General features: G+C 34.0%; 6 protein-coding genes across 6 annotated transcripts in view; 3 read left to right on the top strand and 3 right to left on the bottom strand.

Annotated features, from left to right (window-relative positions):
* The window catches only part of LOC148193294 (putative sphingolipid transporter spinster homolog 2), a 9,360-nt gene extending 7,415 nt beyond the window's left edge, over positions 1 to 1,945 (top strand). The window contains exons 13-16 of the mRNA XM_088098985.1: positions 155 to 274; positions 565 to 693; positions 934 to 1,012; positions 1,518 to 1,945. Of these exons, the coding sequence (XP_087955111.1) occupies positions 155 to 274; positions 565 to 693; positions 934 to 1,012; positions 1,518 to 1,657 (468 nt within the window). The 3' untranslated portion in view covers positions 1,658 to 1,945. The remainder of the gene's footprint in view (positions 1 to 154; positions 275 to 564; positions 694 to 933; positions 1,013 to 1,517) is intronic.
* An 18,372-nt stretch (positions 1,946 to 20,317) lies between these two features.
* LOC148193293 (uncharacterized) lies at positions 20,318 to 22,973 on the bottom strand. The gene is made up of 4 exons (XM_088099396.1): positions 21,835 to 22,973; positions 20,780 to 21,752; positions 20,513 to 20,704; positions 20,318 to 20,437 (listed from the first exon to the last, which is right to left on the bottom strand). The coding sequence occupies exons 1-4, from the start codon at positions 22,971 to 22,973 to the stop codon at positions 20,318 to 20,320; spliced, it is 2,424 nt and encodes an 807-aa protein (XP_087955522.1).
* A 1,719-nt stretch (positions 22,974 to 24,692) lies between these two features.
* On the top strand, positions 24,693 to 42,007 carry LOC148193291 (putative protein S-acyltransferase 23). The gene is made up of 13 exons (XM_088098420.1): positions 24,693 to 25,066; positions 25,298 to 25,438; positions 26,131 to 26,243; positions 26,646 to 26,725; positions 27,373 to 27,536; positions 30,679 to 30,817; positions 30,928 to 31,027; positions 39,242 to 39,299; positions 39,755 to 39,832; positions 39,979 to 40,077; positions 40,337 to 40,415; positions 40,515 to 40,663; positions 41,348 to 42,007. The coding sequence occupies exons 1-13, from the start codon at positions 24,833 to 24,835 to the stop codon at positions 41,534 to 41,536; spliced, it is 1,623 nt and encodes a 540-aa protein (XP_087954546.1). The 5' UTR covers positions 24,693 to 24,832; the 3' UTR covers positions 41,537 to 42,007.
* Positions 37,167 to 39,213, bottom strand: LOC148193292 (uncharacterized). The gene has a single exon (XM_088098421.1). It carries the CDS (start codon positions 37,729 to 37,731, stop codon positions 37,183 to 37,185), a length of 549 nt encoding a protein of 182 aa, XP_087954547.1. The 5' UTR covers positions 37,732 to 39,213; the 3' UTR covers positions 37,167 to 37,182.
* An 11,077-nt stretch (positions 42,008 to 53,084) lies between the features above and the next one.
* LOC148193290 (L-galactose dehydrogenase-like) lies at positions 53,085 to 55,697 on the bottom strand. The gene is made up of 5 exons (XM_088098111.1): positions 55,494 to 55,697; positions 55,188 to 55,416; positions 54,788 to 55,087; positions 54,025 to 54,153; positions 53,085 to 53,492 (listed from the first exon to the last, which is right to left on the bottom strand). Exons 1-5 carry the CDS (start codon positions 55,652 to 55,654, stop codon positions 53,361 to 53,363), a joined length of 951 nt encoding a protein of 316 aa, XP_087954237.1. The 5' UTR covers positions 55,655 to 55,697; the 3' UTR covers positions 53,085 to 53,360.
* A 10,869-nt stretch (positions 55,698 to 66,566) lies between these two features.
* Positions 66,567 to 68,437, top strand: LOC148193289 (transcription factor bHLH19-like). Its single transcript, XM_088099700.1, has 3 exons — positions 66,567 to 67,124; positions 67,455 to 67,823; positions 68,003 to 68,437. Exons 1-3 carry the CDS (start codon positions 66,582 to 66,584, stop codon positions 68,075 to 68,077), a joined length of 987 nt encoding a protein of 328 aa, XP_087955826.1. The 5' UTR covers positions 66,567 to 66,581; the 3' UTR covers positions 68,078 to 68,437.
* Positions 68,438 to 72,089: the final 3,652 nt, after the last annotated feature.

Here is a 72,089-nt window from a genome sequence, read left to right as displayed (position 1 = left end):
GTGTACATGTGTAATGATTCAAGCTGTAATGGATAATTAAGTGAACTTTTAGGCCATGCATACTGACTTAATTTGTGATCTCCATGAAACAGTCCTAAAATTCGCATAGAAACTCCATTGCTCTTTCATGAATATTTTCAACTCTTTTTGGCAGCTTCTATCATTAGCAACTCTTACTGGTGGCGCATGTTGTCTTGGTGCCTTCTTATTTAGAAGCGAGTATGGCTTCTTGGCTCTTTTTGCTGTTGGTGAACTACTTGTTTTTGCCACTCAGGTACTTCCCTTCTCTTTGAGAATTTCTTCGTGTTTTTGCCACTCAGCAGGCACTTCTTTCCATTGTAACCATTTTTCTCTTTTCTGTATTGGATACATTTCCTGTTTCTAATCCAACCTAAAAGATCATTTTTTTAATGGAAATGGAATAGAGTTAGTACACTACGTCTACCATGATAGTTTTCTGTTACATTATTTTATGTATAAGCTATAGTTTGTGATCATTAGAACTCATGGTCCAATAGCTTAACACTTTTTTTTTTATAATTTTGCCTCATGTTTTTGATTTAGGCTCCTGTGAATTATGTGTGTCTCCATTGTGTTAAACCAAGTTTGAGGCCGCTGTCTATGGCTTTGTCTACTGTTGCTATTCATCTCTTTGGAGATGTACCTTCCTCACCTCTTGTTGGAAAAGTCCAGGTTAGTCTTTTTTAAGTTGTATTCATTACAAATTTTTAAGGGAAAATAGTTACCTTTACTTTTCCACAAAATGACAAATCAGTTGACGCCTTTGTGGCTTTACTTTTGGTAAAATTTTAACTGTACATTATTTACCAGAGGGGTGGATATTGGCTAACCAAATAGACAGAAAAACCAATGTATTATATCATGATCATTGTACAATGCTAAATTGTTGATTCATACACATTGATAATGCAGGACAAAATCAATAACTGGAGGACGACTGCTTTGATTCTTACAAGTATATTTTTTCCAGCAGCTGCAATATGGTTTATAGGTTAGTCATTATGCAACATCTATTGGTTTTCTACAATCATATCACATTACTAATTTCTTAATCATATATCATTATCGTAATCTATAAGAGCAACGTTGCATCATAAGAAAAAGGAAAGTTGCTGGACTAGAGCAACATTGATGGTTGTAGAAATCATGTCCAATCCAACCTAAAAGTAAATGAGAACAAGTCACATCTATCATATCATGGATGTGCAAGATTGATCTAGTTGGTAAGAATAAGATTCATATCTTACAAGAATGTGAGCATACAAAGTCTTTGTTGCCGTAAGACTTCTTTGAATCTTGAAATATATTATCAACCCTAGTGAACTCCCGATGCCTACCTCACCTATACTTCTTCACACCAAAGCCAAAACACCGTGATGGATGGCCATTAGAACTGCTTAAAATACCATACTCATGATAAAAAATGTGTGGAAAATATGGAAATGGAAAAGCTTTCTGAAGCGTATGTGTTCTGATATCACTGTGCATTACTGCAGGAATATTTTTGCACAGTGTGGATAGATATAATGAAGCTAGTGAGCATGAAGGATCTAGCGTGGAAAGGACAAACACAGCACCATTGGTCGAAGAGAACACTGCTAAAACACCAATATCTGGTCAAACCCAACAATGCTGATTTTTTTATATTTTGATTCAGTTTGCCTAGAATTTGTTTCATAGCACATTGAAATGTTAATAGATTCTTTTCTCTATTATTTTCTCGAAATTTTGCTTTATTTCTTTTTTTAGTGTAAATAACTTTTTGCTTTGGGTGAAATTAGAGGCTATTTTGGTAGCGTTTACCCTCTTTTCTGGCAAAGATTATTAGAACTGTGTTGGTTAAGTTATGTTTCACTATCTTGGGCATAACCTTGTAAATATATATGATCAATTTCTCCAAAATTTACTTTGTTTTCTAGTGCAACTGCTTACCCTTCCTTCTGGTTCTGTTATCGTTTTACTAGCATAGTGATAAGACCAATTCATTGGGTTGAATAAAAGAATTAGGGTTGAAAGGTTCTTTACTAAAATGGGTCAAAACCATTTTAGATTACATAATCTGAATTTATTTTGAATCGCACAATCTAAAATTTAAAATTGTATTTTAGATTATACTATATAATTTGAAAATATATTTTGAATTGTATACTTCAAAAATATATTATAAATTATAGAGTCTCAAATACATCTCTCTGAATCCCAAAACATTTCTACATTACATAATCTAAAATCTGAAAATGTACTGTTAATAGCTTAATACAAAAATTTGAAATATAATTTCAAATGGAAAATACATGTTTAGATTATATAATCCAAAATGTTTTCACATTCTAAAATGTGTTAGATTATACAATTTCAAACATGTTTTTATATTTTACATTCCGAAAATATAAGACATGAGTAATTTGGATTTTTTCCAGCACCTCATGGATGTGTATGAGGAAATCATGAGGTGGAAGAAGAAATAATCTCTACCAAGTTTCTTATATTTTGTACCTTTGATTAGGTCATTTTATTAAGAGCACATTAAGATTGAAAATAAATGAGAAATCATTCTAGAATGATGAGCTTGCATATGAAAAAATATCAAATTTGTTGTTAACTCTTTCTTCAGCCTTTAAAATATCCTAAATTTAATATTTTAAAATATATTAAAAACCTTTTTATCATATCAAAATTAATTTGGAAGACAAAAAAAAAGACAATATCATAAAAAATCTAGACATAAAAATTTATAGGCTTAATATCAATTTTGGTCCCAATTTTTGTCAACAGTCAGATTTCCAGCTATGCAATCAGTGAATAACATGTCCTTTAACTACTAGAGTGGACAATTTAAGGCGTAGCGAGGTAGGTGTGACCAATGAGGCCTTCCCACGTGTCATCCCCTTACCCACCCAAAATTAGGGTTTTAGATTGGGGAAAGGGATCTCATGCGCCTCTTCTCTCTTCTTCTTGTGGTGCAAATTAGGGATGGATTTGCAGGTATGTGAAGAAACTTGGTGTTGCTGTGGCTAGCTAAATGGTGGAGAGGTTGATTATGGTAATCCTTGCGGCTGCACATGGTGTCGCGACATGGTTGCGATCGAACGGAGAAGACGAAGATGTTTTGATGCACGATGATTGGAGGTGCAATGTTGATGCTTCTCGCTTGGTCGCAATTCTGTGTGCAGGTTTTGAACTGGTTTCGCGAAGGAGATTGCAACTCTGCAATTTTAGGGTTTGCATGGTGGCGGCGACACTAAGGTCTTCCGATGTTGATGGCGGCGTTGACTTGAGGCATTGGTGGCAAGTTAGGCACTGCTTGTGTTGCGAAGAAGAAGTGGCTTATCACTATTGTTGTTGGGTCGCGTTTCTGGGTTCCTCTCTACAGGTACGTGTTGATGGTGGTTAGGTAGTGTCGTGGTGGCGGTCTGCAATGAAGGGAGAGTGGTGGCGTATTTGGGCTTCACAGCGGCGGGTCGGGTGGGGTTTGATGGTGGTGAGGTGTTGTCCACGTCAGCAGATAAATGACATGTCATTAACTGATTGCAGAACTGGACATTTGGTCGTTAACTATTTAAACGATGTTTGCAAAAAAGACTAAATTGAACACAAATTACGATATTTAGGACTACATTTAACGTAAAACAAAATTAGGACCATTTCGAATAAAGCTGACAAAAATTGGGACTAACCGTGATATTAAGCCAAATTTATAAATATATCCTTTCAAGAATTTAATCTCATAAATGGATAATTGACACAAAAATTATCAATATTATAAACTTATTTATTGGTATTTTGAGTTTGCTTTTAGATTACATTTGAGTTATATGTTACTTTTTTTTTATTTTGAATTGTCTTACGAGTTTAACATCATTTTAGAGTAAAATTTATTTAAATTTGAAATACAAAAATATTGTAATTTTTTTTAATTTAAAAAAAATTAAAATTAAATGAATCAGTAAACCGAGTTAGGTTGGCTCACTAAGTGGCCAACCCGTAATGGGTCGGATCGAATAACCTGTTTTGACAACACTAACTTTGGTTATTTGATTTTGTGTTGTGAGTAAAAATTTAGTAGATTTACACTAAAAATTGGATAATTCAATTTAGATATTAATTTATAAATAAAAGGTAAAAATATAATATGTATTTATAATCCTCTTTTAAACTCAAGAAAATTTTCAAAATATATAACTTTTTTCCTGAGGAGTTAGATACACAAAATATATATACCTACACAAACGATTATACTTTAATGGGCCATTAGTAATTTCACTACTTCTCAATCATTCTACCTGCAGATTCATTTACTCATGTATAATATTTACTCATGTATAATATACAAGCATTGCAAGCTGACAAACCACAAACAAATAAATAGAGGTAATTTAAAACTTATAAGCTTTAAATAAGAAAATGATATATTATAAATTCATAAAATAACTACATAGGTTTCAAAAATCATACAATCAATAATCAACAAGGCTCACATAATACAACATATACTAATAACAATAAATACAACCTCCAAAGGATTGGTATATTGACTAGGGCTATGAGATTTTGCACTTATATATGCTCAATCACTATTATCATTTAGGAGTTATAACTATGACATGTCTGGACCTCTTCCGATCCATAAAGCATGACAAGGTAATTCAATATCTCTCCTGAGTTTAACTACTATCGATACTCTCTATATAAACCTCCATCGACTCTAGTTATTGTCATCTACATGACTCCAATTACTAGCAGAGTTAGGATGATCTCATATTTGCCTTCATCGTCAATACACCTCACACTAAATCAATTCATGGTAGAACTCCCTCCCTAAGAATAACTACTTTATCATTACATTCAAATACATCTTAATTTATAATAACATTATAAGGATAGAAAACACAATCACGAGAAAAATAGCAAAACACAATATATGACACATGACTTATTCATCACATTCTCATAAAATCTTAAATCATCACACTATGTCATACATATGTATTTTATCTCAATCCAAACTCATCTCACTGCATCACGTTTTCATGTTCCAATTGAACACTTTCCTTTTTATTATTCTCAAAGAAGAATATTTTTTCTTTCTTTTTACCAAACATATGTGGATCCAATCACGATCTTCTAATTCTAATAAGAACAAGAAATCTTTCGCGATCAATCCTTTTGCCCCATTCTTCAATAATCAGAAAGATCCTTTTCAATCAAATTTGAATTTTTTTCGTTTGGAATCAGGACTCTTCTACTGCATTTTTCTTTACTTTCTTTTTTTCTTTTCTTTCATCATTCCTTAACTCCCACAAGGTTTGGTCCTATAGAATCTGACCCATTTCATCATTGAGCGAAAAGTACGAAAAAAAATCATATCTCACTTATTGTTTATTTCAAATTACATGTTAATAATTCATCATTTATTTTCTATTACATTAGCATAACATTCAATTACCGTGTTTTCATTAAATACATCAAAACTACAAGATGCATCACTTTATACACAAACCTCAAATCAAAGATCACAATTTTCAAAGTGAAGAATCATGTGTCTAGAATCAACTGTCAAAACTTTAGCTTAATCCAATAATTAACAAAACGAGAATCTCAATTTTCCCATTATGACTCAAAACATAAAATAGAGGGACATCAAATGCTACAAACCCCTAGGACTCACTAATTTGAGAGCGTCTAGCAAAATGAAAGTTAGAAAATTTGTTGATATTAGCAAACCATAATCAATTGCACGTTTCTATTGTAGTTATTTAGGTCATGCATCAAATTCTTGTTATTATAGAAATGTTAGTGCTCCTAAAGGTAAATACAAATGGATTCCTAAGGAACCATTGAAACCTCCTAACATAAAAGGACCTAAATTTAATTGGGTACCTGCCACCAACCTCTAATTTATGATGCAGGACAATAAAAAGGGATAGGATCAATGTGGTATCTTGATAGCGGTTGTTCAAGACACATAACTGGAGATGCAAGGAAGTTCGATTGTATATCCTACAAAACCAGTAGGCATGTCACCTATGGAGACAACAACAAGGGTAAAATTCTAGGCACTGGTAAAGTAAAGACTTCCTCCTCTTTTAAATTGAAAATGTGTTTTTAGTTGAAGGTCTTAAGCATAACCTGTTAAGCATTAGCCAACTATGTGACAAGGGTTTAAAAGTCACCTTTGAGGCAAATCACTTTTTAATTTGTTGTGCATCGTCTAATAAACTAGTATTAGTAGGTAAAAGATATCACAACATTTACATGGTTGATTTTGAGAATACCTCTTAAGTTTGTTGTGTGCTTGCTAGCAAAAGAAGATGAATCATGGCTATGGCATAAAAGGCTTGCACATATACATATGTCTCACCTAAACAAACTTGTAACAAAGGGTCTTATGATAGGTTTGCCTAAAATTAAATTTGAACCTGACAGGTTGTGTGATGCATGTCAAAAAGGAAAATAGATAAAAACATCTTGGTTTAATGTCTCGGTAGGTCCCTATTTTCGGCGTGAATTTCAAATAGGTCCCTTTTCTTTTCGGCGTCTCAATTGGGTTCTTTTTTGTGTAAAATTGGAGCAATTAGGGGTCTGCCGTCAAATTACACAAACGGCCGTTTAAGTTTGCCTACGTGTTATTAAAAATGATTTTGAATTAATTTTTGTATTAAAAAATGGATTTGTTCTTCAAGGGCAAAAAAGGCAAAATGGGGCAAACCCTTTTCATATAATCCTCTTCATATCATCTTCTCTTTGCCATTCCTCTGATAACCTCCAATCGCACCTCACCGGCGTTAGCCACGACAAACAGTGGAAGGAGCAGCCTTACGCACCTGCAGCAGCGCGACGAATCGAACATCTACCACACAGATTTGCGTCTCACAACACCTCCATTACAGATCTTGCGTTTGTGATAGATAGTGATATCACTTTCAAGAGTAAAGAATGGGTGACAAGAAGAAAAAGGCTCAGATGTTTGTGAAACTAGTGTCTGCTGCCGGCACTGGATTTTGTTGATTTACCTTGATTTATGTAGTTCTGGGTTAGATTTGTTCGGTTTAGATTAGGAAATTACCTAAATAAGAGAGGATTGTGGCAGCTTTGTGTTAGAGTTTTGTAATGATTGTTTCAGAGAGGAAATTACCTTGATTTATGTAATGATTTTTGGGTAGAAATTACTTGTACCCATTTTCAGGTCAATCTGGAATCAACACTCTAACTGCTCAACTTCAATACAACCTTTAATATTGTCGTTTTTGGTCAAGCATTGGTTACCACTAAGTGGCATTGTTGTTGGAATAGAATGTCTAACTTCTGTTCATATTCTCACTGGCCCTCTGTTTGTTTGCTTCGTTTATTCTTGGATTATGCCAGCTCAAGTAAGGCACTTAAAAGTTAGTTTGCAATTACGGTTGAGCTCAATTATGTAGAGATTTTTTTCCCAGTCTCTGCCTACTGCAACCATACAAACTCCAACCATACAAACTCCAACCTTTGACTCCTCTCATCCGTAACCACCTCAACGCCTTCATCATCTATCATACACTTCTCACACTACTCTCCACCCGTCACACTACTCACCTGTATTCACTAGGAACCATCAAGAACCACTCGGGCACAAACAAAACAAATTTTGAGTTTCTGTTCATGTCTCCAACAGTCAAAAAACAGGAACAGTGAGAAGCACGGTGAAGTTAGGTTGTTGGAGAAGAGCGAAGAAGGAGAAGGTCGCGTTGACGCTGGTAAATCTTCCTCCTATGGTGACCGTCATCGCCGGTGGCTGTCCTAGCTTGACGGAGCGTGGTCGCGCAACGGTCGCCTGACTGGAGATCTCGAGGGGTCGCGACGGTTGTGGACGCTGGTGCAGGAGTGCTTTGCCCGAAGTGAAGCGGGGCGCTGGGAGAAGCCCTGGTGGTGACCGGCGTCGTCGCCGGCGGTCCTGATAGCGAATAGCATCGTGACCTCTTGTAAGTTCTTCATTCGGAAGGGATTTCCCCTCCGCGCTTCCAATCGAAGAAGAAAAGAAGAACCGCGCTTCCAATCGAAGAAGAAAAGAAGAAAAGGGTTTGCCCCAGTTTGCCTTTTTTGCCCTTGAAGAACAAATCCATTTTTTAATACAAAAATTAATTCAAAATCATTTTTAATAACACGTAGGCAAACTTAAACGGCCGTTTGTCTAATTTGACGACAGACCCCTAATTGTTCCAATTTTACACAAAAAAGAACCCAATTGAGACGCCGAAAAGAAAAGGGACCTATTTGAAATTCACGCCGAAAATAGGGACCTACCGAGACATTAAACCAAACATCTTTTAAACCTAAACAAGTCATATCAACTTCTATACCACTAGAGTTATCCACATGAATCTATTTGGTCCATCAAGAATAAAAAGTCTAGGAGGAAACTACTATGGATTTGTTGTTTTTTATGACTACTCTAAATTCACATGCACATTTTTCATTGCATCTAAGAGTGACACTTTAAAGGTCTTTAAGAAGTTTGCTTCCATAATTCAAAATGAGAAAGAGCTAGAATAAAGTATTTTATAAGTAACCATGGGAGGGAATTCCAAAGTGAAAACTTTGAGATCTTTTGTGAAGACCATGACATTTCACATAATTTCTCTACACCTAGAACACCACAATAGAATTGTGTAGTTGAAAGAAAGAATATGTCTAGAAGAATTAGTTATAACCATGCTCAATGAAAAATCACTACTTAAATATATTTGGGCTGATGTTGCTAATACATGATGTTATATGCTAAATAGAACCCTTATGAGACCAATATTAAAACTCACTCCATATGAACTGTTTAAAGGAAGAAAATCAAACATAACACACTTAAGACTATTTGGTTGTAAATGTTTTGTGTTAAATAATGGTAAAAGAAATATGGGTAAGTTTGATTCTAAAGCAGATGAAGGAACTTTTCTGGGTTATTCTTTAACAAGAAAACCCAGTCGAATATACAATAAACGTACTTTAACTGTAGAAGAATCTGTTCATGTTGCTTTTGATGAATGTCTTGATAGTTTAACTAACTCTCTTCAACCAAGAGAAAGTTTAAATGTAAATGAAACAAGTATAGATGTAACAAGAGATGTGGAGGAGGTCCAAGAAGAACATACATCAGACAAGCCTGAAAAAGAATAAGCAAATGATCTTCCTAAGGACTGGACAATACTAAGGGATATGTTATTAGAGAATGTGATAGGAGATGTTTCCAAAGGGATATCCAAAAGAAGACAACTTGGACAATTCTGCATGAATGTAGCATTTATGTAACAAGTGGAACCAAAAAGTGTAACTAAAGATTATAGGATGAAATTTGGTACCTAGAAATGCAAGAGGAACTCAATCAGTTCAAAAGAAACAATGTTTGGGAGCTTGTTCCAAGAAGTAGTGTCCATCAGGTAATTGAAACTAAATGAGTGTTTATAAACAAGATGGATTATTCTGGAGCTACTGTAAAGAATAAGGCAATACTTGTGGCTAAGGGATATAATCAAGAAAAAGGAATTGGCTATGATGAAACATATGCACCAGTTGCTAGGCATGAAGTTATTTGAATCCTACTAGCTATTGCATCAATGCTTAACTTTAAATTGTTCCAAATTGATGTGAAAAGCGCATTCTTAAATGGATATATGAAATAAGAGGTCTTTGTATAACAACCCCCTGATTTCCACGACTTTGAGCTTCCTGACCATATCTTCAAGCTAAAGAAAGCACATTATGGGCTAAAACAAGCCCCTCACTCATGCTATGAAAGGTTAAGTGAATTTCTACTTAAGAATAGCTTTCAAAGGGGTAAAGTTGATTTTACACTTTTCATCAAAAATCTGGAAATAACCTGTTATTCCTACAAATCTATGTATATGATATTATCTTTAGTTCTACTAGCCCTCACTTGTGCCAAGAATTTTCTGAGTGTATGTAGGAGGAGTTTGAAATGTCCATGATGGGGGAGTTAAATGTTTTCCTTAGATTACAAGTGAAACAATGCTCTACGGGAATATTCATCCATCAATCCCAGTACTGCACTAAAATTCTAAAAAAGTACAAAATGGATGGCTCCAAAGAATCATTAACCCCAATGGTTATAAATTGCTATCTGGACAAGGATGAAGTAGGTAAGAGTGTGGAACATAAACTATATAGAGATATGATTGGATCCTTGCTCTACTTAACCGTCAATCGCCTTGACATTATGCATAGTGTATAAGTTTGTGCTAGGTTTCAATCTTGTTCTAAAGAGTCTCATTTAACAACTGTAAAAAGAATAATGAAGTACTTAAAAGGGAATAAGGCAATAAGCTTATGGTACCCAAGAGGTGCAAACATCTCACTAACAGGTATAGTGATTCTAACTTTGGGGGGTTTAAGCTTGATAGAAAAAGTACTAGTGGTATTTGTCATTTGCTAGGATGTTAACTAATCACTTGACACTCAAACAAGCAAGCTTGTGTGGCTTTATCCATCATAGAAGCTTAGAATATTGCAACTGGGGGTTGTTGTGCTCAATCACTATAGATTAAGAGTCAATTAGAGGATTATGGAATTCATTTAGATAGAATCCCTCTTAGGTGTGATAACACTAGCGCCATAAATCTCACCAAAAATCCAATCATACATTCCAAAACCAAGCATATAAAGATAAGATACCATTTCATAAGATATCATGTTGCTAAAGAAGAATGTAAAATTGAATTTGTTGACACATTACATCAGTGGCCTGATATTCTCACAAAATCACTATCAAAGGATAAGTTCTATACAATTTGAAATGAACTAGACATTCTAGAATTTGGTTGTAAATCTTAGGAGCTAGAAACGTCTCAATATTACATAAAATTAACTCTTCATTACATACATTAAAAGTAAAGTATATTAAATCTCTTAAAAAATGAAGTTTCTCAGTATTAATTGATTAGAGTAAAATCTTAATCGATTAAGGTATTCTTTCTATTTTAATCAATTAGATTAAAACTTTAATTGGTTAAAACAATATCAGTTTCTCTGAAACACTATGCCACTAGGGTTCACTTTGCACCTTAATCCATTACGTAGACAATTTAATCGATCCTTGCTACTCCCATTCTCATCAGTTTACCAAACCCTAAGAATCAAGGGAAATTTTTCTCCTAAATCTTCAAAATTGGTAACTCCCTTCAACCTCTAAAATCAGTTTCCTCCTTCTCATAACTTCCATTCTCAAACGCTAACCCTAGAAATCAGTTTCTTTGGTATTAGTTTCTACCCCTCTTTTCCAATTTCTTAAACCCTAATCCATGTTTACCTGTTCAAACTCAAAGGACTTCATCCTTACGTCCAAAGAGAATGAAAAGAGTTGCAAAGAAAATGAGGTCTGTTGATCCAAAAGGATGGATAAATGATGAGGAGACCCAAACAAACTTCATTTGTTTTTGGAGGATCCACAACATCATTCCTCACAAGTATCTCAATCTCAACTATTTTCGCAATGAAGGATTTGTATTCCAAGACTACATTTATACAAATGATAGGTGATTGGTATCCTGACCTTATTAAGGTGATTAGTCCCACCTTGGTATTCTTGGGTTAAACAAACTTGTTATCTACAAGGCTTGCCTCATATATCCTGATGAGCCTTGTGACTACACATTATATCGTGTTGAGGGTATGAAGAGAGATGATAGATTGTGTGCATTCGTATTGGCATGGATTATTCTCCCCAAGGGGGGAGCAATCTCCCCATAGGGGAGCAATCATGCTCAACTTGTCAATGAAGACATTTGTTTGATTCATACCTTGAAAGGGAAAATTCACAATTAGGCATATGTTGTTAGTGATAATATGATCAAGGTAGCTCAACTTCTAATGGCTAGCCTGCCCTATTCCGTGTTTCTATCAAAAGTTTTTGAATGTCATTGTTGATACGGTGGACAAGGTGGACAAGGTGACCAAGGGATACAATAGGTCAAACATGATTGCTAAACCAACGTTACACCACATGGGCCTGAGGAAGAGTGAAATTGGTTGGGCTTTTAAGGATGAACACCAGGTCGATGAAGGAGAATATGTAAATCCTCTCAATGTGGACATGTCTACTACTGCCCATGTTGTCTACCCAAAGAACAATTTTGAGAAACACGTGTTGAAGCAGTTGCAGATTTTGGTTGCCAATCATTCAACTTATCTGACCAGATTTGACACGTTGAACAAGGAGATTACTGCTTTCTAAATGCAAATGAGAAATCAGGACTTTGGTAAAGAAGAAGAGGAAGAGGAAGATGCAAAAGAAGAAGAGGACTAAGAAGAGAAACTGGAAACATATGATTTTGATTAGTTTATATGTTTTCATTTCTATGTTTTTAGCATCTTGTGGTGTTAGTTTCCATGTCTTGAGATTTTTATGTTTTCAGTTATTTTCTTGCTTTATTTTTAATTGTCTAAGTATCTAAACAATTTATGGTAAATTTAGATTTTGGACAACCGTAAGCATAATTCTGTAATATCTTTTATGTTTACATAATTATGACTTGCATATATGATGTGATCACTCTTTCTTCATTGTTTTTTATCTATTTCTAACAACACGCATACACACTACACACGCACACATACAATACACACGCTTCAGATGCATACAAACATATATTCTATTAATATTTTAAACTTTATATTTTAAATTATCTCTTTCTAAATTTGTTTCTATTTTACGTTTTCTATTCTTTCTTTTTTTCCTTTTATTTAAAAGAAATAAGAAAAAATAATATATAAACCGTGGCTGGTTGGGCAGCCTGCATCCAGATTTAAATTTAGCTTTTTGTGGAATCCAGTTCTGAAAGTGAACCTTGAATTACTACATATATAAACAGTGGGAATTATTGTTATTGGTGGATACTGATAAGGGTTTTTAAAAAGCTTCCTCTGTTCCTGTTTCTTTTGCATTCTTTCAATGGGAAAGTTTCCAAAACCAGTCAATGGTTTTGATCTTCCATGGTTTTAAACCCCCAGCATTTGCACCCTTTCCTAAACGATAAGATTCGCCCACAGATCCTCTCACCAATCACTCTATAAATAAATACCAAGTTCACAACTTTAGCCCAATTAGGCTTCATTTCAAATTTAACTGTTTCACTTTTATCTAAATCTATGGCACCTACTGCTGCAATGCTCATGCTCTCCCACAATGGCAACCCACATGCCCCATCATCATCATCGTCATCTCTCACAACCACAACTCTTTCTACGTTGAAAGACTCTGCACTCAAATGGGTTGTCAAACACAACCCTTTAGCCCAACCAGGATCAGAGAAAAACATCATTCAAACTCAAAAGTATTGCATGTTTCATCCTTCTGCTGTAGAAAAGAGGTTCGAAGAAGCCCTTCAACTCTGTAGCTGCTAGTCCTATTCCTTAAACTTTTATTGTTTCCGTTGCTCTTTTCTCTTTCCTTGTTTCATTTCATGTAAATTCGTATCAGCTTGTAAGTACCCTTTATTCACAGAAACAGCAACATGTACATACATCTATCTGTCATAATCACTTCTTCTTGGTTCAATTGCTTGCACAAAACTAAACTACCTTATTCTTCGTTAAAAACAATACCTGGGATACCTTTTCAGACCCATTTTAATTTTTTTTAACTAAAGTTTGTTTGTGTTCTTCTAGTATGCTGAATCTGATTCCTTCTGTTGTTCGACTTGAAATTTATTAAGCAGGAACTAGAATTCTGCTGCCTCTGTTATTTGTACAGTGCGGGCAAAATGATTTTCTTCAGAGTTTCATATTTGAACGCGGAAAAGATTGGTAATAGTTGATGAATTCCAAGTTTGCGTGATTCTTTTTTTATTTTTTGCATTAAACTGCATCTGTGAAGATGGTATTATAGACTAAACCAGAATTTTGTTTTGTCATCCACAATCGAGAATGTCGTTCGTTGTGTTCATATTTGAGTTGTAGTTGTAATCTAAGTTCCAGGATCCTTGTGACTTGAAATTATAAAGTTATCCTTAATTTTATGATCTATAGTTGTTGAATTCAAGGGGATTTTCTGCTGCTTCTTTTTTTTTTGGTAGAGTTCTTTTTCTGAGAATTGTATATTATTTAATATTCTTTCAATGAATATTATTTAATATTTTTTAATGAATATTATTTAATATTTTTTCCATTAACAATAACTTTGTTTTTTGTTTAATGTTAGACATGTTTTTTATTTCAATTTATGTCAAGTAATGTTACTTCCACCGATGTTAATAAGAATATTATTCAATTAATATCAAATAAAGTTATTATTATTTGGACAATGTAAGTTAAAAAAATTCTTGATCAATATTAATTAGGATTCTATTGATTAATTTTGGAAGCACTATTTTTTGGTTGATAAAAATTCAGGTTTTTTTTATTGATATTAATCGAATTTATTTTTTTCTATTTATATTGGAAGAATTTATTTTGTGGGGCACTATTATCATTAGTTGAAGTTTTCTTAGCTTGTGAATTCTTTTTTATATAAATCTGAACGATATTTTTTTTAATTGAAATTTGTCGTAGTTATCATTATGTAGAATTATTAGATTTTTTTATCAATACCATGATGTTATTCTTTATTAATAATTATGATTTTTTTAATATTGAAACAAACATTTTGTAATATTAATGAAATTTATTTCACCAATGTTATTTGAAGGATTTTTCAATTGACATCAATCATAAAGTCATCAAAAGAAAATTCAAATTAGCAATGTCATAAAATAGCTTGAATTCATGTCAACTTAAATATGTGATTGACATCAATCGAAAATAATCGGAGTTAAAATCAATTGAAAAAACATTTTACAATCATCAATTAAAAAACTTGATAAGTTTTGATTAAAAAAAGTAATAATAAAAATTAAACAAAAATGAGTGCTCGAAATCCCATTTGAATAATGTCATGAGATTGTCTAGTGTGCTGTGCATGATAATAATTCTTGTCAATAACACTCCTTTTGTAATAAATATTATTTTCGCATACTGGCAAATACAAATTTAAAATTACAATTAATTAATTAGAACTTTTTATAATAATATTATTTCCCTAATGGCATATTTTTTTTAAATATTATTTACTCGTAAAAAATAGACTTGTAATACATTTCTTAATTCACAAACCTATTACTAAATGGATTCTAAACGTGATATACAATCAAACTTAAACCTAATATATGACATATTTACTAAATAAAAAACATACATTTAAAATAAAAAAACAAAATTTCACTTAAAAGAAAATTCATATTTATTGATCACATATTCATTCAACACAAAAATATATATACAATTACAAAAATATATATACAATTGCTTTAACATTTTTTTGGTAACAGGCAACTTCTATACATATTCAAAATCCTTAAACAAATGCTGAAAGTAGATTAAAATGCAACTGTTGGGCTAGGCGGACTGACTTGCTAGACTAGATGATGATAAGTTCTTTATATTTAGTTTTTTTATAATAATGTCGAGCTTTCATACTAACCTTCCAAGCGAGGTGATGATGAGTTACTTATATTTAGTTTTTTAATGATATCAAATTGAATATAGAATTTGTGCCAAATTGTCAGAGTTAAAGAAAGAGTGTTGCTCCCTTTACTATCATCAAATACTTCTTGCACCATTCCATATCTAATTTGTCCTTGCTATAAAACGGATGTCAACATCCGGTTCACCTTCAATGGATGTTAACATCCGTTTACATATTTTATATTTTAGTTTATTGTTTTTATTTTAAAAAAAAGAAAACCTTAATGGATGTGGCCACATTCGTTAACAGATGTGACACATCCGTTTAAGTAATTTTATAAAAAGTATTTAAATAATTTATTAAATAATAATACATAAATTAAGTTAATAATAATTATTTTATTAAATAATATATATAATTATGTAATAAATTTTAAAAAAATTAAATAGTATTTATATATTAATTTAAAATACAATAAATTAATAAACTAAAAACTAAAAAAGAAAAAAATCTCAACGGACGTCGTCACATCCATTTAAGTAGATTTATAAAAAATATTTAAATAGTTATTTAAATAATAATACATAAATTAAATTAATAATAATTATTTTATTAAATAAAATAAAATTAATTTATATATAATTACGTAATAAATTTTTAAAGAAATTAAATAATATTTATATATTAATTTAAAATACAATAAATTAATAAACTAAAAACTAAAAAAAAAAGAAAACCTCAACAGATGTCGTCACAATGTCACATCCGTTTAAATAGATTTATAAAAAATATTTAAATAGTTATTTAAATAATAATATATAAAATAAATTAATAATAATTATTTTATTAAATAAAATAAAATTAATTAATATATAATTACGTAATAAATTTTAAAAAAATTAAATAATAATTTTATATTAATTTAAAATACAATAAATTAATAAACTAAAAACTAAAGAAAAGAAAAAGAAATCCTCAACGGATGTGACAACATCCGTTAAAGAATTTTTTCTGCAACGGATGTCGACATCCGTTGAAGAAAAGAAGTTGGAGTGTAGGATATTTTAAAATATAAAAAGATAATTTTGGAATTTTAGAAAAATGTGGTAGTGTAGGGAACAATGTAGAGTGGTGTAGGGAGTAATAAAAAATTAGCCCATAAAATTTAATCATTTTTGTCACCTCTACCTACGAAAACCTCAATAAAATAACACTAATAGAAAGATGGATCCCAGTAAGGGCGTTGCTCCCTCCACCACCACACCTCTCTTCCTCCACCTCCCCAATTTTCTTTAATTCCAATTATATCCTTAGGTTAAAATTTTTTACTTTTACTATTTTAATATTTTAATTTATTTAAAACCTAATTTTATTAGATTACTCCCTGCACCTATCTTTCTCACTTCCATTTTCGTTTACCAATCTCTCTTCCGTCAAGCCTCTTCTCCTATCTTTCTCTCTTCCATTTCCGTTTACCAATCTCTCTTCTGTCAAGCCTCTTCTCCGTTTCATTTCTCTTCCTCCATTTCTTTCTTATTCATTTTCCTATGGAGGACCGTTTGTGGAGCAGCCGAGGAGGCCGTTCATCTGGGTGGAGGAGCGTGGATCTGCGGCGTCCAAGTTTGTTCTCCGTTTACGTGCTACTGTGCTTTCTGTCTTCTGGTTGTCGCGTCTGAACAGTGTCCACGAAAGGCCAAAACGGATGTGGGATATCCGTTGAAGGCTAATCGGATATCCCACATCCATTTTGGCTCTCGGGATGCTGTATTTTTTTTTCTTCAATATTTTAATTGTTTTTAGAATTATTATAATTGAAATATATATTTGATATATTTTTTGTTAATTTTTTTTAAATATAGTTATTTGATATATATATATATATATATATATATATATATATATATATATTTATTTATTTTTAGATTTTCTTTAAAGATTGTTATTTGAATATTTTATAAATTTTTCTATTTGTAGTTTCTAAATGAATTGATTAAGTTTGAATTAGATTGGTAAACTTTTATATATTTAAATTATTTTTATTTCTTGAAATAAATATTATTAATTTAATTGTATTTAATATTAGTAAATTTGTATTTGTATTTGTATTTAATTTATTTATAGTAAATTTGTATTTGTAATAATAATTAATTTAATAATAATTAAATGGAAATATATTTAAATATATTTTTTTAATTAATTAGCTAATTGTTTCTTTTATTTAATTTTTGTTGTAGTTAATAAAATAATTATTATTAGTTTAATTTATTTTGAATTGCATTTTGTTATAGTTTATTAATGATATTTAAAACAATAATTTTCTTAATTTTTGAAATTAAACAAACAAATTATTGTTAGAAAAGGCAAGAACACGTGGTGCATCTTTTAGTTCTCGATGTGAGAGTTCTCGAGGAGAGAGTTCGTCGCAGGGCGAAGCTCGGAGAAGACCTACCGTTTCTGCTCGTAGAAGTCGTGCAGCTCCTATCTAGGATGACCCCATAGTTGAGGAGCTAGCCATTGAGGAACAAACATATGAGGCGTATGAGACTCATGGTGAGGAGAATGCATTTAAGGGCCCTAACGACGATGACGATGAGGAGGAGCATGCGGATGTTCATGACATACAAGAGGATGTTTGTGGATTTCCTGGAGGTCCACGTGATGGTTCATTGCTGACGCACTATGTTCAGCATGTAGCTTATGCTATTTCACAAGGTCGGGTGAGTGCAAAAATAAAATTTATTTTATTATTTTTTTAATAGAAATTTTATTAAATATTGATGTGTAGGATCGAGGGGACACACTGAAGTTGATCTCCAACGAAAAAAAAGTAAATAAGTTAGGACCATGCCACGAGGGAATTCAACACATTGTGTTGAATTCTAGTTTGATGCCTCTTACAGGGATTTGTTATGATTACGTTGATAAGGGGTTACTCCTCGGATTCATAGAGAGGTGGCATTTTGAGACCAATAGTTTCCATCTCCCTATAGGGTAGATGTCGATTACTCTTGATGACGTCTCGACATTACTTCACCTGCCTGTGATGGGACAAATGTGTGATTTGGAGGAGTTGGAGTTTGAGGAGGCTCGTATAGCCCTTGTGCAACTGCTCGGCATTGATGGTGGCACGACAGGTGCTGAGATGGAGGACGCACGTGGTCCGAAAGTCAGACTCAGCTGGCTTAGAGAGATATATGTTCAGAGGTGTGAGTCGCAGCATTGGGACTATGCTGCTAGAGCATATTTGTTGCATCTAGTAGGATGCACGATTTTTGCAAATAAGAGTGCCAATTCTATACGTGTGTCTTACTTATTGTTATTTAGAGACGTACACGCGTGTGGCAGATATGCCTGGGGTGTTGTTGCACTCGCCTATTTGTACGACCAGCTCGGGGATGCGAGTCTCGCCTCCACGAAGCAGATGGCTGGATATTTGACTCTATTTCAGGTACAATTATAACTTTGACATTTATTCATGTATTTATTTCCATGTTCGAAGATGGATGAAATTTAATTGAATAATTATTTTTTTAGAGTTGGATATACGAACATTTCCCTAGCATGGGGAGGAGGCAGTTGGTGACTTCTTACGATGATACCACACCACGTGCCATGAGGTGGCAGAGCCCTAGGCAGAGTTCCACTATCGCCGAGATTCGGTCACAGTTGGATGCGCTGACATACAGTGGAGTTGTATGGCATCCGTATGAGGGGCATCGGGCCATTCAGCCATTCTTCGGCATTTGTATGTATTCTAGATGGATTCGGATTGGTGACACCCTTTGTCGTCATTTGCCTGAGCGTGTGCTGAGACAATTTGGGTTTGAGCAAGACATTCCATGATCACCGACTACGGTTCCAGATGCAGATGTAGTGGCCATTGATCATGTTTGGTTGCACTTCAGAGCTCACATTGTGAGTAATGTCAGACATGCAACATCCCCTTCTGACTGTGTCGATGGGTACATTCAGTGATTCAGGAGGGTTTCACATCCTTATATTATTGTTGCTGCAGATGACGCGCGACCGGCTGTTGCGCCTAGACAGCGCCCCGATGTTCCATAAGAGGTACGACCCCATCGTAGATCGTCTCCACCTTCACCATCTGGCGCCCTGGTATGTTATTTTTCATTGCTTATACTATTAAATTTTGATCACCTTGTTTATTTAATTGTTTGATATAATTATAATGCAGGCTAGATTTAGGCGAATGACGAGAATGTTACAGTCCTTGATATCGTGTCGTCATGTGACCGAGGGTACTGTTGCACATCAGGTGTCAGTGGACCTGCTTCAAATTGCTAATGAGGTCCCGACTAGGAGAGGGCAGAGGCATGTGCGTGGTAGACGGTCGACATCTAATTGATAGGACTTTGTATTTCATTTTTTCATTATGTATTACAGGACTTTATATTTCCTTTTTCTCATTATGTATTATTTGACATCATATTTTCTTTGTATTTATAATAGACATTTATAATTTCTTATAATTTCAATGTTTTCATTTTGAGTTACATGTTCTTTTATATTGGTTATATAGATGATCAAATATTTATATGTTTAAGTGGAAAAAAATAAGAACTTAATTAACAACAACTAATATAAATATCACGAATACTGATAATATAAATATCTTCATACATAAATAAATACTACATAAAATATCACGAATAATAATAATATAAATATCACGAATACTGACAATAAGTACTTAAATAACAAAATATAATAGTGTATTTTTACAAATCTTCATACATAATATAAATATCACGAATCACCTAAGTCAACATAAGATGTTGTTATGTCCATCAACTATTCAAATGCGTGCATCCTACTAGTATAAATAGATGACCACGCTCGTGCCTCAGGATAACAGTGGGTTGAGGACATGATATTCACCATGGGCAACGGACAACCTTCTTGTAGCTTAACCTGCATTATACAAATTACAATAATTAATTGAGTGATAAGTAATTTTAAAAGGAAATCATAAAAAAATGCACTTACCTGCACAAAATGACATCCATGAACATGTCCTATACAAATTAAGCGATGTTGAGTTATATAAGAAGGTGGTGTGGAACGTAGTGGGAAGATAGTATAATTTTGAGAGTATGACAAACACACTAGGATGACGTTATATCGGTTAGCAATTGCATAACCAATGTCTGGTAATGTCATCCACTTGTTCATGTTAGCCTGTTATGAATAAAAGAAGTTGTTAGAAAAAAAACAAATGTAATAAATAAACTACATAAAACGGGAAACACTTACCGCCGACAGTGATTGCACCAACAAAGAGTTCCTCAGTTCTTCTAGTCTATCATAGCCTCCTACTAGGCTTGCATATTCATCACGCCATGCACTGAGTTCTTTGTACAACTTATTCCTGATAACGGGCCATGAATCTTCTCTGAGTCCCAACAACGCAGCAATGCATCTATACCCACAGTGACCATCAGCCACAACATCAACAACGTCCACAATGAAGGGGTGAGTAGTAGAATGAAACTGGTCTATCATTGGAATTCTCCTTTTCTTCATTGCTTTTGGCTTTGATTGTAATTTACTTCTCACAGATGAAGATTCTATGGTTGAATGAAAGGCGTCAACATACTCAAAATATGATGGATCCCGCATAGTAGACCTTTCACTTCGTTTAACTTTACTTTTTTGTGCACCCTTTGTCTTGACTTTATGTAATGGAGGGACCATTGATGTCAATGTAGGACAAACAATCTCAAGTAACTTCTGCTTGATGGTGACTTTACCGCCAATGTCAACCTCATTGAATCGTTCTTCTACTTGTTTCAACTTATCTTTAATGGATAACTGAGGCTCAATTTCATTTAATTCAACATTTGAGAAATGCAATCTTCGCCACATGATATGAAATTCACCTATAGGGATCATCCTACGATCATATCGTGCTAATTCACATGCACATGGGACACCAAATGTACGTCTCAATACGCATCCACACTTTGAGGAGTCCAATCCTATCTGCTGCACTATTTTCAATTCCTTAGCAATGAGATCTAATGCATATCGAGACACACGCCTAATAAGTTCTCTATATCTGTAGCCTTTAAAATGGTCACTCGTGAGCAACAAACTACTTTCAAATGACGCCTTAATCTTGTTGTGTTGTAGGATAATGACGTTATGAATATTATCCCAACAAGAACACAAATCACCCATATTATTGCCCAGAACTTTCTTCAGGCTCCAATGAGCAGATTCAGCCCTGAAACAAAAAAAAAACCTTCAACAAGTGCAAGTAAATATTTATCTACAAAACAAATAAATAAAATAACATTACAACATACCTATTTGTGGTTGTGTTCCCTAAATGCATTACTTTGTTCGTCCAGAACTTTACAAAGTATGTGTTGTATGGAATAATCCAAGTCTGATTCACATATTCAAAGAACAAAGGCCATGAACTGCTTGTGTATTGAAAACCATTCACATACTCAGCAAACAAGCTTTCATAAGCACAATCCATCACATTTTCCCATGCATCCATCAACACTTCCCAAACCTCAGTAGAATGAACTAACATTTTGCATTTAGCTTTAACATTTTTAAGGATGTGGAACCGACATAACATCTGATATGACTCAGGGAATACATTTGCAATGGCATTCATCAAATCCAAGTCTCGGTCAGTGACAATGAATTTAGGACCACCCTCAGATGTTAAAAATAAACCTTTCAGCTTTTCCAAAGCCCATGCGAAATTACTCTGCCTTTCAGTAGACAAGAAAGCAAATGCTGCTGAGAAGGTTAACCCTGTAGACGTCATACCCACAATCTCAAGCAACGGAAGTCTATATCTATTTGTTTTATATGTGGAATCCGTCATAAATACAACATTAAATGAGTTTAACAATTTGACCGCATCAGGATGTGTCCAAAACAAGTCAGTAACAACCTCTAAATCATCAGCACACCTACTCCAGTGAATGTACTTATCCCGATCCAACAACATCATAAGTTGGTGTAGTTCAGTTCTGGACCCTCTTAATGATCGTTTATACGCATGCCTTGCGTTGTAGATTTGTTTAATCGTTGTGACATTTCGATCATTATTTTGTTTGAGTGTTAATAAAATATTTGTAGGTGTAACTTTACTCTTTGTAATATCAACCAGTAATGACTTCTCACTCGTATTTAACCTGCCAGCATAAGGGTGACCAACTAAAGTTTCAGCCAACTCATGGTTGTGATGTCCACACATCACCTTCAACACCCATCCGACCCCATCTGAACATGGTTTACCCTTTAATCTAAACGGACATTCACATTTACGAGTGTCATATACACTAGCCACTACACCAACTTTGTATTTCCTATATTTTCCCCCTCTTTCACATCCAAGTATGACGAACGTTTTTCTTCCCTGTACACCAGTAGCTATGTCAGATCTTACTATTACCACAACAAATCCTAAATCATAAGCCATCCCTCTTACCCATTGAATTAAGTGCTCCCGTGAACGAAATATTTCATTTGTTGTAAATTTATTTGTTAAATCTCTCTCTACAACTTTGCCAATTGATGAAGACAAATCAGATTTCAAACTACAACCAATTTGAGAATCCATATGAAAATATTCATCCATTTTAAATAATAATCACCTACAAAATTATAATGAGCCTTATTAACATAATTAATAATTAATCAAACAAATATAAAAATATTAATATAATTAAATTATATATTTGATATAAACAAAGTAATAAATAATTTTTTATATAATTATAAAATTGTTAAAGAATTAAAGATACAATTCATATATAAAAAATATATATTTTACAAAATTATTACGTTTAAAAACTAATTATATATAACATCCAAAGTTAAAAATTTAAATATAAAGTAATATAAATATACATTATTAAAATACATTAAAAATATATTCAAAAATAATAAATCAAAATATTTAAATTAAATTATTAAAATATCTAATAAAATAATAAAACAAAACTTAAAATAAAAACGAAACCTTTAACGGATGACATCCTTCAACGGATGTCAACATCCGTTTAAGGTGAAACAGATGTCGACATCCGTTTTACCTTAAACGGATGTTGACATCCGTTGAAGGATGTCATCCGTTAAAGGTTTTGTTTTTATTTTAGGGTTTTAATTTAAGGTTTATCGGAGTACCTGGAGGAAGCACCACACACGCAATGCACCACTTCACGCAATGCACCACTCCACGTACTGCACTACGAGATCAACACTATACCAAGAGGAAGATTGCTTGATAATTCTTCTCACCACCACGAATCTTGAACCTTTGCAACTTATAATATCTCACACCAGAGAGAAGAATAAGTATAATGTTAAAATGCTACATAGGTTATTAGTGAAATAGGCTATGAATGAATAAAATTAAAAAATAATAACCCTAAAAATAAAATTTTACTGAGAGGCAAAATAGTAAAGGGGAAGTGGAAGGAGAAAGGTGTGGTGGTGGAGGGAGCAACACCCTCCTAGTAATAACCAAGTCTTTGTACCAAAAATCAAAACTTAAAAGATAAAAAAACAAAAACAATTCCCACATAAATTTGTTCGTAAATAAAGCTTCCAACTTTACTAAAGTAAATTAAGTCCATCCAAACCCTATGGCCATGGAGTGTACAAAGAATTATATACAGGTTATAATTGTATAACCGTAATGACATGAAAACTTAATTAATTGATTGAAGTTATAAAGAAGTATAATTGTAATCACATGAAACCTATATGACAATCCATTAATCACATAAGAAAAAAAAACTAACAAAAATATTATATAGGAGATAGTGAAATATAAATATTTGATATTTGAGAAACCAAAAAGACTTAAATACTTTTTAGGGAGTTAGTGCAATATAAAAAATTTGATATTTGAGAAACCCAAAACACAAATACTTTTTAGGAAAAAAACTAATAAATGAGTATATTATTAGAGCGACCGAGGATAGCATAGACGGTATAATGTTGTGAAGTAAAGTCCAAATTAAGAATTTTAAAATAAAAAAGATCAAAATGAAATAGTAGAAAGAAAGCACAAATTTTTAGCCTTTAAAAAGTTAATACTTATGTATTATAATTTAAAAAATAAAAATAAACGAGAAAGAGACATCTTCTTTTGTTGTCGTGTATAGTAAGGGACTATTGTTAATGTTGAAGAATCAGGAAATAGAAGGAAAAGACGAAGAGAGGGAGGGAGGAACACGAATTCATTCGTTCTCTCTTTCTCAATTACAACCTATTAACCCATTTATTCTTCACCTTTTCCAACCCTAACAGTCAATTTCCTTCACCCTATCCATGGCTTCCTCGGAGATCGAGGTGGTATCATCATCATCGTCGGTCTCCAAACCCAACGACCAGCCTCTTATCCTCGACGTCTTCACCGCCTCTGCTCACGGCGATTTCAACAAACTGAGAACCTTCGTCGAACAACACGGTGCCTCCGTCTCGGTTCCCGATGTTAGTGGCTATTACGCTCTTCAATGGGCCTCGCTTAACAACTTTCATGACATTGCGCACTATCTCATTCAGGTTCATTCGATATTATTCCCCTTATTTTATTTGAATGGAAAATTGGGCGTTTCATTTTTACTTTTTGAATTTAAGTTGGTTTCAGCTTCATTGCAGCAAGTTTCGATTTTTCTTCTTAGAGTGGTTATGTGTCGTTCAAGAAATTAATAGTTTTCAGAACGCTCAGTGAAGTTAGTTTATGAAGTGATTTCAGTTGAGCGTGTTTTAAATTGAACTGTACTTGTTATGAAGCATGGAGCGGATGTGAATGCTAAAGACAGCATGCAACAAACAGCATTGCATTGGGCAGCAGTTCGTGGTTCAACTGCGGCTGCTGATGTGCTTGTGGAGAATGGTGCTCAGATTGGAGCTGCTGACATAAATGGATACCGGGTATTGTCTTCCCTTGGTTGTGTGTACTCTTGCATAGTTGTCAATATTTGTATCAATGAATAGTTTCAGCAGAATTTACATGTTTTCAGTAATCTGGGAGGCGTGGATTGGGTATTTTAACATTTTAAATTATTGCATCCAAATTCATCTTCTAATTTGAATTATTGACCTTTTTTCAACTCTCGGTCTCTGTATTCTAATGTTAACTTTCCATATCCAAATCTAAAGGGCTGAATAGCAACTCTATAAAGAATTTTATACTTTATTATTTCATATTCAATTTCTAAGTATCAGTATTTCACCCAATTAACTGATTGAAGTTATAATTTTTTTTTTTAAAACATAAGCTTTGGTGTTTTAGTTATTAAACAATATATATTTAGGTAAAAAAAAGAAAGCCGAGTTTAGCCTATGAAATTGTGACTTATATTTTGCCAATAAGAATAAAATCAATTATTAAAAAGTTACTTTTAATGATTACTAAAAGCTATCTATATTTTAATTATCGTCTAATAATTGGTGTCCATAAACTCTATTGGTAGACCGGTACATAATAGGTAAGCCCATGGGTTACTGTGTGAGATTGATTGGCACCTCTTCCTGTATAAGGAAAACCCTGGACTTATTCTGCCTACTACCTGTTTAAATGTTTCTACTGTTGCACTATTTTCATAATTAAATGGTTTCTGCAGGCAGTTCATGTTGCTGCACAATATGGTCAGACATCTTTCTTAAATCACATTGTAGTAAAGTACCATGCCGATTTTGATGTGCCTGATAATGATGGAAGGAGTCCTCTTCACTGGTACGCCTCGAAGCTTTTGATTGCTATGTACAATGAAGAAACCGTATTTTGACAATGACTTGGTTGTCAATGTCATGGTCCAAAATTTGCATCTTTCTTTTTCTTTTAATGCACTCATAAAATTGGTTAAAATCTACATAATGCAGATTATGCTTTGGGATAAACTGTATATTTTCCTGTAAACTAATTATTTTTATGGAGTATTTTGACCTATGAAATGTTTCCTTGCACTTTGAAGAGTTTTGAAGTACCTTAGGTATGTAATATGTTGTGTCCAATTTGTTGAAGCTCACCCTAAATGATTTGATTTTTTCTAATAATTATGGTTGCATATTCAGCAAATCCATAGAAGAAGTTGAGTTTTTTCCTTCGTTTTTTTTACTTCTTAATTCTCTTGTCCAGGGCCGCATATAAGGGATTTGCTGACACAATAAGATTGCTTCTATTTAGAGATGCATGCCAAGGAAGACAAGATAAAGATGGTATGGCTAGTCAGCACTTAATTTCGTAACAATTTTTATAAGTTCTCCAATTATGTATTCCTTATACCATGGGGTATCTCGTCCCTCTAGTTTTAAGTATGGTAAAAAACAGTTCAACATAGACTCTCATACTAAGCATAAACATACTTGAAGTCATTCTATAATATGCTGTGATGAGCCATCACTTAGGTGGGCCTGCATGTTATATGTGATTATGTTTTTGGTAATGAGTACTAAACAAGTTTGCTTGATTCATGAATAATACTATATTTGATTGAAAGAGCTTTAATTATTATTATTATTATGTATTACTATGCATACAATGTACACAATGATTTCATGGTCTTGATTTTACTGTTTCATTGGGTTTGGATGCTGGACTAGTCTATTTGAAATCTAAGAGGCTTGAGACCTGCCTATAGTTTCAAGACTTTGTTTGGGGTATATATTTTAGTTTTTTTGTTGATATCTTAGACTTTGTTTGACATTTGACAAATAAGTCATAGAAGTTGACTACTATTTTTCATTATTACAATAGATTAAATCTGTTTGGTAATACTTTCTAAACAGGTTGATTTTTTCATTTTGTTATAGTTGTGTTGATATTTTTTCTTTTTCGTGATGATACTCAATAAAACTGGTTTTAGGCTGTACACCGTTGCACTGGGCTGCAATAAGAGGACATGCAGAGGCATGCGCTGTGCTTGTACATGCAGGTACAAAGGAAGAATTGATGGTGAAGGACAATGCTGGACACACCCCTGTACAACTTGCATATGATAAAGGTCATCGACATGTCGCTCCTTTCCTTGTACGTAACATTATATTAATGAGGCTGTTGGTTGTGCAACATGTTACTAACATTCTTGACGGGACTTGTAGTAATTAATAAGCATTTTCAAATTTAGTTTTGCGAGGTGCTTGAAAGTGCTGCAATTAACAGTTTTATTTTAAAATTAATTAGGGGAAAACTAGATAGCATGTTCAATACCATTTCATTAGCCAACTGTTCCAAATTCTTAAGCTGTTGTGTCAAAATACTGGAATAGCTTTTTGTAGTTAATTAACAAACCTGTTTTATGTTTTTGTAAACTCAAGTGACACCATTAATTCTTCAGAATATTTTCTCTGTGTTTTCTAAAACATGGATAAGCAATCAAAGGAAAAAAGAAGAGGTTATTTTACATGAAGGTAACATCCAAAATTTTACAAAGAATGTGATAATTGTTTAAACTTGAATAACAATCTCTAATATTTATGGTAATATTGAATTGCTTTCCAATTAAGTATTGTTGAGACATTTGTTTTTGTTAAAAGCTCACCTACTAATTATTAGATATTAGGTGGTTTTAATATTTAGGGTGTCTTTGTTAGAGTTTATTTATAATTTATTTGGATTTATCTTTTAATAAGTGCTTGCATAAGTATTTGAGAGGACTTATTCTTAGAATTTGGGCTTTGGATTAATTCTACAAAGCTGGTAAGCCGAGGACATCCTAGCCTATGAAGGACTAATAGAGGCTATATTTTAGTCGATGTAGATTTTGGGATGACACCCCCACATGCCTGAGACTAGACATCCAGAGCATGGACAAATATGGGTTACCCAATGACAATACCCCTGCATGTGTAGGAACAGACATCTAGAGGATGTACAAATTTTACTATTTGGACTTTGGGGCCTGTCTCAAGTATACAGAATTGGATTGTAAGTGAAGACGGCTTAAACCTTCTAAGTAAGGATTATATTGTCATATATCTATTCAAAATCTAAATAGCTGTGAAAATAGATTATGATACGCTGATACAACTTATTTTAATATGCATTCTAGGACACCTTATGAAAACAATATATCCAAATTTCCTCTTAATATACACATGAGTGCTTATACAACTAATTCAATGAGCATTAAGTCAAATCACTATACCGATCAGGGTACTAGTTATTTTTTAATATTCAGGTTCTTTTGAATCTTAAAAAGGGAATGTTTTGTAAGTTATATTGAAAGTATGCATTTAGTAGTCTTATAGACTTGTAAGTCATGTAGAAGTAATGGTAATGTTAATGCACAATCCTGTGTATGATTTCTGCTGCTTCTCCTATTCCATGCTTGAGTCCAAGCAGGATAAAGTCACAATTCACTTATGAAATCATGTAATCCTATGTGCCACACATCCTTCTGTTTGCCTAATTGTTGCTTATATTGTTCACAAGTACGATTGCAATTTTCAATGTGCAATCATGGATCGTTGATCTCCAGCAAGTTAGAAGCTGGGCCAAAACACCCATTTTGAAAACCCTAAAATCAGTTCATTTCAGTTTTGTTTCACATCCATTTCCTTTCCGACCTGCCCTTGTTGTTGGCAGGCTTCTTCTCCTTCAGTTGGTGTTTTGGAGCTTCACCCTGCACTGCTATTGCTCCTATGCCCTAGGCCACTGCTGATTGGGCCTCTGTTTGCAAACTTTGTTTTGCAAACTAAGTTGTATAAAGTGAGACTTTGCCACTGCTTCTCATGCTTCTCTGATTTGTTTCTCCCTATGCTGGTTTTTGAATCAAATTGCTTTTTCTGTTCATCTGTCCTCTTATCTCTTCTCTGATTTACCTTTTTTGGAATGGAGATAACTGTATTTATTTTGTTACAAATGGGCCTAAGCATATCATATATAATTATAATTATTCTTGGAATCAGACTATGACATTCAAAATGGTTATATTTATATTATATAATTATTCTCTTTCGAATGATCCCAAGTGTTTCTCTTTATCTTTTATTATTAATTATCATCATATTATATTATAGTTATTGCTGAATGTATATTACTGCGGTTACTGTTGGAGATTCCATATCGACTTATCAAATTATAGGGTATAAGTAGGTTGAGATAGTTTTAAAGTCCACTTTCTAAGATGCTATTAGAACCTATTCTACTTCATTGGGCCATTATTGGAAAATCCATAAATATCTATTCCCATGCTTGAGATGTCGATCGAGTGTGTGTTAGAATTCTACATTAACTAAAGATATGATCAAATTATAGTATAGGTGGATACAAATTTCACCTTACAAATCGGTTTTGTGAAGTTGAGTTAAGTTTAAAATTCACTTTATATGAATATGAATTTTACATTTAAGTTTGTTTAATGTTGTAATTTAGAAGAGGTTATTGTTTTTATATTTGTTGTTTCTTTATGCATATATGGTACATATGTATATAATTAACGTAAGATCTTACCATCTTGGTTACATGTTTTCATCCCCATCCCCATCCCAAGTTGTATCTTAAGTTAACAACATTGCTGTCTAGTAGGATAAGATTGGGATCATCCAGAAAACTGATAAACATGTGGGATCGGCCCTCCCCAGCTAATTTGGGCCGGAAGTTCCATGTTGGACTTTTGCAACCTGGTTTAGAAAAAAGGTTTTTGTTGCTTTTCCCCCTTTTTGAGTTGCAGACCCACAACTTTGCGAGTTGAGCCTAGATGAGGAAAAGCCCAATTTGGTTTTTCTTTAAGCTCCCAAATCTCTTTTCTCTTCATGTGACAGCATTTATCTCTCATTTATGTCAACATTTGAAGTTTTGAACCCCTCTCTCTGCATTCTCAATTTTGTTGACTTCTATATTTTTTTGTTCCTTTTTCTTTTGGTTGTAAGTTGTATGATTCCTTTTTCTTTTTTCTTATTTAATACTTTTGTATACACTTGACTGACAGAGCATTTAACCATAGTGGCACTTTGAGTTTCTTTACACATCTGAAGTTAGTTTTGTGAACGATAGGAGTATGTTTTATATATTTGAAATCGACAAAATAATTTGAGAGCAACTACGCTCTTACCTTAAACCGTCAAATTTTACTTCTTAAAAGTGCATCTGCACCGGTGACTTGTTGCACTTTATTTATGCAGTTATACATTTATTGGCTTTATAACTGATTAGTGTTACACTTTTGCAGTCAAATCAACAACGGGCTCATAGCAACAACTGGAAAGGGAAACTTTGCCGTGGGGTGGTGACAGATATTGGTTATGCTCCCATCTTATTGTGTATTATGATCTTTCTCCTGATCCTCTTCATCAACTCAGTTATCGCTGGTACTCAACTTGTACACCAATTTGCAACATCCACACATTTGCACTCATTAATTGTTACTTGAGCTTTTTGTGATGACTCAACTTCAATGAATCTTTTCCACTAATGCCAGCTCCTAACCTTGGAAAGATTACTGCTACTGCTGGACTTTGGGCATGGACAGCACTTTCCCTAGAAGCTGCTGCCCTGATTATGTTTTATAGGTGTAGTAGGTAGGTAATCTTGTTTTCATGTATTCTTTCTGTTTGGGTTTTTGATATGGTGATATAAACACATGTACTTTCTTTGTATTTGTGTCATGTTGTATGCCTTCTACTGTGACTTTAGGACCAAAAATTGACCAATAAAATTCTATAGGAACTCAGCTGAGACTTTAGGACCAAAAATTGACCAGTGTTTCATTTTCTTGTGTTCAAGTCATGTTGAAAGCAGTCGCTGAAGAAGAATTGTAGAATAACCATTTCTGTTTGTCAGTCTGCTTATTACAATTTACCAAGAAATCACAGATAGCACTGGACCAGACAAACTGTAAGAAAAAAAATATGAATTTATTGATTGGAACCCTCCTGAAATCCTTGTAAAGATCAATCTGATTCTTGTATGATGTAGAATGAACAGACAGTAGATACCTTATAGACCTGAAACATTCTCCTCCAATGAATTCCAAAAATACTTGATATCCCCACCTCTACTGGTTTCCCTCACTCCTTTCTATAACAATCGTCCCTCTAGTGGTAACTAAATGTGGTAAATGTTTTGTTACATTGAGTAATGCCTTTAAGGCATTGATTCCCCATGATGTTCAACAAAGTCCTCTTACTATAGACCTTATTCATTTGAGGTTTTCTATCATATAATTGATTACTTTTATTTGAACTCTTATTTTTCTGTCTGGTTATTGATTTGTGGCTTGCATCATTTAGTGATTTTTAGGGTGACTATTTGACATCTGATGACATAGCAAAGTACTCAGTGATGAGCAATGAGTGCTGTAGGAATATAAACATGTTTACTTCCAATAGTTGAACCCAAAGCCAAACAACCAAGAAAGACAACAAACAACAAAACAGTTACATAAATACAAACGCAACATATAGTCCAACAATATCATGCACGGAGTCAGGGGTACTTGGCTTGAAGATGGTGAGGAGGGTGCGATAGCTAGGAGGGTATGATGACGAGGAAAAGAATGTGATGAAATAGAAGAGGAGGACTGGGTGCTATGTTGTGAGGAAGGAGTGGGTGGGGAAGAAGAAAGAGGTGTGGTGTGCTCTTGCAATGTGAGGAAGATGAAAAATAATAGTTTAGGGTTTTCTTTTCCTAAAAGCAGCACGGCACATACCTACAACAAGCAACTTAAAATAGAAGTAAAATTATTATGACATGTGCCAAGCGATTAGTGGGCCAACCCAACCTTGGCCTGTATGGGCTATCAGGTCAAACGAGCTAGACAATGCTTTTGTCTGTTTAGGCCACCTTTTTTGAAGCCTAACCTTGCCTTTTTTGAATTGTTTAGTTTAATCGAAGTATCCGAGTTAATGGGAGACAGAAGAGAGGGGAAACAAAGCCATTAATATGCAAACCTTTACGATTTGCAATAAAAATGTGGTCTGGGCCATCAAATTGACTTAATTGATGTAAACTTTTAGGCTCACTAGTAACATGGAAATATGCACCTGTGATAGGTTTCTTGTTAAAGAATTCCTATCTCTCACTCAACAACTCTCGGAAACAGTACAGAAAGTATGTATAACCTCTGATATTATTGACTTTCAAGAAAGAATGCAAGAATAGGAAGAATAAAGGAAGCTTAACCTTCCCCAACAAGGATAACCAAATCCTGTTTTAGAAACTACTAACAGTCCAAAATCCCCTCTCCCTTATTCCCCTTAACTATTTATACAACAATAAGTGTTCCCCTTTTCTAACTGTCAGACAGTTAGGCCAGCTAATGCAACTAACTACTCACATATTCTTCTTTCTCCTAACATACACCCTCATCATCCTATCATTAGCCCCCCCCCCCTCCATCCATAACCTTGTCCTCAAGGTTAAATTCTGGAAACTGTTCCTGGATTGTGGTTTGATCTTCCCAAGTTGCTCCTTCTTTTCCCCCTGTCTGCCATTCTACCAGAACTTGGTGACATACTTCATCTTCTTTTTGAATTTGCCTACGCTCCAAAATTCTTGCTGGCCAAAAAGCAGGATCGTCAGCTTGCAACTCCTCTGGCAACATCTTTTCAATCCCATGGTCCCCCACCGCTTTCTTTAACTGCGCCACATGAAACACTGAATGAATCCTGGCAGATTCAGGTAACTCCAATCGAAAAGCTACACTCCCCACCTGCTGTAACACTTTGTAGGGCCCAAAATAACGTGCCGAGAGTTTTGGGTGTAGTCTAGTTGGCATTGAAGATTGACGGTGTGGTGTAATCTTCAAGTACACCCAATCTCCTACTTTTATATCTATCTCCCTCCTCTTCTTATCTGCTTGCTGCTTCATTAATTCCTGAGCCCGATTCAAGTGATACTTTAACTGTTTGAGGGCTTCATCTCTTGTCATCAAATCCTGTGCCACTGCCTCCACTGGTGTTTCCCTCGGAATGAACCTGCTAAATGAGGGAGGTGCTCTCCCATATACAACTTCAAACGGCGTGCATCTTGCTGCTCCTTGATAGCTCGTGTTATACCAAAACTCAGCCCAAGGAAGCATAGCATACCAGCTCTTTGGTTGTTCAGAGCAAAAGCACTGCAAATATCTTTCAACAATGCGGTTAACCACCTCAGTTTGCCCATCTGTCTCTGGATGATACGCTGTGCTCATTTTGAGCTGTGTTCCCTGCATCTTGAATAATTCCTTCCAGAAAATACTCAAAAATAAGGGATCTCTATCACTCACCATAGAAACCGGAATCCCATGTAGCCTGATGATCTCTTTGGTGAACACATCAGCTACGGTTTTAGCAGAATATGGGTGTTTTAATGCCAAAAAATGCGCGTATTTACTCAACCTGTCCACCACTACCATAATGGCATCAAACCCCTGGGATTTAGGTAACCTTACTATGAAATCCAAGCTGATTTCCTCCCAAACAGCTTGCGGAATGGGTAGGGGTTGCAACAGCCCTTGAGGATTTGCTGCCAAGTACTTATGCTGCTGGCATACTGCACAACTCGCCACAAATTCAGTGATTGTCTTCTTCATCCCCACCCAATACAAAGATTGGGCTATCCTCCTATATGTACGGTAGACTCCCGAGTGCCCCCCAGTTTTGGTTACATGGAATTCATCAAGTAACTTTGGTATCCAAACTGAACTGGACGATATCACCATCCAGCCTTTGTAATGCAATCTTTCATTTTCTAAAGTGTAAGCTCCATGAGAGTTTGAATCCTGTTTCAGATCAGCAATCACTTTCTGCAATGTCACGTCCTCCTCTACCTCTCGCAGGATGTCGTTAAAATCCTGCCAAAAGGGCCTGGAAATGAGCTGTAATTCTCTTTCTTCCCTCTCTCCTTCATCTTTCCTCGAGAGGGCATCAGCAGCCCTATTGGTACTTCCCTTTTTATATACGATCTCAAAGTCATATCCCATTAATTTTGCCAACCAGTTTTGCTGACTTTGAGTGGTAATTCTCTGTTCCATCAAGTATTTCAAACTGCGCTGGTCAGTGTGCACGGTAAATTTCCTTCCCACCAAGTAAGGTCTCCAGTGCTGAATGGCCAAAACGAGAGCCATTAATTCTTTCTCATAAATTGACTTACTTAGAGAAGCCGTAGACAAAGCCTTGCTAAAAAAAGCTATCGGTCTCTTATTCTGGGTCAACACAGCTCCCACCCCACCTCCAGAGGCATCACACTCGATGTGAAACTCTTGTTCGAAGTTTGGCAAAGCTAACACGGGAGATGAGGTTATCGCAGCCTTCAACGTATCCATCGCTTGTTTTGCTTGCTCGGACCAGTCAAACTTACCCTTCTTCAATAGCTCCGTCAACGGTCTGGCCAATTTTCCATATCCAGCCACGAATCTTCTATAATAACCCGTTAACCCCAAGAAACCCCTTAATGCCTTCAAGCTCCTCGGCTCTCCCCATTCCACCACGGCTTTCGTCTTATCACCGTCCATCTCCACCCCCTGTTCTGAGATTTGATGGCCTAAATATTGGATCCTCCTTCTTCCAAACTCACATTTCTTTTGGTTGGCCACCCATCCATTCTCCTCTAGCACCCGTAGCACTCCGTCTAAATGCACCAAGTGGTCTTCCCATGTGGAACTGTAAACAAGGATATCATAAAAAAAAACTAACACCCATTTCCTAAGATACTTCCGCAATAGCTCATTCATCGTACTCTGGAACGTAGCAGGGGCATTGGTGAGCCCAAATGGCATAACAAGGAACTCGAAATGGCTGAGGTGAGTGCGGAAAGCAGTCTTGGGCACATCTCCTTCCTCCATTCTAATCTGGTGATATCCAGATTTTAAATCAATTTTCGAAAAGTAACGTGCACCGGTCAGCTCATCTAGCAATTCTTCTATCACGGGGATAGGAAACTTATCGGGGATAGTTGCTTTATTTAGGGCCCGGTAATCTACACAGAACCTCCAACTCCCATCCTTCTTCTTCACCAAGATTATCGGACTAGAGAATGGGCTCGTGCTTGGACGAATGATGCCTGCCTTCAACATATCTTCCACCTGCTTCTCAATCTCCCCCTTCATGAGGTGAGGGTAGCGATATGGCCTCACATTTATGGGGTCTATTCCCTCTTTTAGTTGGATGCGGTGTTCTCTGTTTCGGTTTGGAGGCAGCCCCTGAAATTCACGAAAAACGGAATAGTGCGCCTATAGCACCGCCTGTAATTGTTTTTCTGCTCTTCCGTCACATCACTATCCCACTCACTGCAGTTTTCCTCCTCCACTTTGCACAGATTCCAAACCACAGCCCCTGAGTTAGCTTCCACTAGTTTAAGCAAGCTCCTGGCATTCACCACCTGTCTCAATAATGATGGATCACCCCTTATACATATCTTCTTGTCCCCCACTTTGTAAACCATAGTCATTTTTCCCCAATTGGTGCTTACTTCTCCTAGTTTGGCCAGCCATGCAACTCCCAAAATTACATCTACACCCCCCAGCTCAAAGACGTAAAAATCTTCCTCCACATCGACTTCCTCCAGCTTCACCGTCACCTTCTCACACCGGCCCCGCGTCATTCTCCGATGGCCATCACCCAAACTCACGCAGTACGCCGGGGTGTCCGTCACCTTCAATGCTAATTCCTCCGTCAGCTTCCGGCCTATGTAGTTGTGACTGGCGCCGCTGTCTATCATCACCACCACCCTCTTTTCTCCGATCATCCCTGTCAATTTTAGCGTTCTGGCCGACGTTAGCCCTTCCGCAGAACAGGCCGATAACTCCAAGAGCTTCTCTCCTTGGGTTTCGGGTTCTTCTCCCCCTTCCTCCTCTTCGTCTTCCGCTAACAATAATACCCTCAAACTCTTCTCATCACAACGATGGCCAGGCGCGAATGGGCCACCGCACCGGAAGCAACGACCCTCCTTGTTTCTCTTGAGAAACTCCGGATATGGTAGTGTTGGAAGTCCCACATCGACTAGAGATAAGGCCAAATTAAAGTATATAAGTGGGTGCAGACCTCACCTTACAAGCCGGTTTTGTGGGGATGAGTTAGGCCTCAAGTCCACTTCTAACATGGTATCAGAGCTATGGTTAGAGCCTATCCTAGCATTATTGGTTGTTTGTTGGACATATTGTTCCACCCATTATCGGGCCGCTATTGGACCACCCATTAATGTCTAATCTCACGCTCGAGATGTATATACCTCGGCGTGAGGGGGGGGGGGGGGTGTTGGAAGTCCCACATCGACTAGAGATAAGGCCAAATTAAAGTATATAAGTGGGTGCAGACCTCACCTTACATGCCGGTTTTGTGGGGATGAGTTAGGCCTCAAGTCCACTTCTAACAGGTAGGTTTCTCACCATTCTTCCATGGTTATCGTTCCCACCCGCAATATTCGGCCTCGTATTCGCGTTCGCGATACTCCCATCTCTTCTCGCATTTCCCGCCGTCTCCACTCGGCCTCTTTGGTTTGCCGGATTACGAATCGGGTCTGTTCGTATCACTCCTCCCGATGATCGCGCCCCTACAGGGTTCATTCTGAACCCACTCGCAAAACCCCCTTGCGCTCTCACCATCGCATCCTCCACGTCCCGAGCGACCCTCATGGCCTCCATTAAATCCCGCGGGTTCTGGATTCGAACCTGCCCCTTTATTTCCTCCCACAGTCCGGCGAGGAAATATCCGAGTACTTGCTCCTCCGGAATGCCCCTCGTCTGTCCAGTCAATACCTAAAAGGTGCGCACAAATTCCTCCACCGTGCCCTCCTGTCTCAACGACGCCAACCTCTCAAACACCGTTCCTCTAAATCCCCCACCGAACCGGTTGATCATCACGGCCTTCAAACCGTCCCAGGAGCGATTTCTTGCTTTCTCTTTCCAGAACGTAAACCAGTACGCTGCACTTCCCTCCATACTCACATACGCGATTTCCACTTTGTTTTCATCGCTCATCACCTTCTGAATGTCGAAAAACCTTTCCGCTCTGTTGAGCCAACTCAAAGGCTCGTTTCCATCGAATGTCGGCAATTCAATCCTTTTCCGCCACAACTTTTGTTCCTCGCCTTTGTTTCCATTCCCTCCATTCTCATTTTCCCCCACGACTCGGTGTCTGTTGTCGTTCACCGAACTGTCATCAGAACTCCCCTCCGGTGGATTAACGCTCGTACCCAAGACCCTCATAATTTGCTGCAAGTCTCGTCGTACAGCTGCTGACTCAGCCTTCATTCCCTCCATCGTGATCTCAATTGCCTCCAGTCTCGCATCGGTATCGTTCTCCATCTTCGTTCACTTCTCGCAAAATTGGGATCCGGCAGGTCGGACCAAATTGATAAGTTTCTTGTTAAAGAATTCCTATCTCTCACTCAACAACTCTCGGAAACAGTACAAAAAGTATGTATAACCTCTGATATTATTGACTTTCAAGAAAGAATGCAAGAATAGGAAGAACAAAGGAAGCTTAACCTTCCCCAACAAGGATAACCAAATCCTGTTTTAGAAACTACTAACAGTCCAAAATCCCCTCCCCCTTATTCCCCTTAACTATTTATACAACAATAAGTGTTCCCCTTTTCTAACTGTCAGACAGTTAGGCCAGCTAATGCAACTAACTACTCACATACTCTTCTTTCTCCTAACATACACCCTCATCATCCTATCAACCTGAGTTAGGGATTCATGTAGAGTAAGTGGCACCTTGTGAAGAATCCTTAGGAAGCATAACACTAGGAGTAGTTGAGTTGGCATTAGTATCTCAATTTGGGTTCTTGATAATTTCCATTAGTTCTATAAAAGCAAATATTGGAAATGTGACGATACTTGAAGCAAATTTCATTTTGGAAGTTCACAAAAATGTCTTGTACAACCTCTTCCAGAACCATCATGGCAGCCACCATTACTGCCACCTCGATCTCCATATCCACCATGACTACCACCATCGCGAGCATATCCACCATTAGAGCCACCACATTGTCCAACAACATCACCTGAATTGGATGAGTTAGAGAGTTCATAACCTTGATTGTAGTTGACAAAGGAAGAGAACTATTTTTTCGGAACCTATTGGAATTCACGCTCAACTCAACTTCAACAGCTGGAGGTGTCTTGAACTGGCTTTCAATAACTTAAATTACTAGTGCATAATCTTGCACTAGTCCTTCCATAATCACATCAACATGTTTTTCGTTTGGCACTAATTTCCTACACTAGTGAGCTCGTTAACAATGTTCTTGAATTGAGACAAGAACGCACACATTGTTTTCCTACTAGAGAGGTAACACGAAGATGAATGAGAAGTTGACAAGCACACACCTTTGTGAGCATGTGATGCTACTCATGTATTTTATTCTATACTTGATACGAGTGAATTGAGCCAATGACTTGAGAGGACCGATTTTGACAATGTTGACTGAAGCCAGGTTAGCAACATGAGAAGAATTGATGGAAATTAAGAGTCAGTATGGAAAAAAATGAACATGAGAATATGGAAATTCTATTGAATGCAAAATCGCTAAATGTTCATTGATAGTATAAATTCTTTTATAACTTTGACCGGGTCTGAATTTCGGAAATGCTTCTACAGTTTTGTTGTCATATATTGTGTTATTTTTTTTAGCTTGTATTTGCTGTCCATATTCATGATACCAAAATATATGTTTGCTATATATGTATTATTAAACACGATAACGTGTCCTGACTACTGAATTCTCAAAAAAGAAAATAATATTTTGGAGTTCAATTCTAAAATTTCATTCAACACTACTTTATTTAATGTTACTTCAATCTTATGCAGCAAAGATCCTGGTTATATAAAACGGCTGGGAGACTTGGGTACTCAAAGTGATACTGAGGTATGCAGTCCATTTGTAGCTTTTGTTTCATTCAATATTGCTTTTGAGTGATGATTGTTTTGAGGAAAAGACTTGTACCTGCAAAACAGATTGTATAAATGGAAACTATCATTTCATGGGTCCTCCTTTTTTATTAATGGCATCGTGGTAGTAAGTGGGGAACATAAACATATGCGTATTGCTATTGCTATTATACTACATTTATTGTAACTTTGGTATCATGTGTTTCATAGAAATTACTTGGTTTTATTTCAGCAGACAATGTACGTGTCACTTGAATTGTGTTGCATGTGAGGGAACACACTCGACTTCATGCAACTTCCTTAGATTTCACTAGAGCACTGGCTAGAAAAATATGATTATATGTTTAATATGAATCATGCCTTACTTTAATATAGGCTCATTTACTTTTCTTTATGTTGTAAAATCTTAGTTTTATGTTTTATATTTTGCAGGATCCTTTATTGAATATTGATCTGAATAGTTCCTCTGTTTGGACAGGAAATTGGTCTCAACTTTGCCCTACCTGCAAGGTTTACATGATATTCTTTGTAGTATATTTTTTCTTTGTAGCATTTAAAGTGTCTAATTTTGACATTTCACATGCATTTATGTTTTACTTTATTATATTCTCAGAATAAGTTATCACTTATCAGGGTTTCTCAAATTGTATCATCAGATAATAAGACCTGTACGATCTAAGCATTGCCCTACTTGTAAGCGATGTGTGGAACAGTTCGACCACCATTGTCCATGGATATCTAACTGTGTTGGAAAGGTAGGGGGGTTTTGTGCTATCTGAATTGTTACCCACGAAATCAAAAGTGCATTTTTATGATGAATTTCTTTTATTTTCAGTTATAAACACAATATATGGCAATGTGATAAATCAAAAAAATTCTTTCATTCATCAATACATTTGATTTGGAAATAAGATGTCCTTCTTGACTTTCTGGTCAAATCAAGAGCTGTTTTTCTTCTTTTCCTCAGTCTATATTCTTCAAGCTTTATTTTCATACTTGGTATGGATCTTGCAGAGGAACAAAAGGGATTTCTTTATTTTAATCTGTCTGGGAACTTTGACTTCTTCCGTTTCTGGTGCCGTTGCAGTTCAAAGTATGTCTTGAAGAACTCTTATGCACTATTCTACATACTTAAAACTGCATAATTTATATTTTCACTTGAAATATATAACAACCTTGTTTTCTATGTCAGGAATTTGGACATCTACACCAACATTACTGGCAGGAGAAACATGGATCCATTATATGTTAGTACAACATCCAGGTTTAGTTGTGTTTTTAGTGATGGACGCAGTTGTTTTCATTGCGGCTACAACATTAACAATAACGCAGACTTCCATGGTGATTGCTTATTCCCTCTCCGCAAATAATAATTTAGATCTGTATGTGCAAATATATTAGGGAAAATTACTGGGAAGAATTATTTATAAATATATATTAATAAACATCTTCCAAGAAGGCAAAATAACCTCCTTTTGTTAGAATGACAATACTTTCTGATCAAACCTGGTAATAATAGGAAAAACCTCCACAGGCTCAATTCTCCCAGAAACGACTATATTTCTCTGCCTCAGCTTCTTTGATTATTTATTTATTGCCAGCATGCCTTGCTTCTGTTAGACTAGGGCAGAGAGAAACATTGAGCTGAAGCAGTCTGTTTTTGACATAGCATGGGGGCTTTGTTTATATTGAGAAAAAGGAATCAATATAATAAATAGAGGAGATTTGATATCCTCTAATATTATATATATGATACAGGAATAAATAAAAAAGTTCCTAATAATACATATATAATCTATATATTTCTGATTATATAGGATCATCTCCTTAGTTCTATTATTATAACACTCCTCAATCTAGAGCATAAGGATATACGCTAATGGTATTTTTTCTTATTAGTTTTCATCATTCCTTCAGTTGAGCAACTAATCTCAACTTATCTCTAATATTCAGCTTCTTACTTTCTGTACTCTAACACCTTTAAGATAACTGGAAAGTTTTTCGTGTTTATATATTGTAATGCAGATTGCTCGAAATGTGACCACAAATGAACTAGCAAATTCTTCCCGCTATGATTATCTTCGTGGACCTGATGGGCGATTCAGAAACCCATATAACCATGGTTGTTGGAAGAATTGTGCTGACTTCCTTTCTCTGGGATATACAAATGATGATGAAATTGCCTGGCCTCGATTACAGCAGGTGGCAACTTGAACGTTCTCCCATGCCGTGTCTATGCATCCTTTGTTATATTGTCACATAGTTTTAATTCGTAGATATGTAGATGATAGTAATTTTCGGCTAGGGTGTTCATTCACTGACACATGTACATTTTATTAGAGAGCACAAAGAAATAAAACATTTTTTTTTTCATTTGGGGTATCAGAAGATAACATTACATGATACCCTCAAGTGACAGTTGTACTATTGTTTGGTGGGATATCCACTACTTTAGAGGGAAGTGCATTTAAAGGACTGAAACAAATGTCTTTTAACTAATACTATGCTTTGGCATGGATGAAAAATTGGTTGGTGTAAGATGTGGAAATGGCACTGAATTTTGACAGTGCTGGTCTTGAGCATTGGAACAACACTATTTAGCCTTTCCTTTGACAGTGGGATTTATTTTAATGGTAGGCGATGGGGACTTATCTTCTGATAAGGTTTTTCGTCCCTTGTCTCTGCTATGACCAAATTCTCCCTTGGTGATTCATATACGTGAGTGTGTGTGTGTGTGTTTATATATATATAATGTATGTATGTATGATGACATCATAGTGCTTTTCAAACAAAGCATGTATTAGATGTACCTATTTTTGTGCTAATAACGGACACTTTGGTTTAATTTATTGGTATGAAAACGACAGAACGGAAAAGCTATTCATATTCTTAGGAAATTTCTCAAATGTGGTTGAATGAAAACAACAAAGGCAAACCACTAATTTATTGATGTCAGACAAAAGTGTTAGTAAAGAGTTGTTTAAGAAATTATATTATTTTTCTATGTTTTACTTCTGAAAAATATAAGAATTCAATTAAACAATTACCTTATAGAAAATTATAATAATTTCTATGATGTACCCAAATAACCAAAATTAGGCTCACATCTGTTTTAGGGTACTTTAAATTTAGGTTGAGCTACATTTGTTTTTTATCTTTCAGGTGTGAAGGATTGTCTATCTTGCTTACATTAATATAAAATAGTATTTTAACACCTCCAACTGTACATGGTAAATATATTTTTTATATGCTATCGTTAAATTTTGTAAATTAAAACTATTGACTCAATTCACATTTTATCACTAAATTATCATTAGTCTTACGAATTTTGTTGTTCAAGTGTTTTTCTTCATATATCGTCATTACGTTCTTCAATTTTTGCACATTTTACCATTATAGATTTTTTTATACATTTAACCAATGTATAAATAACAAAATGACCGTTTGTTTTATAAGAATCGGTAATATATTGAAGTCATATTTTAGAAAAACGTTAACATTTTGTTCACAATTAACATTTTGATAAAATGTGCGAAATCTAAAAAAAAAAATTGTAAATGTGAGAAAGTAAGACTTATATTGTAAAATTTGTAAATTGATTATAGTGGAGAAAAAAATGTGAAATTAAGTCTAAATTATTTCATTGTGATTATTAATGAATCAAATTAATATAAAATAACATTTAATTCAATTTAAATTAAAATATAATAGTATAATTATAAAGTACTTTGTAGCATAAAGGATAAGATGTATTTTTAAATAAAAGTAGCACGATTACAATTGTCACAACCTAAAATATCCAATCTTATCGAACAAGTAAACATTAACACAGGATAATATTTGTCTTCCACTTGTATTAATGATCATACAATCAATTGAAAGTGAGGGTGTTGGACTTTTGAACAATAAACAATATACTAAATTCATTTGGGGTCATTTGATGCGAGTGATAAATTGACCAATTTGTATTTAATGACATGTATTTAAACTATTCATTTCCTCTTCTTCTTTCTTGTTGAGAAACTATGCTCGTCACTGGTACTCCTTCATTGGTTGTTTCAGACCGCCTGTCTGAACCATTTGTTGCTGTCAACAACCGCCATGGTCACTCATTGCCTCCACTGCATTGGTTATCCTCGAAGAGGTTCATTTTCAAAAACATTTTCTTTCGTTGCTACCGTATAATCTGGATGGACTATTCTGGAAAATTTATGGACAGCATAACGTTGACAAAAATCTTTCTAAAAAATACTCAATGTATTATGACTTATTGTGTTTTTACCTTGAGTAATACAAAGAATTATATGGACATTAATTATAATTATTACAATTAATGAATTATATTATATACTTTAATTTTAGAAGCATTCCTAATATTTACCATCTTCGTAAAGATAATTAATATAACAACATGTAACCATGTCCATTTAAGTTTATCCAATAATTTTTTCATACACTTAAATTGTTTTTGTTTAGTTTTTTATCATTCTTTTCGGACTTTGTCACGTGTATCTCACATCTTTACTTTCTTTATGATTAACTTTGCTTTCATTGTGATTGACTTGTTTTTTGCTTTCATTGACTTCTTCTTTGCCTCAATCGACATGTTTTTAATTGGGTTCTGTATTGTCTTTGTGGCCGACTTGTCATTAAGTGAGTTCCTCTCAATAGGCCGAGTTCTTTTTAAGAGATCGGACAATTCCCATGCCTTCTTCACCCAAACTCATCATCCATTTTAAGTCGTCACTTCTATCTTACACCTCTAGTGTAACTCTAAGATCATTCTCATCATGCAACTGTTCTTGCAAACTTAACACTTCTTGTTCAAGTTCGAGGCATCGCTTATGTAAAATCTACTTTCTTCTCTCTAAGCTTGCTCATAACTCTACATTGCCTCTAATTTCCTTGTCATTTCTTTGTTGCAAAATGCTTCTTACAAGCTCTAACCTTTGGATAATGAGCTCATCTTTGTACATGTTCAAGCTATTCAAGCTTTCCACTTTCTTCACCAACTTATCTAAGCTATCTATATGCTCTATCGAGCTATCTAAGATCCCTAACAAGTTGCCCGAGTTGGCTACATGCTCCACCGAGCTTTCCACGTGCTTTGCCAAGCTCTCCATGTTCCTTTTCGAGCTATCCAAGATCTCCATACTCTTTGCCAAGCTTTCTAAGCTTTCCAAGCATCTCCTAGGGTTATTTGAGGTTTTGATGCCCCTTTCTAAGCTACTAAGTTGTCTAGCCAACCTATCCACGTTACTCAGCTATCTTGCCCTCTTGTCGACACTACTCGCTTGTCTTGTCAAGTTCTCTGGGTGCTTGTAAGCAGCCTCTAAGCTACGTGCCATCAACATTATCCCCTCTTCTTCATTAGTTTCTTTAAAAAGGTAGTTTATTTCCTTCTTTCTCTCAAACCGACAATCCTTCGCGAAATGATTAACTTTTCCACAACTAAAACACTTGCTTGAGTAACAATTGTTTGCATAATGGTCATGCTTACCACACTTAAAGCACTCAACATTTGAGTTACTTGACCGACCTCCTTTCTATAAATCTCGTGTTAATTTTTGTTGACCAAATTGTTCTTTCTCTTCTTCTTGTCCTCAACTTCTACCACCAAGACTTCTACCTTGAGTGTTATGAGTATTGTTGCCTTTGGTTGAAGTGCTTGATCAAGTGGCTCCCACTTCTTCGTTCTTCGCTACTCATTCGTCTCAAACAACCTGACAAGCTCTTCAATCAAGAGCATTAACAAGTCTTTGGACTCCTCAATGACGCATAGTATATTCTCAAAGTCGTCAGTCAACGACTTTAATATTTTCTCCATTATTTAGTTAGTGGGTAGCGTTTCTCTATTTCTTTCGACCCGAGAGATGTACTTGGCTACTCTCTTAGTCTCTTTCATCCTCATGCTCTCCAAATCTTCCCTGAGAGTTTGACATTGAACCTGCTTCACACAATCATCTCCCTTATATGCTTTCTCTAGAATGTCTCACACTTCTTTTGAAGATTTTGCACTTGCAATTTTCTCAAAGTCGGACTCATCCATAGCTTGGTACAAGATGTACATGGCTGCCTTGTCCTTTACACACAATTCTTTCAACGCTTTCAACTAGGCATTCGACCAAGTCATGGTGTTGACTGGTTCTTCGAAACCATCTTCAACCACTTCCCAATTTTTTTGAGAGCTAAGAAGAACCTTCATCTTCAGACTCCAATTACCATAATTTACCGCTTTTGTCAACTTGAGCAAGGACATACTGTTTTCAAGGTTGGCCATCTCACTCAAACTTTCCCAATCTCTTTCTAACTCATTTTTTTTTAATACTCAAACACGCAAGCTCATAAGCTTTGATGGCAATTTGTTGACAACAAATCTTTATGAAAAATACTCATGTATTATGACCTGTATTTTTACATTGAGTAGTACAAGGGCTATGTATAGACATTGATTATAACTATTACGATTAATGAACTTTATTGCATGTCTTAATCATTACTAGAAGCACTTCTAACCTTTGCAATCTCCTAAGACAATTAATATAATAACTTGCAACTACCTACATTTAAGTTTACCCAATGCATAATATGAAATGTATTTATCAATTAGACTAAACAATCTGAAAGTCATTTCTAATCTATAATTGTATTATGGATTGTATAATCTGAAATTTTTTATGTTACTTAAAAATACATTTTAGATCCAACAATATGAAATGTAATTTTAATTCCGAAAGATATTTTGGACTTTACAATATAAAATATACTTTTCAAAGACATAATACACTATGAATTATGCAATCTAGATTTTTTTAGGAAACAATTATTAAATGTTTTTCTATTAATATATGAATTATTTTACTACGTAATTATGATAGAACAACATGTATGTTAGTCCAAAGGCGATGGTAGGTAGAGATCCATGACATCAATTCGTGGAAGAGATCATGAATGAGTTGATCAAGGTAATGATATTAATATGATGGATGCACTTGTAGGTTGATAGATTCCCTAAAGGATCTGATGATACTTATGTACTAGTCTTTTTTTGTTGACCATGTTGTCTTAAGACTATGGAAGGGTGAGGTAAGAAACAAAAACTCACTTAATTGTGATATTTGGTCATGTAGTATTACTTATACTTACAAATATCCATGTTTTTGTGTTAGGATGGATGGAAACCAAAGTTGGTCTATCATAGTTGAAAGTTAAGTAAACTTGGGATTCCACATTGGCAAATTAAGGTTGCAATGCTTAATTGTGAGTTATTGTTATTATACAACATTAGTTATGAGACAATCGGTAAGACATTGATTTCTGCCTTTGTTGATAGGTGACATGTGACAACAACACTTTCTACCTTCTTATTCGTCAACAGCGATCCATATCCCTATGGGACAATTATGCACATAAGTCACGTTAGATTTCAATGCAATTAGCAACTACAATAATGTTAATTGACTTGTTTAGGTTGGACTTATGTGATGCCACGTCAAAGATGAGGCACTATCGTGGTTCACACGTTAGGCTTAGTTGGCTACGCAATATATATATATATATATATATATGTGTGTGTGTGTGTGTGTGTGTGTGTGTGTGTGTGTGTGTGTGTGTGTGTGTGTGTGTGTGTGTGTGTGTGTGTGTGTGTGTGTGTGTGTGTGCGTGTGTGTGTGTGTGTGTGTATAAAAGAGTGTTACATACACCAAATATGAACGTGAGCTTAAATATTTGTTGACAAAAATGGAACATCAATCACTATGTTGTACTTGTAAGCTTTTAGTGATTTACGAATATATGGTGGATGTTTATGAGGAGTCACCATGTGTCACATGCATGACCAAAGGAAAGTTGAATAGTTATGTCACACTTTTACAAATAAATAATATACACAATTTTTAGAAATTAAATTTGTTTTCATATGAATAATGTTTTGAAATTGTAATAGACATATTAATATATGAACAATTATTTTGATGGACAAAAGGGACTTGAATCTCACTTATGAAGAGGTTCATTTACAGGCAGAATAATGTGTCACTAGATGAAAAATATGCATGGTTGGTGTTGTGCAGTTGCAACTAGATAGTTTGATCCATGTTGGAGATTTCACGAAGACAATCATCCTAGTAGACAGTTTAAGTCAATATTCATGTTCTCTATATTCATCCGTCTAGGTGCGTGTAAGCATCACCATAGAAAAAATGTGTCTTGCACCAAAGTAAGTACAATGCAATCCAAATTCTTCAATTTAGAATGCATTTATGAGATTATACATGTTTTATGGATTAAAAAATATGAAATGTATTTTCAAATTTGGAAATACGTTTGGATTTAGAAAATGGATTTATGATTGAACAATTTGAAATACATATTTATGTTATATTCAAATGCATTTTTTACTTTTGGCATATATGGCTAGGATAAGGATGGTGCCTCTTAGTCTAGTGAACATCATAGGCTTACAACCTCCGTTTGTAGGAAAGATACCGGTGAACCCTCTAATATGGGTCATGTTACACATAATATACTTGTAGAAGATCCATCGATGATAAAAAACAAGGGAGACTATTATGATATTTAGTTTGGGAAGGACATTGATACCACACTCAAGAAAGATGAGATGGTGAGTGATAAGTCACATGATTGATCACAACAAGTTAGCCTGATAACATCGAAATAAGGGTTCTGATAACTCTATAAATTCTAATAAAGAGAAAACTCAATTTTTTGATAGAATTCATATATCTCTCACTTGAATTAAAGTGTATCTTTTTTTTCTCTTTTCTTCTATTTTTTTCTTAATTTTTTTCTCAACTTCTCCTCTTTATTTTGTTCTCTCTTAACTCTCCTTTTTTAAATTTCTTTCTCTCTTAGTTCCTCCTCTTTTATTTCTTTTTCTCCAAACCTCCTCTCTTTTATTTCTTCTTCTTCACTAATTTTTTTTCTCCATCTCTCTTTCTTTCATCACAATTTGAACATGTCTTTTTCCAATATTCATCAAACATTTTCTCTTTATCTTTATACCTTTGCTCTTTCTTTTTTCTCTCCTCAAAATTCACCTTCAATTTTCTTTTCATTTGTGAAACAAACTCATCAACAAACCATTTGTGATAAGTATTGAGTTGAGGGACACTTTTAATACCAAAATCTATTCTAAGTCTAAAATACAAACAAAAATTGAAAGTATATATATAAAACTTATTAAGTATTAAGAGTTGAAGCTCTGGTACCAACTTGATAAGAAACCAGTGAGGACCATTATGTTTGGAAAAATAAATTGACACCACACAGAGAAATGAAAAAGTGAGTGAAAACTAATGGGGTTGATCGCTACAAGTTATCCTGATAAAATCTAAATTGGGGTTCTTATAACTTAAAACTCCAAAAGGATTCACACAAAGAGAAATCTCATTTTTTTTGTCAAAATTCATATATACATTTGTATTAAAGTCTATTGTTTTATAGGATGAATTATACAATACTCTTTACATTTAACAATTATTCCTAATAACTAATATTTAATACCCACCAATACTACATTTAATTCCCATTATATAAATAATTATTTTCTATATTGAATTAAAAGATAAAAATTAGAAAAGAAAACTCAAAAGACTCCTCAATATCATATCATTTTCACCTTCAAATACATTCATTTTGCATGTCATGAGTACACTTCTTCCAAGGAAAATATAAAACCAGGATCAAAGATTATCCTTTTAATAGTTTTCCAATTCAAAACTTGAATCCATTCACACACTATTTGAGATCAAATAAGAGGTTGTTGCAATAATAATATCATTCTATCTTCCTCAAATTGATTAATGGAGATACAATAATATCTACATAAAAAGACACCATCTTTATCATTGTATTTTTCTTCGTTTTTGCTTGTGAGTTCTTTTTTGTTTTTCTCTTTTCTTTTATTTTTTTTCTTGAATTTCTTTTTCTCTCAATTCCTTTTCTTTATTTTTTTTCTCTCTCAACTCCTTCTCTTTGATTTCTTTCTCTTCCCTAATATTCTTTTATGTGTTTTTCTTTTTCCTCCATCTCTCTCTTTTATCACAATTTAAGCATGTCTTTTTCGACATTCATCAAATATTTTCTATTTATCTGCATGCTTTCTTTTCTTTCCTTTTTATCTTCTAAAAAATCTCTTTCAATTTCCTCTTCATTTGTGAAATAAACTCATCAACAAATAATTTGTGATAGGTATTGAGTTGAAGGACAATTTTAGTACCAATACTTGCCATAAGTCTAGAAATACAAATAAAAATTGAAAGTATATATATTAAAAAAAGTCACTAAATAACTAGAGTAGAAACTTTCATACCAACTTATGAGAAATCAAGGGACGAGAGGACCGTTTTGATATTTAGTTTGGAGAAGGATATTGACGGTACACTCAAGAAAGATGAAAAAAATGAGAGATAAGTCATAGGGTCGATCCACATAGATCCCTATGACAAGATCAAAATTAGGGTTCTTATAACTCGAAACCAAAAAAAAAAGGTTTGCACAAAGACAAATCTCATTTTCATTATATATATTAGAGCTTTTAAAATGGGTTACAATCTGCGGGCTAACCCGACTCACCACGGGTTTGAGTCGGGTTGGGTTAGAAAAAATGTATTTTTTTATGCGGGTCAATTTTCAACCCGACTCATTCGGGTTGAACCCGTGGTGAACCGGGTTGACTCACCAACCCAGCTAATTTTATTTTATTAATTTATTATCTTATGAAACTAAAAAATACAATCCAGCTCATTATATGTGGATTGTATTGTACTCTTTTTTATTATTTTGAATTGTCTTGAGTTTATCATCATTTTGGGAGTGATATTTATTTAGATTTGAATTACAAAAATTTTATAATTTTTTTTATTTTAAAAAAATTGTAATTAAGTAAGCCAATGAACCCACCAGTTTAATCCACAAACCCGTGGTAGGTCGAGCTGAGTTCAAATTTTTCTGGTTCACTAATAAATAAGCCGGGTTGGATTGACTCACAAGTGAATCACCCGTTGTGGACCGAACCAAGTCGGATCTGGTGACCCGTTTTGAAAACACTAATATATTTTATTTGTATTACAAATATATCCTTTTATAGATGAATTAGACAAGGCCCTTTATATTTCACATTAATTCTCAATAACTAATATTTAATATCTACTAATGTTGAATTTATTTCCCATTATATGAATCATTATTCAATATATTTAATTAAAAAGATAAAAATTATAAAAATAAAATAAAATTATATTGACAGCCCAAGATCATATCAGCTGACACTGAAAATGCATGGAAAATGATTTCCTAGAGGATCACAAGATACATCCTTATGAACAAGCTATCGTGATCATGTTGCCAGGAATTTTTATGATGCAGTAAAAAAAAATGAAATTTATTTAATTAACATGTTAATAGTGAGGTATGAAATGAGTTTTTTTTTTTTAATAAAATGTTGAATATTTTTAGTAAGACCATTAGAAGTTAAAGTTGGTGTCCCATGTGTGAAAGTTAAATAAATTTGGGTCTCACATGAGTGAATTAAGGTTGTGATGCAAAATGTTAGCTTATTACCCCTTTGCAACACTAGTATGATACGATAAACTAAGAGGTATATAAGGAATCTTATGTACATCGTAAATGAAAAATTACCATGAAATATATTTGTTGCATATTGTGAGATCCATAATATTTATAAAGAGTGTAATAATAATGAGTGTTTCGTACTTGAAACTCTTCCAAACAATTGGTTGAGGATTTGACACTTTTACAAGTAAAAGACTAAAACACTTTCACGTCCATTTTATATTATGTTGTTGTGCTTTATTGATTTGATACATTGGTCTGGTTGATATGGTAACAAACATGGATATATTGATAATTACCCGACATCAATCTCAAGGATAGCAATCCAACTTATGTTAAGGACAATCCATGTACACATATATCTTATGAGGTGGGAAATTTCTACGGTTGGAGGAGTAATGTTCCATTTTGATGATTTGATCATAATATACAAAGGATAAAAATATATATTTACATAATTATAAATATTAGAAAAGTAACCTTAAAAAATGATATAAAATATTAATTTATTTTTTTAAACCTTTAAAAAAAAAATATTAAATATTTTCATAGTAAAATTATGTCTTTTAAATTACTAATAAAACTCATTTTTATTAATAATTCGAAACACATCATTTTACATAAAAATATTTAATATATTGTTTTTGAATGGTTTAAAAAAACAAATTAATATTTTATATAATTTTACGATAAAAATATTTAATATATTGTTTTGAAAGGTTTAAAAAAACAAATTAATATTTTATATCATTTTTAAGGTTACTTTTCTATCATGTAAATAAATATTTTTATCCCTTTGTATATTATGATCAAATATGCAATCTTCAATGTCATTTTTTTTATCATGTTACCTATGCACCTAAGTATCTTAATTTATTATGCTTTAAAACGGAAAATAATAAAAAATATATTACATTTTAAGTTCAAAAACCACAATCAATAAAAAGAAATAGAGAAGTTACGTGAAAATTTTCCCAAATTCATATCAATCTTTCTTTTGTGGGAATAAAGAAAAAAAATCAGTTTCTGCTGTTCAATATTTCATTAATATTTCAGCGATGAATATTTTGAAGCAAAAGTTGGTAACTGTACAAGAGCCAACGTCACTCCTCAGGTATAACCAGACCAAATAATGAAATATTAAGAATGGAAGGAAAGTGTTAAACAGCTGTTGAAATTCGGATGAATAATATATATATATATATATATATATATATATATATATATATATATATATATATATAATTTTTAATAGCAGTAGCAAGATTAATTAAAATATTTAGTTTTAGTAGAATTATTGCCTTGCCACCAACAATTGGCTGACCATGTGCAAAGACTATTTTAACAAGTAAACTCCAAAAGCACTGATATATATGAAGTTTGTAATGTTAAAAAGCTGAAAAGCAATTAGACATTTTTCTCTGTTTGTTTGTAGATAATTGTAAATAACGGCTAGCACATGAGATTGAAACACCTGTCATGCATTGCTATATCAACATCTTAAAATCACTATTCTTCTTGAAATTTAACCGAAACTGAACCTTAACTTTTCCAAAACTGAACCTTAGCTGGACTTTCTTTATTGAGTTAAAGGACGCCCCCTTATCTATCTACACTTCTTCATAATACCACTTTTAAAGAATTTCCCTTCCTTTATCACATTGTAAATCTTTTGATTATCATTCTCAAAAAATTACTTCAAAATCTGTTATACTTGATATTTTCACAGATTTTACCAACAATATTTACAATGAATGAGCAGATTTGAATTTAAGTTGGTTTTAAACTATTAGATTTGGCCAAACCCATTTTTGAACAAGTTTAATATAAAAGTCTAAGTGTATCCTTTCGAATACATTAAAAAGGGGAGAAATAGGAAATGTATACTTAGAAGTCCTTTAGCCTCATTATTATTTTTTGTGAATTGTGTCTAAAATCTTAAGATTATCCTAAACTATCACTAGATAATTGAATAAATTAAACACTTAATAACATTATCAACAGTCTGTTGAAGCTGTCGTTAGTTTCTTTGGCTTGATGTGTTGTTGCATCATCATATTCTAGATGATGTGTCAATAATATGTATTGGCTTGCAATGATACGACAATGCAAAATTGCTTCAAAAAACTTTCTGCATTGTAAACACTATCTATAAATTAAAAAAATATACAAGAGAACAAAATACTGCCTTTCTTTTCATTGTAGTTTTGCAAACCAGTTCAATCAGCGACTCTAACTTTCCAACCAAGGATGAAGGGCATTAAATAACGACGTAGTGTGAAATGTATTATTGGACGCGCTCTAGACTATAAAACAAAAGTTATCTAGACAGTGGATCTTATTAGCTGTCAAAGCAATTTCTATTATTGAATAGGATTATAGCAGTAAAGTAAACAGCAGGAGTGGATATCTCCATAAGCAATACCAGGCAGTAGAATAAACATCAGCTCTGCTGGATTCCACTGGGCCATGACTGATTTTTAGCAGGCTTCAGAATAGCTTCAACTTCTGATAGAGCCTCTTCATCAATGCCACTATTTGCTAGTTCTCGTGCAGCAGCAACATTTTCCTCCACCTATTTTGTTATATTGTCCCAGTTAGAACATGCTTGGATAGCTTAGCAAGACATCAACTCTTCTAAGACATTCTTTGAATTCCATCAATACACCAAGATAAAAGATGTATTATACGCCAAAAGATGTATTATCAAATAACAAACCGCGACAGTTTGCGGTACCGCAATCAATTAGAGCCAGGAAATTTCCTTAGTATGTACTTTACTCATGCAATACTGACCATTAACTTACAGTATCAGATAATAAGACATTGCATTAGCATATACCTTTATGCTCAATATCGGTTTTTTATTTATTATTTAGTTGGTGGATGTGAAAAGGACAGATGAACAAACCGTAGTTATTTTACAGAGGAAGATTCTCAGATGTTTCACTGAACACAACAAGGAGAAAGGTAAGTAATTTATAGACCAAACCATACAAAAGCTCTAGAGCAATCAGCTTTCATGCATTATACACAAAACTCAATAGATGTTGACAGTAAAGATATATACAATTAAACATGGCAATTCAGGAAGACTGAAACCGAACCTGTTCAACGGATTTCATGCCTACAAGCACTGATGAGATTTCCTTATTCAACAAGCTGTACTGCAACGCTAACTTTGAAATGTTTTTTCCCTTTTCTTTACAATGAGCGGCAGCAGCTTCGCATGCAGACTGCAAAGTTCCAAATTCAAATACAAATATGGCAAAAGAAAGACCATACTAAAAGAATGCAGAGCAGTAGTAGCCTATAGTTGGATCCGTTCATAAAGATATTGCAAAAGAATGACGCAAGTAAAGATTTTTCTTCCAACAGATGACTACTTCATCTTCTTTTTATGTTGTTTTTTTCATCTCTAAATTTGTAATGCTTTACTTCTTTTCAGCCGAACTGGGTCACTTTCTATCTCAAGAGATTCAATCACAAAACCGAACTTTAGGCAAATAATGGGATGGGAACAAATATTATGCAGTTTCGTAATCAAACTCAACAATGACTTTGGTTTAAGAGAACATTGGGTCATGATCACTGACTCATTTATTTCCTTTCCTCTCTCATTTGAGGTTCTTCCGTAACTGAAAATAGTATTATTATTTCATTTTCACCAAATGCGTCTATTTAAGCTAATTTAACATCAGTGAGAGTGAAAACTAGGGGTATAATTGAAAAGAAAAAACATTAACATAGTCTTTCGAACCTTGAAAAGGAGAATTAAATTGAAACAAAAGGAGTAGTGTGTGATGTGAATTGAATTAGGGTTGAATGAGTATTTGAGAGTGAGAAAACACGCAGAATGAAAGTGCAGACCTTGAGTTGGGGCGAAGCCGGATGCCATGGAGGTGGGCCAGCATGAGTGAGAAGGCCCATGGAGAGAGGAGAAGCATTGATGATGCCAACCCCTTTGGCCTTCAAATAGGGTATCAAATCCCCCAAGCTGGAGTCATTCACAGAGTAATGGCAATACGAAAGCACCACATCAAGCGTCCCAGGCGGAACCCTATCAAGCACGTAACTGAAAATCCCCAGAGGAAGCCCCGTTATGCCGATCAAACGCGTCTTCCCCGCCTCCTTCAATTTCACCAGCGCCGGAATCGTCTCGTTCACGATCTACCAAACAACAACAACAACAACAACGAAACAATCAATCCTTCGCTTCCATGAAACGCAAGAAGCTGAACGAGAAACGACAGAGGCAGAGGTAATTAACCTGGTCTAGGGAACCGAACTCGATGTCGTGGCACTGGAGAATGTCAACGTAGTCAAGCTGCAACCTCTCCAAGCTCTCTTCCACGCTCCTCGTGACTCTCTCCGCGCTGAAATCAAAACCGTCCACGTACCGTCCGCACTTCGTCGCCACAACGTAGGAGCTCCGAGGAGCTTCAAGAGCCTTGAGTGCCTTCCCCAGCACTTTCTCCGACAATGTCCCTCCGTAATACCTTAAAATTTTCAGAGAAAATCAATATATGTATGTATGTATGCATGCAATGTAATTAGAGCGTGGGTGGCGGCGTACGGAGAAGTGTCGAAGAAATTGATGCCGGATTGAAAGGCCAGGCGAACGGAAGCGTTGGCCTGCTCCTCGGAAACTGTGCCGAAGACATTGCCCAGTGGAGAAGCTCCGAAACCGATGCTGCTCACTTTCAGTCCGGTTCTACCAAGCTCACGTAACTCCATTCTCTCACTCTCTCAAACACACACTCTTCTTTCTTTCTTCCATCACACAGCAATGGATGATTACCATTTATGAATTTGAAAGCAACTTGCAAAGTGGACCCACCCAGCCACTGTTTTTCTGACTGGACTGGATTATTTCCTATTAAATAAATAGTGGATTTCCTATAATTATTATATTTTCTATGCGTTGTTTCTCCTACGCTTTTCCACATTTCTCCTTCACTCCATTTTAAAAATAACTTTCTTAGGGTTAAATATGTTTTTCGTCCCTTAAGTATCACACGATTTTGGTTTTAGTCCCTACTCGAAACTTTGATGGTTTTTAATCCTCGTAGTTTTGAAACTATTAGTATTACTCCTTAAAAATGGACGGCGTTAAGTTTTAGTAGACGTGGCAAACGGCGAAGCCACGTCATATGTCAGCTGTCGTGCCACGTTGATGGTTTCGTTTTTCAGGTTGAATCTAACTTCGTCATCTGCGGCCAACCAGAAGCTTCTTGTCTCTGCCCCCTCGTCCTCCAGCAGCACCGTGGCCAGGAATGCGCTAGCGTCGCCGTCCACGACAACCTCTTGATAGGCATCAACTCACCACTCTCCTCGAAATCTAAATAACTAAAACCATAAAACTGGACGCCAAATCTAAACTAATCCTTATGAAAAAAGTTCCCATCTTTCCCACCGTAGACGATCTGGATTAGTTCCCATCAACTCATCACTCTCGATTTATTCTATTATTGTCAGCTTCTACAACACCATGTAGATCTGAATCCATCCTCCATGTTTAGGGTTCGTCCTTTCACCTTCAGTTGCGATCGATTTTGTGTTGATGAATTCTGACTATTTTTCTATAGACTCACAATGGTGATTGTGCAATTTGTTGACGCAGTCGCTGCAATTTCGAATTCCGTTACTTGTTTTGTTTCTGCAGATGGCAGGGGCGGAGAATAGCGATGGGAGCGGGAGTGAACGAGAATTAGCGGGAAATGGTAACAATGGGTTTTTGGAGTGTAGTGGTTCTGCTGGTAGTGAAGGGAACGACAGTGTTTCTTATGCGAACGTCTTGCGTTCGAGGAACAAATTTGCTGACGCTCTTGCTATCTACGAGCGTGTCTTAGAGAGCGATGGTGCAAATGTGGAGGCGCTCATTGGGAAAGGGATATGCCTTCAGATGCAAAATAAGGGAAGGCTTGCGTTTGAGAGTTTTTTTGAGGCTATCAAGCTGGATCCTCAAAATGCTCGTGCTCTCACACATTGCGGCATTTTGTATAAGGACGATGGTCGCCTGGTGGAGGCTGCAGAGGTATGCCTACCTCTGTTTAATAACTTCGGTTGTTGAAATTGTTGCTTCGCCTTTTTCTTTTCTGTTGTATTGTTTCTTGAGAATGATCAACTGTTAGTAAGGCAGATGATGTCTTTTATCACAGCAAAATTTTCCTATTCTTTTCAGAGGTTGTATTTTTACTAGTCGGAATTCGAGGTTGTAAAAGGTTTATTTGTTGATTTCACGCCATCTCTGTTCACGCCATCTCTGTTCATATAAATCGCACCACTGCAACACAATCGCGACCTTGTCTCCACTTCCTCAGCCACACCGCACCGCCGTGAATTGTCGCGTCCCTCGCGTCTTCACCGTCAATCCGAATCGTCATCTTCATCGCAACCCCCCTTTCTTCGATCCGCGCTGGCCGTGATAGCTCCAAAGCTGAAATTGTGTGGTGGCGCGTCGCACCGCTATCATGGCTCGACCTCCGTCGAGTTCGTCCCACCACCGCGCGAGAAGCATCAACATCACAGAGAGTGCAGAGCGAGAACGAGAATGACGCCGTGAAAACCTAGATCTTTGCCGTCGTCAGGTGAGGGAGGAAGAACGAGAATGGCCACGTGAGTGTCAAATTCTTATTGGCCAGCAACGTGGCAGAGAGTGCAGAGCACAGCTGGGCATCGTCGTTTGCCACGTCTACTAAAACTTAACGCCGTCCATTTTTAAGGAGTAATACTAATAGTTTCAAAACTACGAGGATTAAAAACCATCAAAGTTTCGAGTAGGGACTAAAACCAAAATCGTGTGATACTTAAGGGACGAAAAACATATTTAACCCACTTTCTTATTTCAAAATATGCACAAGTTTTTGAAATTTCTTTTAACGATTTGTTAACAAAAAAATCTTTTAACAAATTTTAAAATTTATGGAAGAAAAAATTGTTCAAGAATTTTAAAATATGTTAAAAGATTTTTTAAAAACTTTAACATATTTTAAAATTTATAAAAAATTTGGAAATTTTTTTAATAGATTTTAAAATTTGTGGAATAAATTTTCTTTAATAATTTCAAAATCACAGAATTTTTAAAAATATGAAAACATAATAAAATAAAAAGAAATATGGAGTGGCGTAGGAAGAAGTACATCTATGGAGAAAGTATCTAATAGTTTTGGTGTTACTTCCTCACCACCACCACTTCTCCCTCCACCTCTCCAATTTTTTCTAAAAAAAATTTAATTACAAAAATAACTTTTTTTAATTAAAAAAATAACCTTTATTTTATTTTTAATCATATTTATTTACTTTGAATTCAAATCCTATTTTTCTATCCACTCACTTTTCACTCGACCCCACCACCAACTCTCCTTCTCTTTCTTTTAGATTTCCACCCCCCAAACTCCACCACATCTGTCTTCTAAAAACTAATACATCAAAACATATAAATTACATTATTAAAATATCTTTAAAATTAATATAAAAAATAAACTAATAAAAATAATTGGAAAATAAACATATAATAAAAATAATTGGAAAATAAACATATAATCTTTAAACGGATGTGACCATCCGTCAACGAATGTCAACATCCGTTTAAGGCAAAACGGATATCGACATCCGTTTTCCCTTAAACGGATGTTGACATCCATTGACGGATGGTCACATCCGTTGACGGATGGTCACATTCGTTGACGGATGGTCATATCCGTTTAAAGATTATACGATTACTTTTTAGGGTTTATTACGCACCTCACGAATCTTCCCACACCATTGCACCCTACTACACCAATCTTGCACGTTGATCAATTGCTTCCACCGCCACTTACAATCTCGCACACTAACTAATGAAAGTCCATTATACTCTCAGACCACAATTAGAATGAGAAGAAGAAGTGTGAAAAAGAAGAAGAAGAACATGAAACAAAAATAGAAGGAAGAAGAGTTCCCACCGCGTGGAGGATTAGAGTAGGTAGAGGTTAAAAATGATTAGAGTGGTTAGAGGTTGAAAGATATTAACCCTAAAATTTTATTATGAGTAAAATAGGAATGGAAAAATAAAGAAAGGGATAAAACAGGAATGGGGTGGTGGAGAGAGCAAAGTGTAGTGGTGGAGAGAACAACACCCAATAGTTTTAAGGATCAAACTAAACTACCTTTCAACTCTTTCTTTTTGCGCCGTGGAATTCTCATATGCACCTTCTACAAAATATATAAAATTTCTTTGCACTCTCACAACAAATTTATCTTTTCTAGAAAAATATGAAATAAATTTAATACCCTTTTAGGAAAGAAGTATGAAGTGCTTGACTTTGACTTCTTGATAGCCGTTGTAAATTTATTGAAAACTAATTGGACAATTATAAGTTTTGTCCAAATACCGTTTTATAAAAATTATTAAAAAGTGGTAATCTTTTATACAGGCTTAGTGAATTGGTAAATGTATTTGTTGATAAGGTATGATGGTGGTTGAGAATTGGTAAATATTTACATTAAAATTTTTATTTAAGGGTTGTCTCCATTATTTTGGAAAATTTTGAATATTTTCTCATGAAATCAAAATTCTTTTTCAAATTTTAAAAGAATTGTGATAAATTATGACATGAAGAATGTTACTAGTATAACTCTTTAAATAAACTATTTATTTTAACTTAAATTTATTACAAAGTTAAAACTAAATTATGAATTTTACTTTTTTATATCTAAGGATTTATGACTCGTTTAATATCTATTTTATTATCGAAAATTTATTGGAACTTTTTACTTCCATGGGAAAGTTTATACAAAAATTTTATAGGATTACCACTTCTATAGAGTTATCACTCCAAAATATACAATATTTTCTTTAATGACTAGATTTTAATCCATTAGACAGAAGTTCTCATTCAACATTCAAAATTCAAAATTCAAAATTCAAAATTCAAAATTCTTCGAACAATATTCAACTATTCTCATACACATGTTTTAATTTTCTTAAAAGAAAAATAAAAGAAAGTAGTCATTCATCTTTCAACATATAATTTAACACACAAAAAATATGAGTGAAAACAAATATCATATAAAATAATATATATATATATATATATATATATATATATATATATATATATATATATATTAATTAATTATACAAATTATTTAATAATACACGACAAAAATATGTTTTCACAAAAATAGTTGAATTATGATAATAGAAAAACAATCTTAAATTAGAAAAATAATTTTAAGGAATATGATTTTCAAGCCATAAAATTTTAATCATGGAGTTATTATAAAAACTAGTAAATTTAATGGGTTATATTTGACATTTTTTACGGTTAACTATGCTAAATGCATTATTTGCAATTTGCCATTTTCTCGTAAGAGCCAAGGTTGCTAACAAATTAAGTGAAGTTTTTGGTAATTCCTAAAACAACGAAAACTTATATGGGGTTTGTAAAACTTATCAAGGAGGAGGTTAATCGAGGAGACACAAATACCAATGACATTTGAACCCAACTGTATAAGAAACTGACATCACTCTCTATCCAAAACCTTAAAACATCACTCACATTTGCATTTCCAACAATTTACACTACCACTCAACAATGTAGACACCACATTATCACATACATTTTTTTTTTCAATATACATAACATCCAAATTGTGGTGTAATAAGTTGTCTATCCAATAAGAAAGTTAAAAGATATACATTTTTTGCCATTGTTGAGTGTATAACTTAGCATTATTAACTCCTTGATGTCTTTTGGCTCATTCTTCAAGTAATGGTTCTTTCCCAAAATCAACATTGAGATTTTGAACTTGTTGTAACACACCATAATCTGAGACTGACAAAGGTGAATTTCTATTTTCTATACTTCCATCAAATCTCATTAGAGTCAATTTAAATTTATGTCTTCCATTCAACTAACGACAATGACTCATGAAACAAAATTTACCATCTTTAATAAGTTTTTTAAGAGTTATGTTTTAATTACATCTATGACATGCCAACCCAATGTGTGTTCCATCTAGATAAGGTTCTAAGACCTAGTAAATCACTAATAGTCCACAATATGTGCATGAATATCAAACATTTCATTTCCATATGAAACAAAAATTTTGATACTAATGTCCCATAACTCTTTCAACTCTTCCATTAGTGGTTGTAATTATATTGTTTCAAATATAAAAAGCTAAGGAATAAAACAAAAGGCTCTCATATCAAAGTAGACACATCTAGCTTGTTATTCACAATGGCCATGAGGATTCACTTTGTTTTAATTCCCATGGTTATTTTGGCTTTACGGAGTTCTGCAAATTATTGTAAGATTTCCTTTATCATTGACTTCAACTAGCTTTGATTTGCTTCACTCAAAGTAATTTTTCTCTTAAACTGATGTAGTTTGGTTATTTTGAAAAGCATAAGTAATTAAAACAAGTACTTTGGTTATTTCGAAAAGTAAAAGTAATTAAAACTTTGTTATAATAATTACTAGCATGAGTTTTTATTTGTTTTCCTCCTGCATCAGTTATGGCTAATTTTAGTTATACTAGTCCAAATGGCCTGTGAATTGGGAAGCTTGAGCCCATCTTATGCATCAAATGAGAAAGTATAGAGTCTTGTGAACCTTGTCAAGATTGATAATGTCCTGAATGATGAGTTGAAGAATATTGCAAGAAACTATCTTCCTACTAATGTCATATTACTTAAAAACAAATTCAACATTGGGGTTTGTTATTAAACTACCAAATCACTCTACGCTGCCTTGTAGCAATCCTAAGAGTCCTCATTGTTCACTAATTGGCCTACCAAAATGACAAGCTCATATAAAAAAAAATAGTGATGCTTTTAACAAAAGGCTCCAAAATGAAAGGGCAATTGAGCCTAACACTTCTAACTAATTATTAAGGCGCAATATATAAAGCACTAAAATACACACCTGTTTATGAATTAACTCAAGGAGTGTCAATCAAATGTGCAAAGCATGAAATAAACACTAGTAAAAAAGTAATTTTTTAAGTCTCTCAATTTAAGTCAGTTCCAAAAATACTAAACTTAATAAATGTTCAATGACATTTTTGTAAATAATTTGTTAAGCTCATATCAAACTTAAATTTATAGTTCAAGTCTATTAGAATACAAACAAACTTAATTTTGTACCTTGAGTTTTCCAACCGACCTTAACTTATATTTTAAGTTTCTTAAAATACAACAAGACTTAAATTTTGTATATGTTAGTTTTTCAACATACCTAAATTTATTTCTAACCTAAATCACAACTTTTTCTTCATCAAATCTCAAAACACAACACTAAGTCTTTCTCCATTTTCTTCCACTATGAGAAATTTCTTCCTCCTCTCCATTATTGCACTATCCATCTTCATCTTTGTGTGGGATCTCCTCGCCTCTACGTCCAAGGGCACGTGTGTCGTAGCTACCTCGTAGGCCATGCTGCCTTAATGCACTGTGCGTTGATGTAAGTTTCGCCATCTAGGGTAGCCTCTTCTCCACCTTCGACTGCACTATGGTTTACCTGCGAGAAGGAGGACCCCTAGAACTCCATTGTCGTTGGTGCCGCTATCGGTGACTTCCTCTCCATGCGTTAGGGTCTCCTTGTTGCCTTCGGCGCTACCACATTCGGCGACGCCCTCCTCACTCTCATCAAGGGCGCTAACATCATGTTGAAAAGGTTCCTTAGCACGCAACAGTAGATGCCCATCATCGTCGATGACGGTTCCCCTCCCAATGAGCTACCGGGCTAGAGAACTTCAATTTCTCTTTTCTCTTTTTTGTTGTATTCTATAAAGAAAATGATTGAATTTATGGGTTCTTGTGTTGTATTTGTTTGGTTGTGAAGATGTATTTGTGTTGTATTATATTCAAATTTCATCTTTATTGTGTATTGGAAATTTGACATATAAGAGAGATTTATTTTGTGGTGGCTGATTATGATAACTTATTACTAGCAAGGTACCAATGAAATATATGGTTAGATTTGTAATTTTAGACAAAAAATCTAAGTCTGTTGATTTATAACAAAGTCAAAATTTAAATATGTTGTTTAATAACAAATTTAAAATTTAAGTCTGTCAAATCTAAGTATGTTATAAAATATATTTAAAAAGCTCAAAATAATAGATTTAAAAAACTTATTTTATACTAGTGAAAGTCCAAATATCAAATCCCAAATCAACATTCAACCATCACTTTTAATATGTCTAAAGTAATAAAAAGCACACTTAAGAATTAAGCAAAGAAGTGAGTTAGGCATGACAAAGTGGGAAAGTGAAAATAAATTCTAGAAATTGAAAAAGTACATATGCTTTAGACTATTCAGTCTCTCTTTAGACAATATTGTCTGAACAGCTGATCCTCCCTCACAATCACCTCTTGTGAATCCTTCTTCATTTGATAACACCGATAAATATGTTATTATCAATAACTTTCTCAAATGATATGAGGATCAATAGCCTTTTAGTTCCAATGCCTCTATAGCATGCACAAGTTTCTTTTATTGATTTGACTCAGTTTTCTGCTCTTGGTCCTTGGGTTCTTGACTCAAGAGCCACAAATCACATTATTGATTACAAATCTATGTTTTTCTCTTTATCCTCTTTGAATAATTTACCTTCTATTATATGGCTGATGGATCTAGGGCTGTAGCTCGTGGTATTAGGATTGTTAACATTTTTCTTTTTTTATATCCATTGATAATGTTATTTATGTTCTTGGGTTCCTTTTAACTTACTATCCATAAATTGTCTAACTCATACTCTTAATTGTGTTATTTCTTTTACCAAAGATTTTATTTGTTTATAGGATCGAAGTTTGAGACAAATAATGAAACCAAATATGAGTCTCATGATCTTTATCATCTTTGTCCCTCTACACATGTTGGCACAGTTGTGGAATCTCTTTCTCCTCTTCATGCTTAGTTATGTCATCCTAGTCTTGCTAAACTACAACAACTTGTTCCTAGCTTATTCAGGTTATCTAGTTTGGTCTGTGTCAGTTAGGCAAGCATTGACATTGTTCCTTTCCTCATAGTGTCTCACAACTTTCTTCGTTCCCTTTTGCTTTGTTCACTCTAACATTTAGGGACTTAGTCGTATTAAGTCTAATTTAGGTTTTCAATATTTTATTAATTTTATTGATGATTATTCCAGGTGTGTTTGGTTGTTTGAAAAATCGTTATAAATTATTTTATATATTTCAATTTTTTAAATTAAAACTCAATTTGGTGTTTTTATTTAAACTTTGCGAAGTGATAATGACCATGAATATTTTTTCCATTCTTTTAAACAAATTATGAGTTCTCATGACATTCTCCTTCAAAGTTCATGTGTTTATAAACCTCAACAAAATGGGGTGACTAAGTGAAAAAATAAACATCTTATCAAAACAACTCGCACTCTAATAGTTCATGGTGAGGTTCATGAATATTTTTGGTGTGATGTTACTTCATGTTATCTCATCAATCGCATGCCCCATTTGGTTTTAGAAAATAAAATGTCTCATTCTATTTTATTTCCTCATGAATTGCATCCTTTACCTCTAAAAGTTTTTGGTTCTATATATGTTTTATTCATAATTTTAGTGATGTTGTTGCTTTAAAATTGTACATGTAAGGTTGTTGCTTCAAAATTTCCTTCATCCATTATTTCTTGGCCAACAACATTTCTTTATGTGTCCTATGTCATATTGTAGCATCTGGAATATTTATTTTCTTCGAATTTGATTTACCTGTTTGAAATTACATTTCTTGAATCTATCTTTAGTTATTATTGAAACATTCACTTACTTCAACTTCCCACTCTTTCTTATGTATTTTTATGTTTCGATTTTTTGTTTTCAAGAACAACACATCCTTATAGAAATACATTTTGTTAAATATGATGGAGATGCTTTTAGAATTTTGAACTATGTTCCATGATACATTTCTATTCTCCAAAAAAAAAGTCAAATTTGTGAATAACGTTATTAATGGTTATTAGATAATTCAGACATAACAACCGTGAGAGTTATAAGACGACTTAGTAATAAGATTAAAAAAAAAGATAACGTGAGAGTTATAAAACGACTTAGTAATAAGATTAAAAAAAAAAGGATAAGAAAGGTTGTGGGGATTCAAATCTATATTAGTTCTCGACAATTATAAAAATTAGTTTGATGAGCTTGTCGAAAGATTTTTGATATACATGTTTTCCATACATATGAATTGATAGATATATCCAACCCTAACCTCCTATCAAGGTATCCAAAGGGACATTACTTGTCAAAATACAATTTTCCTATAGTATATGTTGTTGGTGTCAGTGATTTCTTAACGTCACTTTTCTTTCTTCCTTTCGAACGACAAAGTATAATCATTTCAACACTGAACACCCTTTGATTTATGCTCGTTCCAATGAGCCAGACTGTACTTGGGAAGACAAGTTTTTCACCCCACACATGCCACTAGGGAATTGGCTAAAACCTTCTCAAGTCAATGGAAACTGTTGCATTTCACAAAAATTGGGAAACTGTGCTGTATGAATCATTAGGCTTATAATTCATGATCAACATCTTACCACGTTATCACATAGGCTTTCGTTATTTTGTTATTTAATAGCTGATGATGGTGTCACTGCCCTTTGCAAATGATCTTTGACCAAGAAAATGAGAGACTCGGAAAGAGCCAAGGAAGTGACTTAACAAAAGAAAGCAAATAAACACGTACCTTGAGGCTTTGGACACGATGACGGGGACCACATGATGATTCTTGTTTTAAGCTCTTGATCAGGATTTCAATGACTAGTTGGTGAAGAACACCCCAAAGTCCACAAAAACAACAGAAGTTGGGACACTGATTTGTCATTTTGAAGGCAACAACTTGATATAAAATGAGTTGTATCTATGTTCCTTGATTGAAAATGTTAGCTTCCATGGTTGTCCAAGACAATCCACCCCATAAAACCCGTGAGTATGATAGTGCAACTGTTCTATAAGTTGAGATACAGTAACGTCAAGTAGGACAAAGATTATCACAATAACCAAATATATAAGCTGCTGTTTCTGGGACATAGTCCTCATTCTATAGTACACTGCATATACTGCAATATCTGTTTGAGTAAGTTTCTTATCTTCACCAACTTTCTCATAAAGATCTTTAATTATAGTCGACAATGTACATGTACATAGAATCACGGAGTCTCTGTGGTCTGATGATATGGGGATTTTTTTTTCTTACATGTATTGGGTTAGGGATCACTTATAACCCAAATCTGCATCAACTAGTTGAAAATTAAAGTACCAAAGCTTATCAACTTTAAGCTGACTATTGACTTTTCTTCCCTAGCTCTTTTTATTGCAGAATTGGCTTTCTTATGGAGATCACATCTATCAGAGAATTACCTGATATGGTAAGAATTATGAATAGCTCTTGTAAATAATGATATTTGAATCTAGGGTAACTTTTACCCTATACTTAGTTGATAGAGAATCGTTTTTCTAAAAGTTGGAAGGATTTAACACTGGTGAGTTAAAATCTGGCATTTCGTTGTTAAATAAGAGATATCTACTATAGGAATCAGTAGCAGATGAAAATACTTGAATCTTTTCCTTGCTAGAGCTTGGTTGTTGAAATGTCTTTCATGAAAGGTTTTTATGGTAAATATATGATGTTTTCTGATCTAGAAGGAACAGGAAATGATGGAGGACCCTAATTTGCTCCGTCAGTGGCACCTGAGTTCTATTGATGACCCTAACTTACTGCCAATAGCTGCTGCTTTTGGAGAGACTTTTCAACAACACGCATTTACGTATCCAGACTTCAATCCCAAAGCATCCATGGAAACTACACTTATGGACATTGAAAGACCAACAAAACATCATAAAAACATCGGCTGGAATCCCATCAAAAGTTCTGCTCAGACATCAGATGCACAATATGTATCTTTCCCAAATCTTCTTTCGTTTATGGATTCCAATCACATAAGTCCATTGGGATTAGTGAAGGCCAATGAGGAGGCTTGTCCTATAACCAATAGCACAACTTCTCTGGACACTTTCTCTCAGGGAATCTTGGGGAATCATAACTATCTCTTTAAGGCATGCCAAGAGACCAAAAAGAATGGAAGACGTTCAAAAATTTCTCATCCTCAAGACCACATCATAGCTGAAAGAAAGCGAAGAGAGAAGCTCAGCCAGCGCTTCATTGCCTTATCTGCCCTTGTTCCTGGACTACAGAAGGTATACAATATATCAATGTAAATGCTTTTATGTGGTTCTCCTTTTCCTGTATATGATGTACACTGATCACTATATTATAGTCCTTCAAATTATGTAACTGTTGTTATCATTTTAGTTCTTAGGTAACTTGATAGAAAATTTAAAGATCAATTAGCACACAAATTCAAAGATTAAAATACAAGTGGCAGGTAATTTTAAGGATAAAACTGTTGATTAATTAGCTCCTACTAGCTGTGTAGTTGTTAAACAAGTAGGTATTCCTAGCGTTACCATTTTTTGTGTCCATTCTGTGTGCTTTTATCACATGCATCGGTCACATTTTTGAATCAGACGGACAAAGCTTCTATTCTTGGAGATGCTATCAGCCACTTGAAGCAATTGCAGGAGAAAGTAAAGGCTCTCGAGGAGGCACAAAACATGAAGAAAACTGTGGAGTCTGTGGTAATTGTGAAGAAATCTCAACTGTCCTATGATGTTAACAATTCTTCAGAATATGATGGTCCGTTATTTGAAGAAACAATTCCCGAAATTGAAGCAAGATTTTGTGGGAGAAATGTCCTCATAAGAGTTCACTGTGAGAAGACCAAAGGTGTGGTGGAAAAAACAATCCATGAAATTGAGAATCTCCACCTGAAAGTCACCAACAGCAATGCCATGGCATTTGGGAGATGCGCCATTGATATGACAATTATTGCTCAGGTATAATCTTTGTACAACAGTAGCATGTATAAGTAATATTGAAACTTTTTGTTGACACTGCAGAACTGAATGAGACAACAAACATGTTTAGTTGATATCTATGCATCGTTTTTCATAATTATTTCCACTAAACTGTAATTTTCTTTCAATATGGTGAATTATATTTGTTCTGCATACAGATGGATATGGAATTTTGCATGGGAGTGAAGGATGTAGTGAGAAATCTCCGCTCAGCTTTTACATCTTCCATGTGAGGACGTTCTGTTAGTTCACATCAATCAAACCAACTTCAAAAAGCATAAGAAGAATAGGAGTTATACGGTCAACAATATATGTATCAGTTTAAAGTTTAAGTTCCTTGGTAATATTTGTTCATGGTCTTGTGCAATGTCTGTGATCTACTTCAACCATATTCTCCTTTTTGCATGGTCAACTCGTTGACCATGTTAATGCTACCCACCTGTTTCGAGTTTCAACTGTTACTATAGATGGTTAGCCATTTCTTTTTGGCAGGAGGTTGAAAAGTTCAACCTCTCTGTTTTATGTACCCAAATCTGATATTTCCTTTGGTTTTAAACAAAAATGTGATTGATAAAAGTTGTGAAGAGTTTGAATATGGTCTTGCAGGATACATATTGGATGAAAAGAAATTAGTTTCATAGTTACGATAACGAACAAATGCCCTACTTGTTATGTACCTACACTCTTATATATTACCTTAAAATAATATATACTTGTAAATATATATATTATATATACATATATATATATAATTGAGATTGGTTTAAAAAAAGATGTAGTAGAGAAGTACATAACTTATCTTTGATCATATTTATGCATTCTATGAAGAAGTTATTTTTATTTCTTAAAAGATAAAATTATTTAATTAAAAATGATAGAATTACAAAAATATCTATTTTGTATGATAGTATAATTAAATATTTATAAATCTGTCCTAGTAACTACTATAGTTATCTTAAAAATATATAAGAAAAGTTCTCTTATTTTATATTCATATTTCATACTTTCATTTTATCCTTAATTATATCTTTATAATTTAATTAATACAATTATCTCCACTATACAACAAAATAATAATAAATATAAATTGACCATCTATTAAAAATTACTGCATATTAAATCAACAATACAATATTTTTCTTTCTTTCAAGAGAATTTATAGCATAGCAATGTAATTATTAATATTTTTTTCTGGAAAGTTATTATATACCTGTGTTAAATATAATTATTTTAATTATTAGTACATTTTTACATATTATACATCGTTGTGTTAGCATTCATTCAACCATCCATATACTTAAAACTAAAATAGAACATTATAATTAGAGTTTAGGAGTTAGAGTTCCATTTGAAATTTATTTTATTTATATATTATAAATATATATATATATATATATATATATATATATATATATTGTAAAAACAATTATCAAATATTAACACTATCTTATTATTGGCTTTTTAAAATTAAATAATAAATAAGTATATTTGTATTTTTACATGAAAAATATTTCTAAAACAGAAATATTTAAAAAAAAAATAATGTAAATAAAATAATATTAAACAAATATTTTCAATGTTTCTCTTTGTCAATATTTAATATTTGAATTTCAAGTTTTAAATTTGATTTTCTTCTTTTCTTCTTGATTTTCTCCTCTCTTTGGCTGGTTACTTTTATTTGTATCTTTCTTATGTGGGATAACATCTTTATTTAATTTCACATTTTCATCTTTTTGTATTTCTTTTTCTATCTAAATCATCTTATTTTTCAATTATCAAACTTATTCAAATATACTCATCTTCTTTTTATCTTCATTATTCTTTTATATTTTATTTATTTGTAGTAAACTCCTCTTTCATTACATCTAAAAGCAAAGTTTTCTCTTTCATATAAATTTTGAATATGTCTAGGTTATTTACATTTTTAATTACATACAAGTTGTTTTCAAATGACACTTTATAACATTTTTCTAATAGGTGAACAAAACTTAACAAATTGTGAGTAATATACATGAAAAATTAATTTGACACTCAGAATCAATTTGAATTAGAATTGTTTGTGTACCTTTCACAACAAGTTACTCTCCATCCCACTAAGAAAATCAACGATTATCGATGACAAAAAATTTCTTGATAAAATACTTGTTGATAAGTTTTACAGATGGATAAAAAAATTCATCAATATAATTATTGACAATCACAAATCTTTCGGTAAGTATTCATCAATAATTATGATGAAAAAGATCTGTTAGTAATTATTGACAGATAATTAGTGACATATTTCGATCTTTGATAAAAATTTGTCAATAAATGTCACAATTAGGTTTTCTTATTTCTCCTTTTCCACTTCTTATTTTTTATTTTCTTCTTCTTCTTCCTCTTCTTCTATTAGTAACAAATGTCATCAGTCACAACATAACAAGTAATAAATAAATTATCATTCTTCCAATGAATTTGTGAAGCACAATGTCAAATCTTGGACAAATAATTGGTGTGCAAATGATATTTAACATAGGATTGTGTACATTGTTAAGATTAATCACCAACTTCACTCTCACGCATATTCAATCATCTCACTTCCAATTTCATGTTAAAATAAACTCACAATCTTACTCAAATCTTCATTAGCAACTTGAGCCTATGATTATGATTGAGCCAATCCTATCCTCAACAAAGAATTGCATCTTAAGATCAATAATCTAAGATTACTAATGAATCGTGTTCCATCCCTAGATGCAAGTTCAGTTAGGAACTTTGTTTCAATTTTATATTACACAAGATACTTCTAAATACCCTATGAATCAACATCAAGCCATAGGTAATCAAGCCATAATAAGCATTAAGCAAAGAAACAAAAATACTAATATTAAAAAACATATTTATTAATCATACACAATAAATAAAAGTTTAGTTTACTACATCTAATCCTAACAAATAAATTTAGCTCTCCATTCTAGGGGAGAACTTAGAGCATACAAAATGAAGAACTAAGGAAGAAATTTGAACCAAAGAGAAGATGGAGACCTTTTAACAAGACACCTTACAATTTCTCCAAGCTCCAATCATACATCCCCTTCTCATTTCCCCCTCCACTTTGCAACTCATCTCCTTCTTCAAGCCCTAAAGGGAGAAATCACTGTGGATGAAGATGGAGACCCAAAGAGGATAAGGGAGATCTTCCTAGTAGCCTCCAACGGTCTTTCCTAGTCACACAAGGTGGAGAGAAATTGTGAGAGTGAAAGAAAAAGTTGAAATTCTCATGAAAACACAAATAAATACCCAAATATGTCATATCAACATCGACACCGCCAGATGCAACCTTTGGACTTTTGGGCACAATTGTCCAGATCGAGAATAGCCAGCCTCTACGATATCACCACTTGGCGTTAGCTTAGTACCACCCAACATTAGTTTTGCAAAACCATGTGGAACCCAACATCGTTTTCCACCGTCCAATGGTAGTTCTTCATATCTTATGGTGTCCAATGTCGAATTATATCGCTCAATGACATCCTATGAAAAACGAGTGGCGCCCAATGCCATTTTTGGTTGCTCAACACTAGGTAGCCCTGTTGTTGAATTTGCTCTTTATGTTTGTGGTGTTGGGTGTGTTTCTCTTGGCTCCTAACACAAGTATTTTTCCTCAAACTCATTTTTTAGTAATGCATGCTTCCTTGAATTTCAACTTCCTTAGCTCCACCAAATTGCTTCATATTTGCTTATTACAAAACACCTAAATAAGGATTAAAGGTATAACTAGCTTAAATTAACTAAAGCATAACAAACTACCAAAACAAGATGAATTTAAGAACTAAACAAGATAAATGTTAAAGAAGAGTTAATTTTATTCATGAAACTTGACAAACAAGGTAAAAATTAACGTTATCATCTTCTCCATCCTTATTTTTTTCTTCTCCTTCGTCGTTGTTGACACTGTCGCGTCCACCGTCACTAGCTCCTTCTTTTCCTTCTCATCCTCTTCTTCCTTCTTCCCATGCTCCTTCTCATTCTCTTCTTCCTCCTTCTCCACCTCCACCTCTACTAGTGTCATTGTGGCCTCCTCTCCTATTGCACTACCGTTGTGCTATCATTTCTCCTCTACTATCATAATCATTTTTGACTTATCCTCTTCATCCCCCTTTTCCTCATTCTCTTATTTTTCTCTTCTTATTCTTACTCATCTCCATTGTATTTATAAAAATGTTTCAAAAATTTGGTGCCTATTTTACTAATAAAAAAATTTGT

Source organism: Vigna umbellata, chromosome 9 (assembly GCF_029865625.1).
Source record: "Vigna umbellata cultivar VRB3 chromosome 9, Vumbellata_1.0, whole genome shotgun sequence".
Classification (NCBI taxonomy): domain Eukaryota; kingdom Viridiplantae; phylum Streptophyta; class Magnoliopsida; order Fabales; family Fabaceae; genus Vigna; species Vigna umbellata.
This window is presented reverse-complemented; position numbering and strand designations above follow the sequence as displayed.

What these genes read in the sequence shown, in the direction of transcription:
- LOC148193293 (XM_088099396.1), bottom strand. Translation starts at nt 22,973, where the DNA reads ATGGCTTATGATTTAGGATTTGTTGTGGTAATAGTAAGATCTGACATA. An exon ending in GGGAACACAACCACAAATAG is followed by an intron (nt 21,753 to 21,834) that starts GTATGTTGTAAT and finishes TTTTTGTTTCAG; the next exon opens with GGCTGAATCTGCTCATTGGA. An exon ending in TGGTGCAATCACTGTCGGCG is followed by an intron (nt 20,705 to 20,779) that starts GTAAGTGTTTCC and finishes TATTCATAACAG; the next exon opens with GCTAACATGAACAAGTGGAT.
- LOC148193291 (XM_088098420.1), top strand. Translation starts at nt 24,833, where the DNA reads ATGGCTTCCTCGGAGATCGAGGTGGTATCATCATCATCGTCGGTCTCC. An exon ending in CATCAACTCAGTTATCGCTG is followed by an intron (nt 30,818 to 30,927) that starts GTACTCAACTTG and finishes CACTAATGCCAG; the next exon opens with CTCCTAACCTTGGAAAGATT. An exon ending in TGGTGCCGTTGCAGTTCAAA is followed by an intron (nt 40,416 to 40,514) that starts GTATGTCTTGAA and finishes TTTCTATGTCAG; the next exon opens with GAATTTGGACATCTACACCA.
- LOC148193292 (XM_088098421.1), bottom strand. Translation starts at nt 37,731, where the DNA reads ATGGAGAACGATACCGATGCGAGACTGGAGGCAATTGAGATCACGATG.
- LOC148193290 (XM_088098111.1), bottom strand. Translation starts at nt 55,654, where the DNA reads ATGGAGTTACGTGAGCTTGGTAGAACCGGACTGAAAGTGAGCAGCATC. An exon ending in AGTTCGGTTCCCTAGACCAG is followed by an intron (nt 55,088 to 55,187) that starts GTTAATTACCTC and finishes GTTGTTTGGTAG; the next exon opens with ATCGTGAACGAGACGATTCC. An exon ending in CGGCTTCGCCCCAACTCAAG is followed by an intron (nt 54,154 to 54,787) that starts GTCTGCACTTTC and finishes GGAACTTTGCAG; the next exon opens with TCTGCATGCGAAGCTGCTGC.
- LOC148193289 (XM_088099700.1), top strand. Translation starts at nt 66,582, where the DNA reads ATGATGGAGGACCCTAATTTGCTCCGTCAGTGGCACCTGAGTTCTATT. An exon ending in TTGTTCCTGGACTACAGAAG is followed by an intron (nt 67,125 to 67,454) that starts GTATACAATATA and finishes TTTTTGAATCAG; the next exon opens with ACGGACAAAGCTTCTATTCT. An exon ending in ATATGACAATTATTGCTCAG is followed by an intron (nt 67,824 to 68,002) that starts GTATAATCTTTG and finishes TTCTGCATACAG; the next exon opens with ATGGATATGGAATTTTGCAT.